The sequence below is a fragment of the Falco cherrug genome, chromosome 6, assembly GCF_023634085.1.
Source record: "Falco cherrug isolate bFalChe1 chromosome 6, bFalChe1.pri, whole genome shotgun sequence".
In the NCBI taxonomy this organism is placed as follows: domain Eukaryota; kingdom Metazoa; phylum Chordata; class Aves; order Falconiformes; family Falconidae; genus Falco; species Falco cherrug.
In genome coordinates, this window is record NC_073702.1 from 54,866,836 (window position 1) to 54,938,924 (window position 72,089).

Here is a 72,089-nt window from a genome sequence, read left to right on the forward strand (position 1 = left end):
AATAGCAAATGATATCTTTCCTCTCTTCTTTTTTCCCCCTCTCTTCCATAACACCCACACTCTATTTTTCTTTATGTACACAGACACACACACATTCACACATTGTTGAAGAACCATTATGTGCATGATACCGTTTCTCTCACCGTGTATCACAATGCAGTACTGAACGACTGGCCTACTGCAAACAGGACAGCAGCACACAAGTAGTGTGGCCAGCTGAGGCCCTGGGCCAGAAGCTAAAGTTCTGCTGAAAGATGGAGAAAAGAGAGAACTAGGTATCTGGTAGGCTCTGAGCAGCAGTCAGACTGAATCACTTACTGCTTCCTTGAAGTTTCTTGGACTTTTCTTGTGCACCTGCATGCAGACTGAGTCAAGATGTTATGTTTGCATCTGAATTACCCTGATGGCCTGTAATCTTCAAATTGATTTAAACTGATTTTAAATTAGAGCTTTAGCCACCCTCTTCTCTTTGCCTGTATGATTTTCTCTTTTAATCACAAATGTTGCAGAATAATTTATTTTGAAGTGTGTGAAAATGCACTTCATTTAACCTCAGTGAAATTAATGACCACATCTGTAGTAAGACATAGAAGTTTTTCAAAGACCAAACTTAAAAAAATAAAGAAACATTCATAGTATCTTATGCTATGTCTCAGGAGTGTATTTAAAAGGTACATTTTGTTCATCTTCAAGACAGAGGATCTGAGGCACCCACAATTAACAATAAAACCAATTAAAAACAACAAAAAAATCTCAAGAATTAAGCTTCCTGCAATTTCACATTACAATTTCAGATTATTTTCTTATGATTGTCTAATGAAACAAGTAACTGGTTACTTATTCACTTCATTTCCTTGAAGGGAATTTTGAGGCCCTGGACTTCTGACAGGCACGTGTTACTTGTCCTAGACTGAGTGCTCAAAATCACTGGCAAGGAGAGCTGGTAATAATTTTTGAAAAATTTTTCATACCTTCATATATATTCAAAAACAATTCTGATCTGGTTTCATGAGGACTACCAACACATATAACCTTTAAAAAACAGTCTATAGGCTCTAAATATAATTTCTTATTGACATTTATTGCACCATTCATGACTTTGTATGTCTCTATCATTCTCTCACTCTACCTGTCTACTCACTCATTTCTTCCTCGGAAGCCTTTGCATCTCTCTGATCACCTATAACAGCTTAATGATGCTCAGTTCTTCAGAGGAGTCTCATGTATTTTGAAGCATGTTGTCTCCTGCCATTGCATCACATTTGCGCATGATTTTTTTGCTAGATCCATTCTCTACCATAGTTCCTTCCAGTTCATGGCAACCAGATATCTTGGCCTGTACCTCCTTAGCTTGCTCATGGAAACTTTTAAAATTTCTAATTCTAAAGATTCAGAGAAACCTATTTTAAAATCTTCTTTCCATTCTTCTGGTTGTGAGGATTTTTTAAAATCATACATCATATACTATAGGCATAATGATAGCAACTCAGTAAGTTCACAATTTAATTTCTTTTGACTAACAATGTGGTCCTGACCTTGTAGTGAAGGGAGTAGTATTATCTCTGAAATTTAAAATGGAGCACAGGCTGCAGCATGAAAATATTTGGAACAATCACCAGAAAATGAATTTATATATGTTTATCTAGAATGTTAGATGCAGCTGCATGCTTTCAGTAATCAGATTTTTAATAAACAAGTTTATATTTTAAGGACATAAAATCCCATTGTCTTCTAGCCCATTGTCCAGGTGACAGACCTTGCAAAGTGCCTGGGCAAACCTGTAGGAAGTGCTGGCAACAACTCCATAGGTGCGGTCGGTTTTTACTCTGGTGAAAGGCGGGAGAGAACTTACAGACCCAAAAGTTTAGGCTGTTGGAAGCAAGGACTTCTACAGAGGCATCCTTTCAACTACCTCCTGGAGGAAGAAGAGAGGAGCAAAAGAGAGCCAGGGCAGTTACTGGAAAGACGATGTTTCCAGTTCATTAGGTGTTCCATACAGTCTAAATGTAAAGGGGGCCTGTACAGAAGGAATGAACTTCACCTGAACCAAGCTGCTGACCCTAAAAAGCAAGGCTGTAGATGAGCTTTTAAGCTCATGAGCATGGGAAAACCATTAGGTATGGGAGGTCACGTGGTTCAGGGTGGTGCTTCCCCTGCCACAAACTTATGAAATTCCTGTCATCCATGAAGGATCCATAAAAGGATTAAACCTATCAAACATGAAGTGGAAAGCACAGTGCTGTTGAAATAGAGTGCCAAAAAGACAACTAGTGCAATGATACTCGTACTTCTACACAAGTGTAAGACAACTAAGAAATGCGATGGATATTTTGTTATGTTCAGCCTTCAGTGAAGACATTCTTTTAATAGGAACTCTGTCGCAGTTAGACAAGTGATTAGACACTAATACAAACACAGGATACACAGAAAATGTAGAACAAAACATGCTGGTAGTAGAGTAGTGCTGTTTTCCACAGACAACCTAGAATCAGCTCAAACAAACTGACCCCATACCAAACAACTCATTTGATCCGTGTGGATTGAAATCCAGGCCCAAAAGGAAGGATATAGTACGAGGCCTATATTACTGCCCTCCTGACCTGGGAGGTAGTGGGAAATCAGGGGCACAGTGAGGGCACAACACACAATTGTAGCGGGGTACGCCAGCTGCCATAAAACCCGTGCAAATGTTGCCCTGGGACATGAAGCAGAACACACAATTTTAGATATTATTGGTGATTATTTCATGTCAGAGTGGCATAAACCACTGGCACAAGCCACAGCTTTGCTGATAATACCAAGTTATTTAAGGTGCTAAAGATGAGAGTGGGCAGTGAAGAGCTGCAGAAGTCTTATCAGATTTCCTCTATGGTCAATAGGAAGAAGGCATCCAAAAGGTTACTCAGGTCCCAGATATACTGGATGGTCTTCCGAGCTTACTTCATCCCTTTATCACTGGAAGCCATAGGACCCAGCTCCTGACTCATTCTTATATTAATGGGTGTTAATCCAAGTTTTAGTACTGATGTCTCATAGAAGATCTCATCTCGTTGTGCTATTCCTCTCATTAAGGGACAACACTGGGTTCTTTTTATTCTGTCAGTCCAGAGGGTCTTAGGGGCGTAAGCAACAGGTAGGAGTTTGATTAATTCCTTCTTTGGACTTCCACCACAATCAGGGGAATAGACAGCCAGGGTCTGGTCCTCAGTCAAGGCCTTTCAGCCTATCTGCATAAACATTTAACAGTCTTCAATTTCTCCTTAATATTCCCTCTGGGGTTTTCCCACACATATTATAAAGTAAGCACAACTGGGCCTTTAGCACCTTATTCTACCTCTCCTGAGATTCATGATATGCAGGTGAGAAACAGTGGTTCGTTCTTAGTCAGTTCTAGTTAATAGAAAATATTAGTATTATGGATGGGAGACTGCAAATTAAAGCAGCTCATAAGTTTGCCCTAATTTGTGCTGTGGGTACCTGTCACAGCACTAGCAAACTAGTAGGCTGCAACAAGGCTTTTACCATGCCATACCAGGTTAACTTCAGTAAGCAGTTCCCATGCCTTACCTCAGCACAGCCACCAATCCCCCAGAAGGCTTCAACAGTTCATCTACTGTCTGTGCCGTTTCTTCATCCTCTTCAGGCCAGTCCACCCTACTTCTTGCCTCTGCTGCATCCTTCTCCTTGTCTCTCCTACATTCAGGGCACCCTCTCTCTTCCCTCTGCTTCTTCCAGGTCTCTCTTCATCAGCTGCTCCCCTTCCATACCCCTTAGAGCTATTTAACTACTTAGCAGGAACCAGCCACAGCTGCACCTTATCCACATCAGCCAACCCACTGCCCCTGACGCCAGCCCACAGCTGTATATTATCACTGTTAATTAACCTGCGCTCATTCCTCTATAGGTACCCACCACTGTAGCTAAGTATGAAAATGGCTAACAAAGAGTACTGGGCCAGAGACAGTGACCTGGTGAGCTACAGCAGCCCATGAAAATCTGCAAAATTTGTACATGGCTGGTTCAGAAGACATCAGGGGAAATTGATCTGCAGAAATCAAAATCACAAACTGTTCCTCTGTTATGCTGTATTGTAACACAAAGAGTGATTTGTAGCTCTTCATGTGCAATTATTTAAGAACAATCATTGTCAATTTCTTTTGTAGTCAGTTTATGCAGTTCATGCCATACATTTTTAAAGATTCCAATGCACACTTAAGTTTAAAGTGGGTTGAATAACATTGTTCTAAGACTATGGGGTATTTTGTTTCAGCTTATAAAATAGATGCTTCTTGCAGTCACAGAGTTAATGTTTTTCAGTTACCTGATACTGCAAAAAGATGGTTCAAAGTGTTTTGCTGTGGATGGAGAAGCATTGCCTTTAATTACTGGGAAAAAAACCCCCAAAATTAGGGACATTAGATGTGGTGCACTCCTGTGCATCTCAGATTTTCTTAGAGGTGGAACTTGTTATTCTCCCCTAGTGTGGAAATATCTCTGGAGATATGCAAGACTACAAATCCCTCACGCCTGTCAATTGAGACCTTCAGGTGGAATCTCAAATACCACTTTTCAGTGGAGAAACAAGTATGTCCCTGACAAGACTTCTGTCTTTTCTTCCCTGAAAGACGTGTACATATAGCTCTTTGTCTGCTGACAGCTTACCACTAACCAGGAATTACCTCCTCCCAGCAGCAGAAACCTGTCCAGTTCCCCTCCCATTCATGAGTATCTACATGAGTCCTTCCTGTCCCAGCCATGGAAAAACACTGGCTCCTTGGCCAAGAACACTCAGCTCTCTTGGACTGTCCAGACAGAGCTGACTCCAGGGCTGGCTGTGAATGTGAGGAACGGACCGTAAACAGCACAATACTGATGGGTTGGCCTGCTGTCAAGGAACTCAGAACTCTTAACAGGCTGCTGGGGGATACACCTATACTTACATCTGGATTATCATTGAAACACAAAGTGTTATTATTCCTTGCCTACCCTGGATCTCAGTACAAAGTGTGTCCTAGGTGATTGATTTCTGAGAACTGCAACATTGGATCTGTGATAATGAGCTACAGGCAACATACAAAATGTTTATGTTCCACCACAGGGTCCAAATTTCTGAAGTAAATATTTGCTCTCTTGTATGTCTGTGGGATCCTGCCACAGAGAACACTATGTGCTATAATGTGTTTCAGAGCCACCCATGGCAGGGGTTGGACAGACCTTTCACTGCTTGTTTAGTGTGGCATTTTCATTAGATGCTTTCCCATTTTCTCATCTTCCTTGGAAAACCACTTTATACTGTATTTTTGTTAATGTATCATGTATTATATAAACTATAAATTGTATATTGAATAGGGTATAATGCATTTCTTTTAAAGGTTGGAATCCTATTGTGCTGAAATCTACTCAGACACATCAGTCAAGATCTCAGCTCAGAGCCAATAAAATTCAAGCAATATTTAGGAACTGAAGTGATGGCAAAAAAAGAAATTGAAGTACAGATAACAGCATATCACATTTACTGGCCATGCATCCATTTAGCAAGTTTTATATTGTTGTTAAAATATATCATTAGTGTTGTTTGGTTAGATATGTAATCCCTACTGTTTGTTATTAAAAGATATCAAAGTACAACTCCCCAGATGACTTCATATCAAATACTCACTAATAGCATTTAAAAGTCAGAGACTGGGTGTTCTTGCCAAGAATTCATTGCATTCTTCTTTAAGAATGTTTTTACTTTTGTGAAATTTAGTTTGTGTAGTGTGAAGACTTGCTAGGGGAATTTATTAAGAAGCAATTCAGACCATGGAAAATGTATAGAGGGGAAAATCATAGCATTAGGAAATACTGTTCCAGCTTGAATTACGCATATCATCTTGCTGTTTGGCCTTTGGACAGCTGTACTTTTTCTTTCTGCAATGTGTGAAATCACCTATCCTACAAAAATTTATTATCTAGGATAAACACTTTCTCACACCGTTCCTCAGACTGCTGACATAAAACTGGAGTTTCATATCGTTATTTGCTTAAAATTTACTATTTACTATTTGTAATGGTAAGTAGTAATGGTAAAAGTAATCTTTTAAGGCTGAAGATTATATGAGGGTTTGCTGCTCAATTAATATTTCACCCTTCCAATTTTTTTCCATGTTTTTCTTTCCATTTTAATATACTGTCTTTTCCCCAAATTCAGTCTATGTATCTGCAAAATAATGTAATTTTGGTATGCTGTGGCTTTTGGACAATATTCTAGTTGTCCAAAATTCTACAATGAAAGACTATGAGATATATCTTCATACCATAAGAATTTTAAATAAGGCATCCTTTAGATTTGGCTTATTTCTCTTCCTAGGACTTTGAGTTACCACAGAAAGAGGTGAGAGGAAAAGGGACAGTCAATAACATTAATGAACCAAAGACATTAAAAAAAGATAATAAGGAAACCAGCATCTAGTTCACTACATGCTTAGTATTCACCCCAGAACAATGTACCTGCAAGAAGTAGATACAGGGCTCCATCTTGTCTGTTATTTCCTGACCTGATGTGGGAACACTGTAGTGTTGTGTCCCCAGAGGCATCATTTTGGATCATCTAATAGAGGATAACAGTATGGAGCAATTGGAAGATAGATCTGGTCCTCTGCCACAAGGAAATAAACATTTAAGGGAGGCAAAGGAAAAGGAACCATCTCCCAGGCTTGCCTGTTACAGTAGGGTAGGCTCTGTGTTTGGTATCAGGGAAAGCCTAAATGCTGACCCAACTCAAGTGCCTCTTGCCAGCCATGGCTGGCTCACTGACAGCCCTCACCAGGATCCTAAGGTCCACAAGTTTCAGGTGCTAAGGAATAGTCAACGAAGCTTTTACCCATCCTCTGTCAAAGAGAAAGCTGCCAAGTTCAATTCCCCGTGTATTTCAGACAGTCAGATGCCCTCCGCAAAAATGACCTGATTCAGGTGAATGATCAGCTGTGCTGATGTCACCTTGAGCGTGTTGCTTGCTGTGTGTTGGGAGAGGAGGAAAACCTCATTTATATTCCGCCATGGACACAAAAATGCCTTGCTTTGGCTCTGCTTGCTATGTTCTTTCTTATCTCTCTGTTTCTGCACATTTAAATTTTGAGATTTGGTGATGTTTAAGTATCTCATAGATGGCTACTCTTTGCTAAAGGCAGCTGGAGGGATGGTTCAGTCTCATTGATAGTGACTATGACCAAGACTTCTCAGAGGTGCTTCTGCATTGCGATTGAGTTACAACACTCAAAAAGAACACAACACAAATAAAATAGTAAGCAGCAAAAAGCTTTACCATTGATCAAACTCTATTGTCCATGCTGTTTCTCTGTCCTCCAGAGGTCAGATGACACTTCTCTTTGTCTCTGCTTCATCCTGGTTTTTCTCCCGCACTCCTCAGAACTATTTAACCACGTTGCTGTAGGATCACAGCTGCACATCGTCAAAGCAAACCCACAGCTGCATATTGTCAATGTCAGTCAACCCACTGTCTTCATTCCCCTACAATTCCCCCTTTCTGTTTTTTTCAAAAGGTTGCTTCTGCATTACAAACCTTTGACACATAGTGGGGTTGCCATTTCGAAAGGGCTGTAATGCCCAGTTACAATCCTCATTAGCAATTAAATGCAGCAACGAAGCATGCCTTTATTTGTTTCTCCAGGTTTATATACCCTTTCCCCAGCTTCTCTGATTGGTTGTCCTTACAGCTAGCATGCTCAGCAACAACTATTGATTAGCTAAGATGTGTGGGTTTCATGGGTCAGCAGCTGAGCGTCACTCCGCATTGGGCTCTAGCCTTGCTTCATATCCCGTTTTCTCTCTCTCTTCCTTCTTGTCTCTGAGTTCACTCAGTCAAGGTTTTGGCTTGCCCTCTTTAAAGACACAGCTCTATCCCATCGTTAAAGCCTGAGCCACCAGCAAGCCAGTCTAATCCCTCATATCCCTCACTTCTAAAAATTTCTTTTGTCAAATTACGTTCTGTGAATAAACTATCCCTCGAATTTTATTCCATGTCTTACATTCTGCATACATACATATGTATGCCAAACACACCATTGCATTCCCTGAAATAGGTTGCAAACTCTACGTGAGCATAGTCTTTAAAATCTATTTCCAAAACCTGCATGCACTTGAACACTTGATATTATATTTTGTAACAAGTATTTCACCACTTGAAATTTGTTATTCATGGTGTTTTATTTACTAGATTACCGTCTTACTGACCAAATCACAGCAAGACGTGAGAAGACTAGGGTGTCAGTAGCAAGAACAAAATTTATAGCTATTAATAAAGATGCTCTGGAGTCCAGTAGCATGGCTTTTGATATCTTATGCAGGCCTCCTACTGCCACATGCTGAATTGTCACATCTCTGCTGCACTGAGCTGGTTCACAGCTATGCTGTCAAACCTCTTTTCTCTATAACCATCTCTTGAGTGAACTAGGGTGGCTTTACTATTTGTGAAAATTCTGGAAAATGTCCATTTTCCTCAGCATGAGTTTCTGACTAAGCCAGTAGAAGCAATGAAAATAGCCATTTACATACTTTCCAAATGAAATTCAGATCAGAAAAGCATGGAAATTCTTGCAACTGCTACCGGGAAACGGTGAAACCACAGCTAGACCTGACCTTGACTTGTGTGATCTGTGTTCTCAGCTGAGCTATATTCATATTTTCCATATTTTCAGTAAAAGAAACATGCTCTGAGTGAAAGTTTCTACCCTGACCCAGCCTCTCTTCACACCTTGGAAAGAAATTCCCGTAAGGGACTGAGGCTGCCATGCAAGTACTCCCCAGGGCAGAGCTGGGGACAGGCAACTCTCCCCTGCCCTCTGGTCATCAGTGGGACCCTGCTGCTGGCTGTCTTCATCCAGATGTTGGAAGGAGAGAGACATCCAGCTACTCAGGTTAGCATGCAGGAAACATGATGAGGTCTTCTCAGGCTTGGTATTTCATTATGTTAATAGGAGCACAGACACTAGATTACATGATCTCTCAGCTCAGCACTCATCAGATCATGGGTGGGTGTTGCCTTCAGCTGGTACCTCCTCATGGGAGAGGCGTGGACAGACTTGAGTGAATTCAGTGGAGGCCTTGGAGCACTGTTCCTGTGTGGGGAGGTCAAGGGACAGGGCTGGTTCAGCTTGGGAAAGGGATTGTGCTGGGAGGCTAACAGCAGCCCCTCAGCATCCATGGGGAGGTGTTTGAGAAGACACAGCCGGGGTCTTCACTGTGCTGCACAGTGGGCATCAGAGGGACAATGGGTGTGAGATGAAATGAGCGGTTCAGGCTGGGTGCAAGCAAAAGCTTTTTCATGCTGAGGACAATTGGACCCCTTGGGCATTTTCCACACCCAAGTGGACACAGCCCTGAGCAGCCTGGTGTGACCATACAGCTGTCCCTGCTGTGAGCAGGAGGTTGAAACAGAGATCTCCTGAGCGTGTACTCAGCCTGAATGACCCTCTGGCTCAATCCTGTGATTCTATTATATATAAATAAATAGTTACATAATAAATGAGAATTGTTGTTTAGAAGTAAGTGCATGTTCTAATGAGTATTTGACTTTTAAAATTGTCAAACTTTCCTTGTACTCATAAGACTGGAAAAAATTCTGTGAATAGTTGGTACTGTAATATCTTTGAACATCTTTTTGTTTCTGCAAAATAAATTACCAGAGTTTACCATTGGAGGGAGATAGTGATGAATCTTTTGCTCTCAGACAAAGTATAACAGTACATGCAGAGGGGAAAAACAGAAGAAACAAATGCTTCTAGGTCAGGTGGTAAACTTCATACTAAATTTGATAGTAAGTTGCTGGCTACCACTGCATTCACTATTATGTAAAGTCTAGGAACAGAGATTGCTCTGCAGGCAGGTGAAATAGCTGGTTCCTGCCCTGGAGAGACTGTTATTTAAGGCTGCAGGGGTAAACTTTTAAAAAGCACCTAGCCTGATGTGAATCAAAGGGAATAACACTCTTAGAAGAGATATTCAGGATGGGATTTTCAGTGTTGCGTTGCAGCTTTACTCTTTTAGATGTCTTAACTCCACTGCCTGAAACGTAAATATCTCACCCTCCTTTAACAATATGCAGAGAGGTCTAAATCCTTATCAGCTGGATCTGCAAAAGCCATTGTGGTTATAAATAAACCAGGGGAAATATTATCTGAAATTCCACTTCTTCCCAGTTTCCAAACTGAAGGCAACTGGAAATATTTTATCAGAATTCACTACCCTGAACTCTCCCTCATCTCCAGCTGCCTGTGCTGTGCTAAATTCACACACATTACAGCCATGATGACCTTTCTGCAGCAGTATGAGAGCTAGCAGAAAGAGGACTAGGGAAGAGAAGAATGTGAGATTTATTTCCTTTCCTTTGCTTGTAAAAACTGGAATCAGTATTTTTTTACCTCCCGGATAACCATTAAACTACATGAGTATTAGATATTCTGAGACAGCCTGTGGCAAAAAATAGTATTTCACAGGGCAGAGCCTGGAAGAGCTGTGAGTCAAGGAAGAGTGGTTACTCTCCCAGAGGTAACCCCCCCATGTGACATAGTCAAGCAGTCAAGAGCTATGGCAGGTGAGATGCTTCCCTGGCCATGAGATGCTTCCCAACCAAAGAGCATGTAAAATCATTAATTCTCTCTCACAGACCTAAGGAACATGTAGTTATTCACTACAGTTTAGCATTCAAACCATCAAAGAGGATCTCAGAGTATTCTATCACCTGGAATCTATGGTGTTCACCTCTAAATGCTTGGGACATGCAAAGGCCTTTCAGAAGAGGATGAAATTGGTCCTGATCCTCTCACATTACAGTTCAGAGCTTTTCTTGCAGTTTAGTGGGAAAAGAAGGATGGAGCTGGATATGATCTGAGGCAAAAAGGTGGAAGCACTTCTGCTACAGTGGTAATTCATTAGCAGAAGTGCTCCAAAACCACCTACCAAATCAGATGGGCAAAGCAGACCAGTAATAGATTGAGACATGTTGCATTAAGGTTGAGAAGTCTGACAGACAGAAAGTGGGTGTTGGCAGGGTCTGGAAGTAACTGAGTAAAGGCCAAGAGAGATCACATCTGGAAATTAGGCACTTTCAAAGGAATTAGACCAGAGTTATGTGCTTAAATCCACCTGTGAACCCAGCCTAAATGCTCACATAGTCAGAAATTGAATGATAATTTTTTAAGATGCCAAGTCAGTTGAGATATGGTCACTAGCCAGATATGCATGCCTAGTGCATTGCAAATATGGAGCAAAATTAGATGCTTTGACTCACCTTCCAGATAGCATCTTTTTGGCACTTTAGGTTGGGACACAAATGACCAATGATTATGTCTCAGCTGAGCTGGAGTTTGCTTACTGAATCAAGGTTCTAGATTTCAGACTAACAAGTACAAACATACGTGTTTAACTTTGTTCATGCTAACTCCACTGGTTGGTTGAATCAGGCAACTTCCAGTTCAAACATCAACACAAACATTTGCGTCATAGAGTTAAGCCATAATATATTTTGATTCAATTTTTTTGGTAAGTGACATTCCATGCAGAGCCTCATAATTGTCAGATTCACTGATCTGAATTGAGTTTGTACAGAAAAAGAAAACACTTAAAAGGTTTTCCATTCCAGCTCCCCTGTCTCCATCTGAACTTCATGGATCCAGCACAGCCTGGGTGTTTGCTTTTCTAACACAGACACAGGCAGGTGGAAAGTCAGGCCAGTGTTCTCCTATTCATGTAACAACACCTGCTTTTCCAGCAAGTGAGAACACTACCAAATACATGGTCACGTTCCTCAGATAGGAAGAGTTCACTTAATGCTGGTCCAAAAGGTTCCTCTTTAAACATGGTCTGCAAGGAGCTGTGCAGTATCCCAGCACAGCATTAGTGTGCTGAAACGAGAGATATACAATGGTGAGCCAAGGTACGGGGGAGAGATGAGGGGGAAGGCCAGCAAGGATGTTGTGCTGCTTTCACCTTTCCAGATGCAAGCAATCCCTGAGGTGACAGGTCCCTGATAACAGACGTCACTCTGATCTATAATACTGGTAACTGATTATTATATTTATATATGTGTGTGTGCAGATGTGTATATGTACATATATGCATTCACACAATGCAAATATATATATATGTATACATACAAAAACAATTGGTGGAGGGGCATGCAGTGAAATGCAAATTTCAAACAAATGCTTAAGTTAAATTCTGGATTGATTAAAAGTATATTGGGTCAAACAGACTTTCAGATGGTGTTTGGCTGCCTCATGATGTCATATGGCAAGTGGGGAGAGAACAGCAGGTTTGGGCATAGGGGCCAGGAGGACATGGCCAGTGTCACGGCACTATCTGTCTGGGCAAGGCACACAACATCTTAGTTTTTCCAGATTTCAGCCAGCACAGCTTTCCCCATGTGGCCTCTGCTGGCAGCATAAATAAGGAAAGACAGGTTATTGCTCCCTCATGTCTCCAGACATTTTGAGACACTGGCTGATCTGGGTCTGGGGAAGCCATAAAAGTGTTTCACATAAAAGTGGTCCTATCATACTCAGGTGCTTCATGTATGAACTTTGTGCACAGTGGATCTGTTTCTTCATCAAAGACTTACCTAACATATGGGGAAAAGATCAGGAAAGGAGGGCTGGAAAGTGAGGTACTGTAATATCTACAACTTTACCTGTAAAAATTAGTCTTCTATGGTATATTGTATCTAATTTTGATGTCATGGAAAAGACTAAGTATGTGCAGGTACACGCAGAGAGTTTACTTACTTTTTTTGTATCTTCTACTATTCAGAACTTAACCCTCCCCATTCTGCCTCTTTTCCTCTCTGTTCCTTGCAGGTGCAAGAGCCCCCAGTATGCTGAAGCATGCATTGGTTGCATCTTGCTGTGTTGCATTCCATGGCATTTTATAACTGGCACACCAATCACACACCGAACTTGGGCAAGGTGACTGATATGGCTAAACACAGTTAGGTCTCCATTAGCAAACCATTCAAATCTAGAAACCACCAAATTTTGAGAGTAGTTGCTCTGCTTCACTCATGAAACTTCTGAGTAGAAAGCACAAAACCAGCATAAAGCTTTCCATCCCTGACATTGGAGCAGTTCCACTGCTAAATACACTGTGAAAGATACTAAAAGATACAAAAAAAAAAACCAATTAAGAGGTAAAATGTCATTGCATTATTCAGAGATTGATATTAGCTATTTAAGTAGTTTCTTTTATGACTAAACATGAAAGCTGAAAGGTCTTCTTACATGTATCTGAAAGATGACAGCTGTGGAAGTGATTGACACACCTTTTAGTTTTAGAAATTAGAGACTGATTTGCATTTGACAGGAATAACATGTATCTGTTCTGAAGAAAAAATTTATGTATCTAGAAGAAATTTAACTATGACTACACTAGGCTAACATCTTGCCACAGTCATCCAAAACACTTTAATTGTGCTGCTGTAAAATCTAGTCTGTTTGGGTATTCTAATTGTTTTTGTAGTATTTTAGAATAAGTGAGGCAATATTTAAAGTTTGCCTTTCTAAATGGGCTTTATTTCCTTGCATTCAGTTGCACAGACTGAAAGATTAACATAAATGTACTTAAAAGTAGGTTCCTTGGCCCTCATGCAAGGATGTAAATGATTTTATTTTCCCAGAATTTGGGTACCTCACCGTTGCCTTTGGAATGACTAAGTCAACAGGAGATGCCTGGATTCCCAGTGCTTATGAAATTCAATCTATTTCTTTAGCTGCAGAAGTAAGAATTTTGGGCTCAGACACATGATCTAATTATGTGGTTTAGCAAGTCATCTTACGATGTGCAATAAATGTCCTTTCATTTAATGCAGTTCAAGTTGTTCTGAGAAAGAATTATTTCTGTCACAGATGTAAATGGCAAAGGTCCTACTGTCTTGAGTGGAACAGGTTCACTGCAAGCCCAAAATATTTTGCTTCAACTGCGTGTACATTGACATGCCTATACAGCACTTCTTCTGGGTCTCTCATCTCCACTCTTGCAGCTGGCATTTGTGCAAGTTTATGGATGCATGCTCCTTTCCAGCTGCAGCTGTGCCAACAAAAAGGTGAGTCCCCCAGCCTCCTCCCCACCCTGCTACTGGAAGTTATCATCCCCTCTGATCTGCTGGCCAGGCTCCTCATGTAACTTCCATAACTTTTTGTCAGTCAAAATAAGCTGCTGTAACAGTGGCCCCTTCTTCAAATCCTTAAAATTGACTCACTTTTTTTTTAATGGATTTTGGTTAGGGGCCACAGAGACAAGGTGATGAGCACATGGGGGCAAGGTGCTGCTTCAGCAACCTCTTCAGCTGGTGCAGCTACAGCCCAAGAGAGCCTGCGTCCATAATCTATGTGCAATTGTTAATTGAGTTCCTGTTGTAAGGAAGCCCTATATTCTGGGAACAAGCTGTCTGAAACAAAACTGTTTCTATGGCCCAAGGAATCTCTGCAGGCAAAACGAATGATCAGGCTGATGTGTATGCTAATATTGGTCCATTTAGATTTCTAAAAACCAAATAAAAGAAAGTCATTAAATAAATGTTTTATATTTAATAAAATTAAATGAAAGAAAGACAGGATGTCATTTGGGATGGTGAAGCAGAACAGAACAGGAACAGAAAAAGAAAGGGTTGCTGTAAAGCAGGAGGTGGCTACTGGACAAACAAATGTGTTTATCTTTGAGGTCTTTTTTAATTTTTGTGTTGTTTCATTACACTTATATGAAGTCAGCATCAGTCATATTTGTCTTGGTTTCTGGTGACTATTACTTTAGACTGTGTACATTGATGGATCGTACAAAGAGGACTTATGCAGACAGCTTTACCAGGCTGATGACTGGTTTTACTTCTGGTTCCTTTCTGGATGACCTTTTGTGTCTAGTTTCATGAAAATTCAGTTTATACCTGCAGTTGTCCAGAGAATGTTTTTCATTTCACGCACTGTTTCTTCCCTCACTTCCTGTTAGCCTGTGAGACAGACTTCTTGGAATTGTGAACTTGATGATCTTGATGTAAACTTGAATCTTGGATTCACAGCAACACCTGAAGCAGAAAGTCAATAGGCTACTTTGCACACTGCAGCTCGGTGAGAGTAAGACTGAAGTAAATACAGAAAGTGTCCTTCCACATGGAAAATCTTTCCTAGGAAGGAAGGGAGGCCTAAAACACCTGGTTCTGCAGAGGAAGAGGGTGAAGATTTGGTCTCTTGTGGGACCAGCAGACACTGTCCCATCAGTAAAACTGTTTTCTATCATTTTTGTCTACCTAATAGTAACCATCAACAAGGGAGAGTCCACAACCATGCATGGTGGATAAGGTGTGGAAAAGGGAGTTTACTGCCATAGATCAGTGTTATACATTAGTATCTTGTGGGTACATGTTATTATATATGAGTATGTTATATTATGTGTATGCTCTTTTATACATGTACCTTTTCCACACTTTGCAGCCAGGGGTAGTCTGAGGCTAGTAATAGAATTCCTCTCCAGGTGATAAATTATGTTAATTAGACATCATCTGAGGCATAGAGACCCAAATGGCAGTGCAGAAGCAGAGGAATGCCGGTGTGAAGAATGGTACAAAGAAAACTTTGAAATGGGGCAGTCTGGGTTATTGCCCTGGAATATTAAGACTGGTTAACATTACACAGCAGAGCTGAGATATCAAAAGACGGAGGCAGTTTTGTTGTTTTTCAGAGTGAGTCATAATTATGTATGGTACACTTTCCAGTAAGAGGCTATGTTTCAGACATTTTATACATGGATTGCCATTCGTCACGGAATTTGGTGTTATTGTGAACAAAGATAAACTGAAAGGCAATATACCAAAGTAATTTGTGGCGTGGGGTTAGTGGGGAAAACAATGACTGACTGCTGAAACAGCTAGGCCTGATAAATTCAAATAAATAGATCAAAATGAATATTGGAAGTAATTTCCAAGTCAAAGGCTATAATCTCATTCCTGAAACTGATGCAAAAAATATGATCCACTTAGTTCTCATTCAACAGCTGAAGCAAGACTAGCAGTGCTGTTTCCCAGCACTCAAAAGTAGACAGAACTTGGCTCAAGATACTGGCCATTTTTGGTGAAGCCATGCAATTTTCTCAAATCCCATTGCCACAGGGGACAAACATGTAGCTGAGCCACCATGGCTCAGCTGTGCCTTTATGTCAGTGGATGGCTGACATGGTGGGAGAAAAAACTGACACTGATTTTTTTGGGTTTTACACATTTATTTTGCTCTAAAAATAGCTCAAAGTGTTGGTTTATTTGTTTTTACTATATGACTTCTTTTACTTTTGTCATGAGCTCATTAAATTAAATCTTCTTCATCTGCAGAGGGGTTTAAGCTGAAGCTAACTTCAGCCTAAATGAGGCAGCCTCCTTAGGCTCACCATGGAGCCACTGGGGAAAGACAGGATCCTCTCTGACTTGCTCTGTAGAAGGTGGCATCCTGGGGAGGTTAGTATGTGTTGATTAACATTAACAATTGTGTATATCTGTTGGATTCTGGATGCCACAGGGAACATCCTTCCCCATTCCCAGTGGTGGTTTTTGGACCTATTTTGCTTTATTTTGTCTAATCCTACTTTGAACCTGGAGGTTTACTCTAACCTTTCAACACAGCTCATGTGGCAGCATGTGTCGGAAGTGCACTGTCTGCTCTGTAAGGTGACTTTTATCTATTTTAAACTGAGCCCTGTTCTACTAATGGAGAACTTGTATGAACACTTCTTCCTCACCTTCTCCACTGCCTTCCTCATCGTACAAGCATTAGCCATACCCTCTCTCTGCTCCCAGCTGAGCCATCCCAGCCTTCTGTGCCTTATAGTCATCTGTCCCCTAAAATAACCTGCAAATATCCTCAGTCAGCCTCTTAGGGGTTTGATGCACAAAGTACAAAACTCTTATGCAGTTTAAAGCAGAGGTTTTGGAGAAAAAGTTCATGCCGCAGTAGCAGCCTGGAGATCAATGGGTACCTCGGGCTACTGTGCGTGGTTTATAATGCTGAGCTGGCTGAAAGTCACCATGAAAAACCAATGTGCAGCCTGCCACTTTTAAGCAGTGCGTAAATGCACATTTTGTTGTCCACTGGGTGTTTTGACGTATTTTGTTTTGGAAGAATTTAGATCTGGTGATGAAATCAGGTGGCTCAAGTCCATGATTGTCCATGGTATTATTATGTTTCCCCTTTTTCAGGACAAAATGGGGGCTCTAAACAGCCAGCTGAAAACAGCCTCCCACACACAGCTAAGTAAACCATCATTGTCAGGAATGTGTGGGCATCCTCTGTTTTGTGCCAGGCTGTGTACGCGCTCCCTGCTGGAATATTTCCTTTAGCAAAGCAAATAAACGCTGAAACGACAAATACTACAACAGTCAGTCAATTGATGGTCTGAAATGCTCCTTTGCCATGATGCAATGTATCTCTGAATGAAAAACACAGGGCCTGGGGAACTGCTTTTCCTGAATCTTGTATCAGCACTGTATTGTTTCAATGATCCAGACTTGATAAGCGTTGCTTCTTAAAACTCAGAGAACAGAAAGACTGTTATGGTAACTCAGTATAATATTACATTTAAATCTGCTCTCACTTATCCTTTTTTTTCATGACATGAATCAAACATACCATTGGTTTGTCCTGGTAGAAGTATGGTCCTATTTGAAGAAGGCAGCAAGGCATGTGCTCTGATGGCCCTTCTAACACTTTACAGAATAGGAGCATCTCAAGCAGAGCTGGCTGTCTTGGAATAAAATAGAGATGTCAGGTGATGAACCATTGCCACACAGTTCCTATCACTCACTTTGAATTCACACTGGAAGTGTCACAAAACATGGGGTATTTTGGCTGTCTTAAAAATAACACATATAGTAACTGCATTTTCCCTAAGATATTGCACAAATGCAAGCAAAAGTGTTATTTTTTTTCTTTTTTCTTTTTTTTCTTTTTAACCCTCTAAACTAGCAGCAGTGGCTCTGTGGTCATTTGGTCTTCTTCCTTTTAAAAAATACAGTACATTCCTTACTCCCAGCCACCTTGACAACTAGCTGTTGTGTTTCCTGCGTCAGAGGAGATGAGATCATTAATACCACCAGTAATGATGTCTGCAGAAGCTCCTTTTTTTGCCAGCTCATAGGACTGGTCTGGATGAACTATGGAAAGGATCTACGATCCATTTAAACTCCTGACTGTTTAAACTGGCTATTAGACATATGCCTTCACTATCCTATCTTGGCTTCCTCCTAATAAGAAAAGATGGCTCTGCTGATCTATCTTGGTTGAGGAAAAGTACATGAAAGCAAAATTTCCAAAAAATTATTAAAAAGGGAGGCAAGGAGAGAACTTGTAATAGAGCGAGAAGAAAGAAAGAAAGAGGGGAAAAATAAAATCTGAGGGAAGAGGGAAATGGTAGATCTGCAAACATAAGGCCAGTCGAACACAATTGTGGTTGGATTATATCTCGCCATGTCTTCATCATCTTCAACAGAAGCATGACCTGTGGAGTCATAAGGCCATTGTGTGATTTAAGTGCTGGAAACTGGTTTTGCCATAAAGGTATACACCAATAAATCAGGTTTGTTCATATTTTACTGACCTTTATCCATAGGAAATAAAAGAAACCAGAGAACACAGACAAACCCATCAATTTATAGATAGCACAACAAACACCTAGCTCATTCTACTGTGCAGTGTAGGAGTTGTTTGCTTTAAAATGAGTAATGATGTGGCTGTCTTTGGAAAACAACATTCAAAGCTGATATTTAACTCTTCTGCCTGGGAGGATCTGAAAGAGGCAATTCAGTGCACAGAACAAGAGAACTGGAGCTTGTGCACATGATTCTTCAGATGACCCGTGGTCTCCTGGAAAGAGCTGCTGCATCCTTGTGAGGTAAAAAATAATATAGAAGGCAAAGAATAAATGATTCTCTCACTTGTTGATGCCAGAGAGCTGTGTGTTGCAGCCAGCAAGCTTCTACAGAGTGCATAGTGGGAGACCCAATATTTTAATTATCTCTAACCTCAGTCCTCCAGCTCAAAAAAAGGTGACTGTATTTAGGAACAACTGACAAGACTTTTGCTGCTGAGCATGCCTATGAGCACAGTGAGGGCCTGTTGCTGCCCGTGTCTAGCAGGCCTGAAGAGGGTCTGCAAACATTGCAGGACTAGACATGATGAGAAATCATTTGAAGCAGACTGCAATATGGATTTGTTTCTGTTGTTGTTTCCATTAATATGCTTCTTCATTCGCTGTTCAGCTAACACACAGCTGTGACATCCCGGAGGAAATACAGTGATGCTCTAGGAGCTGATACCAGCACTACAGATAAAGCGCACCATGCTTTGGCACAACTCTCCAAAAGGACACACAGAAAAAAGTGGGCAACGAAATGGTGTTTTCTGAACTCAGCCTTTCCACCTTCTACATTCACCAGCACTCAATAAACTGGTGAAGGCTAGCTGTAATCCAGCCAGGAACCAAGTGCTTCAACAGACTGAGTTGCAAGACATCGCTTACTTACAACACATGGGTTGTTTGAAACTTCCTTTTCCTTACACACTTTCTACAAAATAAAATCTACAGCAGCAATAGTCAGATGGATATTCTTACTAGCTTTTCACAGAGATGAAATTATTCTTTTGTTGATTCTGCAATGTACTGACTTCTGATAATAATGTGGTATTTTTTTAAAGGAAAGTAATATGTATCATCCACAACTCTGAAATGTGGAGTGTTTGAAAGTCCCATTGATTGAAATCTCCCAAGTTTTACTTATCTGAATGTTTAGCTCTGTTTCTGTGGATGTGGCCAGCTGTGCTTAGTTCAAGGTCCAAAATACCACTCAAAATTTAATTATTAATGAATCATTTGTTTTGTTTATCACTGGACGGTTTTTAAATTATGCTTATCAGCTAAACTCCTGATACTTGTACAGCTTTTAAAACATCAAAGTGCATAAAAAATACAACTTGATCACTTTTTTGTTCTATATTTGTGAATAGCATCTGACTGGGGAGCCTAGGAACACAACACAAGTGATAATGAAGTGATCTTGATGATGATGAACAACACTAATACAAAAACCCCTGATGCTGCCCAAGTGTCAGTCAATGCACCACTAATAACCTGACATCGGGGCTCTAAGTCCCCTGTGGACTGCTTTTCCATTTCCCAGTACCAGCACAGTGGGTCATGGGGAACTGTACACAACTAAATTAGTCATGTGCTCCTACCATTAATTTCAAAAGCACACGAACGCAAGCAAAATCTAGTGTGAAATGTATATAATAAAAGATAGAATATACCAAACCAAGGATGTTTCTAGGGTATTTACTCCAGTAATTGCTTTTTGAATTGTAGAGGTGGGTTTTTTGTGATACACCTATAAAAGTGAGTTTGCTTCACAGAAAGCTATACTTCCCAATGGATTACCAAATAGGAGAGGTTCAGTCTGGCACTGAGTTGATGGTGATAAACAGGACTGTATTTAATAATAAAGTCTGTTACTACCCAAAGTTCAGTGAAAACGATTTCTTGACAGAAAATTGTCCTTCAGACAATGGGAAACTGTATTCAATGTAACCAGCATAGAAACACATTGCCCTCTTTCTGGTAACCATCAAATGCTTTGGTTTCTTAACTTGGAAATAAACAAGCCTTGAGGAATCTGAAGTTTTATACATCTCACATACTGTTTTGGGTGGGGTTTCTTTTCAAACCTAGTTAAATTTGCAAATATTTTAAAACTTGTGAAGTTACTTTTTACTCTGGTAAAGAAGAATGAAAAGAAAATCCCTTTTTTCATAGACTTCAATCAGCTCTCCAGCTGCCGCTGATACTTTGGAGGAACACAGTGCTTTTCAAAAAGATTGTGTTACCTTCAGAATATGGCAATAGAGAAATAGCTTTAAAGGCTTGCATAGATTATTTAAACATATTTTGCCTACCTTTGATCTCACTGACACTATATGATTTGCTGCTTTGCAATTTATAATCTGTGATTCAGTTTTGTCACTGTTTGCCAGATAATGTTACCTAGCTTCCCTTGTGTGTCTGGAGGGATGACCTGGCCCTTTGTTAAGGATGGAGATTGTGTGACCAGCTGTTTGCGTTATTGTGCTGTGACAATTTCCCGCCTAACTGCAGAGGCCCTGGTGTGGATTTTTTCCTGAGGGCAGGAAATGGCAACCTCTTCCCTTGGTTTCTGTTGCACGGGAGTTGCATGGGGCCCCGGCATGCAGTTCCAATGTGACTTAATGATAATGCAGGTAGGCTCTGGATATACAAGGTTATCCATGTGCTAGAGGAGTATTTTAGAATGACAGGTCTCTCAACTCCACTTCCATGGAGCTAACTGTGTGAGACTGATGGTGTGGTGAGAAGTATGCCAAAACCTACAGGAATATGCCTGGAAATGTCCTGGTAATTTATGAGATGTCTTTCAACATCTCCACTGAAGATAGGAAACCAAGATGCAGTGATACACCACCGCCCAATTTTAACTGTGGTTTGTCCCCTTTGAAATGGTTTTCTGAAGCAGTTTGGTGGAGGACTGTGGACGGGTTTTACAGTTCACCAGCTAAAAACAGTAGAACTTCTCTAAATGCTAGGAAATCCCATAGAAAAACTTGATTGAAACGTTAAGATGTCTATATATATATATCTCCACCACTAGAAAATAACAAAGTGAATCTTGGCCTGCCAACCCTGGGGACATGCTGGAAGGGTAGTCTGAGGGGCTTTGATGTAAAGGCTGGACTGGGGTGCATGAGTTACTGTGGGAGAGTACCTGTACAAGTTGATCCTGTTTTAATCAGTAGCTGAGAAAGAAGGCAAGAGAGCTAGCTACTTTTTTGATAAAGATTATGTACAAGTTTACAATTCTGCAGTGCACTCTGACTATATTGACAGCCACAGATATTAATCTCTGAGGTGCTTGTCTGTATATGAACAATATAATAGCATCTTTGAAATCCCACCTGGATTCTCAATGGGCTACTACCTAAGCTGAAAGATGTATACCCCAGTGTGAAGTCAGTTTATAAAACCTTGTGTAGTTTGGGTCCCCAAAACCATCAGAACACACCATTCTCACTATATGCCACTTTATTTTCTGAACCACTGTTGTTAACAGTGTTCGGTTTTAGGTTCTGGAAGGAGGAGGTTAGGTTATTTCCAGAAGGCACATTTCAGTTTGGTCATCTGTTTCACCATTTAAATGAACCCCAAGTCTGTTGACTTGAAAAGTATGCTGAAAAGGCTTCATATGTCCAGGAACTTTTCTTAAGCATGTTGGGTGTCACACAACAGTGTGACTTTTGTAGAAGAAATGCAAAACATTTTGGTGTTGACTTCTACTACCTTTGTTGTATATAGTTCTGTGTATTGATTGTAGATGGTCCCTAAAGACCAAAAAAGTCCCATTGTCTGATAATCTATTACAGGAATATTTAACACATAGATATGAACTAAACTGGTGTTACTGATGGATTTTTTTTAAGAGGTGTTTGTTATTATCGATCATCTGCTTTGAAAAACATGATTTTAACAATGTTAGGAATAACTCCTTGGTAATAGCTGTGATTTTAAATAAGAATTATCTGAATGAAACTCTCTCTCCTCCTCAGAGTGTTTTGTCCTTACTACACTTCTCTGAAACACGTTGGCACAGAGTATATATAAACATAGTTTAGCAAAAAAGTCTGCTGAGACACTGAATACAGCTGTATCAATTGCCTAACGAATACATCCATCTTCAGTAATGGCTAGATTGAAATTACTGGTTGACAAAGGATAGTTTGTTTTTAAGGCACAGGACTACTATGTAAGAGTAAAATTTGGGCTTAAATAAATGTGCTTTCAGATTCTAGTGGGAATTGTGCATATTTATACTATAGTCTGGTTTGTTTCTGTTCCTGGCTTTATCTTTGACTTCCTTTGTGTCACTCACACAAGTTACTTGGCATATATGTACCCTGTTTTCTATACTGTAAGTTGGGGATGGTGCAGAACATTAGCCCACAAAGAGTCCAGATCCCAAATCAATTTAAGATTTCAGGGGCAATCTTGTTCCTAGGAGAGGAGGCTGATTCTTATAACAAACTATTAATGTGATAATTATCATTTACTGTTGTTACTAGCGTCCATTTGCTTCCTCTAGGTTTATGCCAGTGTAAATCATGTAACATCCATGGTTTCCTTCATTTAAAGCAAGGCTGTTGAGTATATATCAGCTACCAAGTGTCCTGGACAAGATGTCACTCAGCTTTTGAGAGGTATTGTCAATCTCCAGTGTTAGTTTTATTTCTGCTCAGATTGCACAAGCTCCTTGTGTCTGTTTAAAGAGGCCTGTGAGTAGTCTTGATAGCAACTGAGAGGAAGGGCCAAAAAAAAATGGTCCTCTTGATCAGCACTTACAGGAAACGCAAGACCTGTGACTGGGAAATGTGAGATATTTCACTGTGCGGTAATGTGAGTAATGGAGGAGAAAGAGCCTCTGTGTTTTATCTTCCTCCTGGGGCTAAACAACATGTCCTCTCAGTCAAGGATATCAAAGGCAGCTGAAGGATATCTTATTAGAGCTCAATTGGCAAGGAAGGTGGGCAGGAGTGACCAGAGAAAGCTGTGGGTTTGAATTTCTTTAGAATAACAAACTCCTGATTTCCTGCGCTGCACTTTCTCTTGGGGATGTTTTGGTAACCCGCCAGCCCCAGCCTAGTGGCAGCTTGAAGGAGAGTAGCCAGGTGAGCAGCCCTGTTGATATGAATAATGATTAAAAGGCTAAAGAAACCCCATGTGACTAGCTGGAATCAGAGGAGCTTGAGTAGACCTGGTACTCCAATAAGCAAACAGCGGTACATTTACTTCAGTAGTTGGATATATACATCATGCATAGCATTTTTCCTATTTACTGCTTCAACGTGCTTATCCCTAGCTGCTGAGACATTCTTTCATCAACATAAGTAAAAATGTTATTTGCTTGAACTGGGTGAAATAAAATAAAACCTGATCCCAGACTAGGAAGTTTTTCTCCGGGTTGTTTCCATCTTCCTTAGTACCTTTGATGTGTGACCCTTGCCTCCTATCACCCTCCCTTTCAGCTGGCCCTCCCTGGAATAGCCTCCAAATGAAACGATGGTCCCCAGGACCGAAGAGGAGGCTGTGGTTTCCATAGATGACTGCCCACTGCAGGCACTGCTTACTTGTGGTGTTTATTTCGGTTCCTCCTAGCTACGGTGCCTGGAGTTGGAAGGGTCAATCTGCAGTTTGAATTGGCATATTTTTAAGGTCTTTTCTATTATGAAATATTTATGAAAGGAAACAAGGTTGGACATTCCTGCAGCCAGTCCAGTGTAGGAACGCTATGTGCCTTCCTCCCTCAAACATGTAAATGCAGTTAGTTATTTAATGGAAGACTCACATACCTTGTTCCTTTACATTTCAAGTGAGCTGTTAGAGGAATGTAAACATTTATTTGGAGCAAGCCCTCAGGTAAAGGATTACCATATGCCACAGAAGGAAATTCCAGCATGCCCACCAAAATTTATGCTGCTAAGAGAGCTATGAATAGAAAGTTTGTACACTGTTATGAATATGGATAAAATACATCACTCATGGCCTGGCTATGGCACACAAAATTGAAAAACACATATTTTGGATCACACAATATTTTCAAAAATATATTTAAAAGAAAATAAACACAGGATCTTGTGTGTTCGTTTACTGTTTGAAGTGCCTTCGGGGAAGAGAGACATCAACAATTTTTCTTCCAGACCACTCACTTCTCTTGATAACAGGGGGTTCTTTGGGAGAAAGGCAGCAGTCTCATTCCCGGGATCTCTTTGTTTCCTTAGCCAGTGCCCATTTATTGGGAGTTTATGTTGTATTCAGAGCTAGCAAAAGCAAACGCATTCAGAGGGCATTCAGTCTTAAAGGTCAGAATTCCTCAATCTTGGCCACCTCACAAGGTGACCTTTTCATGAGTGTTACATGACCCTTGTTCACCTTGTAAATGAGTGTAATTAGCATTTTTATTATTATTATTCTACAGCCAGCCAGTCATCACTGATGTTTTGGTGTGGTCAGCATCAGTTCCTTTTGATGTGAAAGGACTTCTGCTAAAAGTGTTAAAAAGAGATGTTACAACTTTTTTCTGTGAGGACATCTCCACCATGCAAACCAATGGCCTCTGGACACCTCAGCTACTCTGGGCTGCGCAATGCAGTGGTCCTGTCTGTGTTCCAGAGCTTACTACTACAGCCCAGGGCCATGCAGAGCTTCTGTACTACAACCCCCTACATCAGTCCCCTCTAACTGCACTTACATCAGTGCTGCACAAACTCTTTTAGGTGGGAGGGACTCATGAGGGGTGGTCTGCCCTTTCGTTGGGTGTATGTGTTTGGGTCAACTCATAAAATTGTTCTTAAGACCCTTCTGCTGCCTCTTCCTCTCTTCTCCCTCACCCCCCTTCCCCACTTCCCGCAGCAGCTTTTTCCATCACAGAGTATCTTTTTGCATATGTATGGAAGTGACAGCAGAACAGCTCTATGCTTAAGTGAGATCAATTAAAACAACCTTATTATTAGTGAAAGAGGAGTGTGAAACAGTGAAAGACAATAGTATTTGGCAGCAGGAGCACTTAGAGTGCCATCAGGCCCCAGCTGCCCATAGTATGTTGACACAGGGGAAGGGAGGAGTTTGGTGTAGGATAGTGAGCTGCTTTGATTATCTTTAACTGTTATCCCAAAGCCAAGTTTATTTTAACTGGAAATCACACCTCGCAACTGATTGAGCAACTTAGTGAAAAAAAAAGTCACTGATTTAAAGATTTAAGGTTCTTCCTGCCTAAGGAATGACAGCCCAAGCCTTGCTCAGGGGTAGCTGTGGCACCCATGTTCAAGCTGAAAATCAGTGAGCTCCCCAGGAACACCCGCACCCCCATATCTTTCTTTCTAGGCTGTTCATCCCAGAACAATCTGTACCAAAAGTTTCCTACACCCACCTGCCCCTGTTGTTCTCCAGCCCTTCATCTGGCAACGTACCCAGTACTGCTGGCGGGAGTATGGTACAGGACTCCCCTCGGGAGGCTCTAAGTGCGAAGTGGTACCTTACAGTTACTGTCAGTGAGAGACAAGGAGAAAGTGTATTTAGTGATGAAACAAGGTACAGCTAAAGAGCTAACTTCTCTCTCCCTACATGTTAAGAAAAAATGATAGCTTATTTAGTTAATTTAGAATCAATTAGCAGTTGATAATTAGAAAACAACCATTGACTAAGAGCTTTACTGCAATGTAGGTGAGTGTCCAGGTGAGGCTGAAGGGAACAGTCAATCTCAGTCTTTTTGCTTTCAATCATGTTTTTTGGAATAGGGGTAGGAATATAAATTCTGAAATTAAAGTGATGAAAATATTCTTAAGAGTAAATATTTGAAAGCTGGAGAGTGAAAATAAGGCCTTTTTTGTATTCAATTTGTATTGAAAACAAAAAAAAAAAAAAAGAAAGCAATTTTTGCATTAATAGACTTTTTCCTTTGAGCATCAAATACCTTAGCTGTTAGTTCTTAATCTGATGTAGCAGCTGTGCACTTTCTGACCCTAATGTAAAGGAAAAACAAAGTACCATTCACTTCAGGCTACTAACATTAAGGTTAAAAAATTCTGATGCTTGGGTGAGGATTGTTTTTTAAGGCAGCAAAGGCTGATGTTTGGATGAAAAACAGCATCATAACAAGATAATGGCTTTGAACTACTCAGTGTCATGATACTGTGCATGTCACATTGGATGCAACAGATTATGAAGGTGTTATTGTCATTTTCTAGCTAAGAATTTGACAAGCATTCAATGATGGGGGTGTAGAAAGAAATGAAACTCCAATGTGCTCACTTGCAGGCTTCTTCTTGAGGTGCAGATCATTTGAAACCACTTTGAACTTTTAACATCTGATGATTTTTTAAACATGAAGCCCTACATGAAATATCTCAGTCTGGCACACAGGCTACCCAGTTTGATCCTAAAGTGCATCAATCACTTCATTGTAGGTGCTGAAAAGTGCCATCAGAGTCCAGCACCCACATTTGAAAGCTGAGTGTGGGAGCAGGGAAGTGCAGGGAACAAAGAGGCTTTCTGTCCTTGTACCCACTTGCACAAACACCAGAGCAGGTCTGAGTCTCCTCACTTCTACTTTTACTGTGCACCTCTGTGGTGTAAATCACATCAAAGAGATTCTTGGAAACGCTGCCCTGAAGAAGGCTGCAGCCTGCCCATGGTTCCTGGGTGGTGGGCCCCTGGGCAAGGCACGGCCCTTCTAATTATGTCCTGTTAGAATCTTCAGGGTGGACCCAAAGTTAAATACCACAGTTTGCATGGAAAACAAACTGAACTGGCACACTTGTTCTGTGGACTGAGAGCTGTAATTTGATAGGAGACTTGGTTCGTGGTGTGACAACCCCTGAACATCCATGCCCCACTGCAGGCAACCTGCTTAGCAAGGGAGAAACAGAACAGACTGTCCTGAAGGGCTCCTGACCTGCTGACCAAATGATGACCAGCAGACCTTTCATACCAAACCTGGCCAGAATTTGGGCCCAGTTTTTTTGTGAAAATTGTTTCTGGAGAAATAGTTGTCATACAGTAATTTACTGGCAAGCCTGAATCCCCTGGACCATGGTTGTTTCACCTGCAGGAATGTTTATTGGGCACTGTCTGAACTTGGTGACCACTGCTGTTTTTTACAATAAGTTCTGGTATCCTTGAAGTTGGCTAAGAGTAAAAGGTACCTGTGAGTTTGCCTATGATTCTCTGTTGCACAGTCAACTGCTCTGTACATGAAGTCAAGTTCCCAACATGTTTAAAGGCCAGGTCAGATATTTTGCTGTGGGACACTTGCAGATACGATGCACATGCATCCTGTTGATTGCTCTCTCATTGTAGATCTATATGAACACTTTACCCTGAAAATGAAAGCACTCAGGGGGGATTTTCCATCAGTGCTATCCAACCTGGGGCCTGAGAACAGACTGAGCTCTTTTGAGGCCTGATAGAACAACTGCTGTAACAAGGAAACAAAGAACTGGCAATTCTGATTTGCAGGGTGGGGGCTGGAAGCAGGGTAAAGAAGGGATTCCAGGTCTGAACCATCCACAAAGAAAATAATTTACTGTTATTTTATGGATTTGTTTTAACTTGCTCATTTGACAGTTGTCAATGGCAAATTTCAGGCACACCTGTAAATCACATGGTGTTTTTTATTCTTATTTGTGTATACAAAGGTGTTCTTTCAAACTGAAAAAAAAAAAAAAGGAATTCAGAAGCAACTTAGAAAATAAACATGTACAAAATTTTATACATGGGAATGTCAGATATTTCCAAGATCATGGAAGCAGATGCCAATTAAGAAGTATCATAAGTTTATACAGCAAAACAATGTTGAATAGGAGAGTAATAAATCAGATTTACTTGTTCTGCTGTTCTTACTGAATACTTTTAATTTTTCTTTGACTCTAGTTATAAGTAACGAACACACTGATTAAAGACATGTTAATTTAACATTAGCACATGATTCAGAGAGCGAGCACTGAGATAAAGATATCTTGCAGTAAGTAATTTTTAAGACAACACAATCTGTTTCTTTTATGGGAACATTGGTTCCTGTGTTATTTCCAGACCAGTTAAATGCATCAAGTTCAGATAGTTTTTTTACAGAAATAGGATAAGCATCTAGATTTTACATTTTTTCATGACATTTGATATCTGTAAAGCCTTATGCTATTACCGTCAATGTCCATGTTGATTATCATTGGATGTGTAAGAAACATATTTGGACATAGAGCTCTTTCAATATTGAATTGAAGGCCTGACATTAATTTATGAATAATGAGATCATAGATGCCATATGCTTTTGTCAAAACATTGAATTGCTTCCAAGTCACATCTTTATTGTGAATATGATGCAATTTTCTGTAGCATTATTATGACTGTCACTGTTCTGGGTTGCAAATGTTCAAATATAAAATACTCTGTCACTACTGGTGACATGCATTTATTGTGTTGGATTTTTTTCTCCACAAGCAAAGGAACATTTTTCTGACTTTTGCTAGTAATTGTGGCTGTACTGATTTCAAGGAACTGAGTTGGAAATATGTAATTGTATGTGAGTTCCTGTAATTATGTACGTATTTTACATACACAGAAGTAAGTTAATTGCAAAGAAGTAAAGAAAATCTAAAAATACAAAAAAAATATTTTGTTTGATTGTGCTTGCATGCTGATGATGCAGACATTTTGTGGTGAAATTCTTCTGCTGAGCCTGGGTAGTGAGCCTGGTGTGCTGTAAACAGAAAGGTGGCTTTTCCATGTTGCTTGCAGTCATTGCATTTTGAACGGGGAGATGAAGAATAGATAGTAGTTTGACATAACATAAGGTACGGATGAAGAGTGCATTTTCCTCCACTGGCATTTTGCTCTTCTCTGAACTGGGGTGACTTCAAAATGAGCTAAACATCTCAGGTACATTTGCACACTCACAATTATAGTTTCCTTACTGGGGACTGGTGTCCATGTGACAGGGAGGGTTTTGTTGCTGACTTACTGCCTCGATTCATTGGCATGTACCTGCCTTCCCTGCCCTGCACACAGTGCAGAGGGATGGTGGTGCAGTTGCCCATAACATACCACCAGTGCTACAAATCTCATGATTTCTCACTTGATTTCATAAAAGAGCAGACAGTTCACAGGAAACCTGACAATCTGCTCATTTTACTACAGAGCATAAAGCCCTAATTGTTACTTAAATCAACATTTTCTCAGTTTCAGTTAAACAAAATAACCAAGTTAATTGTTAGTGGATGTCTTGTTCTTTTTGATTTCCAGACTCTTCTGATGACGTCACCTGCTCCAAACATGAAAGGATTTATTTCCTATAATGCGCATCATAAATTTCCTGGCAGAGCTGGTTTAGAGCTGCTTGAAGTGTTTGTGGAACACAACTGTGGTCACAGGCTCCAGCAGAAAACTTTTACAGAGGGTGAAGGTGTCAGGAGGGGCCCTGGATCATCACAGATCATTTACTACCTGAAACACCAAGCACAAAATATTGGCTGCCAGCAGACACCTCTGAAGAAAATTCACCTTGTCTCTGAAGCCGTTGAAGAGATGCCAGCTTTGAGGAGAAGAGCTGGAAGGTATTCCTGATTTCTGTAGATGTTCCATACTTACTCAGTGGCTCAGTATACTGTTCATTAGCAAGGAAGCTCTGACAAAGGTGAAGTTTACTGTTTTTTCCAGATAGATTTCTACTATCCTTTTTAGTTCAAGTTCAGTTACCTGGAAATAAAGAAGAAAATGCTTAAATTTAGCTTCACAGGTCTCAATTACCTCAGAGGAAGGAACCAGTGACTGAACTCCACTTGCTCCTTTGCCATATAGAGGATGTGGCATCGTTGTCCTAAAAACAAGTCTACGTAAGAGTGAACAACACACTTAAACCAACACGACACTCTGCAGAAAGTCTAGTGTGATCTTATTCAGGGGCTTAGAAATCACATAATTTTTGGACAGGTAGTCTTCCAGCTTGTGGAGTGATTTTTGTTGTTGTTATTGTTGTATTGCTTGCCTTTAGTCTAAAGTAGTCATTGCTGATGTCACTTCTCCCTGAAGTGTAGCAGAACTTCTAGCATGTGGGAATGTTTGACAGTAAAAAAAAAATAATAAATCCCTAAATAAAAAATGGCTTGATAAAATGTTGTGATAAAAAGCAGATTGAATTTTACATGGGTATGCATAACTAGTAGCTTTCCCTATCACACAGAAATAAATGTTTTCTAGCTGAGAACTTTGCTTCTACTTTGATACCGACATTCTGCAGAGCTTTGTGCTGAAAATATGTTGTTCTATTAAAAAATGTGCATTGACTCAGGAAGGTGAACCACAGGAGGGGAAGACAAATCTGAGGTTTTCCGACTTTTCTTAGTTTTTATGAAAACCTATTTTAAGCAGGGACCTGGATCACCCCGCAAGTTCTTGTCACCTGCCTGTGGGGAATATGTCAGGAACAAGGTCACCCTGCAGTGAACGAAGACAGATGGGCTAATGCAGAAGATGGCTCCTAGGTTGCTTAAGTTACTTTCTAGAGCCACTTCCTGTCATTGTCTGTAGATCCAAGCAGTCCCATGCGGGTGCTGAAGGCCAGCAGGATGTAATTGAGCCACAGGCCTGGCTGGTTGGCTGCCTGGGTGGACAGATGGAGGTGTATAATGACCCAACAAAACAGTCAGATGAAGCTGGAAACCATTTACAGAATGGAGTGAGGTATCGCAAGGTTTGATACTTGCAAGTTCTGTACAGGTGGGAGTCCCTCTACAGCACTATAATGTCCTTTACCGCAATATATGTTGTGAAGTAAATGTCACCTGCTTAAACTGAACAAGGGCAGCCATGACTCCACTGGAGACAGCTCCGAGGAATACATGAAGGACCACAAAGTCCAGAACTGAAACTGAGTCTGCTTTCAGCATATTAGGAATCCTGTTTACCTTGATTATCTGCCCCTGCACAACTTTAGTTTTATCTCCCAAGGTGATGATTTTTTTACTCCTTAGAAATTTGGAAAAGGAAGAGAAACAATGGAAATGAGGAATGGGTATAGGCAGAAAGTCTCAGCATTCACTGGTATCACAATATCGCCAGGTGGTCCATGCTAAGGTAGATCAGTCTACTGCTCATTCTGCATGCATCTTCCAAAGACAGAAATGATGAACTTTTGTAACTTGGACTATATTTACATAAATATGCTCTCACTTGCTTATTAGTACTGGAATGATATACTCCTTTTTTGGTCAAATTCCATGTTTCTCCTTCCTATAAAAAATATTCTTCAGCGCTGTGTGAAATTTCTTTTAGGTGGATCAACTTTTACAAGGATCAGACTAGAAGCATGCCATCTAAGCAAGTGTGGGCAGCACAAAGAGAAAATGAGTGTGAAGAGTTTTATTGACATAGCCCCAGACTTTCTACGGTTATGTTTTGAATTCTGTAAGTCTGTTGCTCCGAAATTCTTAAACCATCATTCACTGAAGCACTGTGTCATATCAAAATTCTTTGTTACATAGAATAATGCATTAGCTTAAGTATTCTGCAGGATTGAAATTTGTTCAATTTAGTCCAAGCTAAATTATAACTTTGCCCATACTTCCTACAAAGCATGTTTGCATGTACATTCCTATAGCTTTATAAATAATTATGTTCCGTGTGTGATAGAAAATTTCCAGGGAAAGCACCAGTATTATTGTTGAAAAAATCTTGGAAAGGATTAAGAATAAATTAATTTGGTCTGATTTACAAATATTTGCTTGTATTTTTATAAGCTCTGTGGAGGCATAGGGAGTATGCTAGGTATGTCTAGTACTGCAAATATAGCGTGCTTTCACTGTATTATTTTTGCCACTTTAGTGGTGAGAGATGACATTAAAATGATTTAGTAAAATTTAGAAACTTGCAGAATCTCAGTTAATGAGATCTCTGTCATTATTCTTGGCTCAGACTCAGTTTATAATATGATGTGCCTTGTATCATGAGACTATGATCTTATTATTGAAGTCACAGGGCATCAATTTCAATTTGGCCTGATCTTTTGGTTTTTTTTTTCAGGAAGATGGGCTCTGAATTAATAGATCTTTGCTTAATTTGTTTGCTTTTCTAACCTCTACACTGATAGCTGATTGGTGCTGTATCTAACCTAGTATCCTAGTGAGTGTTTCCTCTGCAATAGACCTCAGTCCTTTTTTGTTTTTGTACTTGCAAATGTAATTATTAATTAATCTTAATAGTGACAAATCTTACAAGTCCCGCAGAAAGTCTTAGAAAAGCTGTACCAGCATTTTTATTTTCCTCTTGAAGTCATACCACAACTTCAAAGAGAGAAGAAAACAGGATTTTATGCATTTGGAATAGCTAATACCACAGCAGTGGATCAGCACAAAAGCTAGTGGGGATATCTGAAAAAGATGGAGGGAGCCTCTTTCTATAAATATGCATTAGATCACTGATCTCCTACTTATTAATTTCTACTTATGTCAACTGTATTGCCTCTATACTTTCTATTTCTCTCCTTTTCAAAATTATTCAACCAGTAGGCTTCTGTGGCAAGAAGTGGGCAAGGATGAAAACAGCCAGCTGGCTATTAACCACTATGCTCTACTTCAAAAGATGTCAAGATGGTGCTGTAAATTGCAAAATTTGTAGGTCCAGATGCTTTATGGAAAACTAGATCTTCCCAAATATTATTAATTCTGTACTGCTTTCACAACACACTTTAATTTATTGCTAAAGGAAGGAATGTGATATTCTACTAGAATTTACATAAAGCAGCATGATTGTTTTTTACGGCAACAGCTGGCATATAGCAAGTAACAGCCTTCTATCATGCTTTTCAACAACCCAATGTTGGCTTTGCACGAAAGAGTTTTGAAAATACACTGTGTATACCATACTTAACGTGTCTAGCTTTGGCTCTTCTTTCTATGTTATGCTGCACAGGTTCAAGAGGAGGTGGGGTATGAAAGCTGACACAGACCAAAGGAAGGTGATCAGGTTCACCTTCCCACCAGATCCCATGTATAAAATAGATCAGTGTTGGTGGTTAATTCATATCTAGTTTCTAAGAGGTACAATGGACCTCTCAATTTTATCCAATGATACTTTCGAGCACAACACATGCCCTGGGGAGTGAAAGGAGATAGCATGCTATGGTATTGCATGGTATAGTATGATATGGTATGGTATGGTATGGTATGGTATGGTACAGTTCGGTGTGGTGTAATATAATAGTTCTGCCATCCTCTAGGGTTTAAATCCACCATACTAAATCTTACAAAGTTTAAATCCTGCTTTCTGGATACTTCATGTCAAAAGTAACCAGAACTGACTATTGATGATAAAAAAATAGCATCAACATACTTCAGTGGAAATCTACTCAACTAAGCATAATGTAAGAGCAGTTTTACTTTAAAGCAGATGCAATTAATCTGCAGTGGTTACACTGAGCAGATGAAAAGTCTCTAATGAGGCAGCTAAAAGACACTGCAGGAATATTGTCCAGTACCTAATTAAGAACATACAGAAAACATAGGAATGTGATTTTTTCCCCCCTGTTCCTTGCCCTAGAGAATTAGACGATGACGCAACCCAGGTTTTGATTTCCCCCCTGCCCCAAAAAGCAGGAATTCTTAAAATGGGAGATCAGCAGTTTACCAAAGAGTGAGAAAATTGGCTCCTCTGAATTTTTTTCTTTTTTTGTTTATGCTTCCCATGATAGGAAGATGGTGGTGCACCTGGCAAATTACCAAGCCAGCTGTCTACCCTGTGTCGAGCCAGTACCACACAGATCTGTATTGTGTTGAGTTGCATGTCACCACGCTTGTGCAGGGCTCTAGAGCTCTTCTGAGAAAGAGTAGCATTTCAGATAAAATAATCTAAACATCATGTGTTTTTTTCAAGTCAATCTCCAAAGACAGAATGTTTTCAAAATTTGGATTTGCTTTTCTTGCTCTTCTCAGTACCCAGGGAATCATGAGCTGTTCCCAGCAATGATGAATATATAACCATGCAGCTAAATGAACTCAAAACAGATCCCTCCCTGAAAAAAAAAAACAAATTAAAACACTCATAAAATTTTCAGACAAACCATATCACTGTTACAAGAAAACACATAAAGACCTCATTAATACCTTCTGAACAGCAGAAAAAAACACATCAAGCATGGGTACATAGCATGAGAGATGTCAGACAAGGGGCAGGGGGGTTTGAGCCACAGTTACATGATGTTGATGCAGACATCCAGAGCTCAGCAGTGAAACAGAAGTCTAGTCATGCAAAGTCTATATTTATGAATTTCTTTAAGGCAATTTTTAAAAACTCCCCTTGGCATATTTATCTGTCTTAATATTTGGAAAAGCTTTTATTGACTACTGACAAAAGAAGTATGGATTTCCAAGCAAAACATATGAGAAATAGTGATTAAGCACAGCTACTACTGGGAGATAATTCAGGAAGGAACTTAAATGGATTACCCACATGCACATTTGTTATTTGTAAGACAATATTATCTATGCTTCAGCTGCTGAGGGATGTCACAGTAAGTTAACACCATAAAACCTATGAAACACTTGAGACTAGAGGCTAAAGATCTTTAGTAGAGAAAAGAGGAGTATTAATCCAGCATTAGGCATGATTCCCACTTGAGGGAACTGTACCTAACAAGAGTGTTTTCTGTGCTTGTAACACAAATGCCATTACCCATCCCTACCCTACTGGAATCTAGTAGGGTGCCAGCAGTCCTAATACATGCAATCCAGCAGGATTTGCCTTCGGATTTCTGCCATGATATTCAAGGAAAAGCATAATAACAGTTGGTGTGTTGAAACCCCTGCTTCAAGTATTGGCTTGTTTATTCATGTGCTATTGTCTGTCCATTTCCTTAGATTACAGACAGGAGCAGAAACACTCTTCTCACTCTCTAGTTGCATTGCGCTTACCACAGGGCCACAACGCTTTGGGCAGGCAAACGTTTTGACTGTTTTTATTCTTTTTCATTTTTCTTGTTGCTACTTATTAAAACAACTATTATAAAGTAGAAATGACTGCATTTTGATTTGTTCCTGTACAGAAAAGGCTGGAAGACAAATCTTCCATCTGTTCCATTGACAGTGCCCAAATGCAGCTGCCGAGATAGTCCATTATCAATTAGAGAAATGCCAGCTGTATTTCTTAAAATACTAGAAGGGTCCTCCAGTGCAGGATATTTTACTGGTGCCCTAGCAACTCTCTTTGTTCTTCCATTAAATTATTTATTCATACACTCTTAGGGATGGCTGGAAAGCTCTTGCTACATATGTGTGACTAAATTTGTTATCCTCTTCCTCCCATTTAACAAAAATAGAAGCACTGTAAATATACCAAATATAAACATTGTTCTACTTCATAAAAAGTCGAGCATTAACATTGGGAAACAGTCATGCAGCAGAGTGGGCTTGGTAGGCTTAAACATGAGCTGAGACTCCAGGAAACTGCTGTGCCTGGGTTTGCAAGGTGAGGAGCCCCAGAGGCTGGTTGTTCAACAAAATAAGACACCATAGGGGTGGAATAGGACTATTTCTGTGCTCCTCAGCAGCTGGGCAACATTGCTTTGGCACAGCAGGAACAATAGGAAGGTAAGAAAGCAACTGAAAAGCAGGCCATCTGCTTTGCAGTGGGCAAGTGAAGATGGAATCCAGGGCAAGGGCAGCTGGAGCAGGAAGAGAAGGTGTGGGTGAGGGACACAATTGTTCCTTCTTGCTGGGCTTAAAATTCCGGATTGGTTTTAGCAGCCACAGGGATTTACTGCCCTTTCAGTTGTTGCGATGAAACCCAGTGGGTGTCCTCTGGTGACCCACTTTTGGGTCATGCCCCAATACTTGTAAGCTGTTGGTCTGAGAGATCTCAGTAATAGGAAGTTTATTCTGATGTGGTTCTTGAATGGTTTGGGAGATGTTTTGGAGGGAGGTTTGATGTAGGTCATGGAGCACTGATGTGGTCTGTCTGTGTTTTTCCATCTGTTTTTGTTTAGGGAGGGACCTAGTTTGAGTTCTTTTCACCACATGACAAGTTCCTCATTGCACAGATTTTTGCATGATCCCCCTGCATTTTAGGAATGTCTAAAAGCCAGACTTAACAAAGTGTAGGAAGTGCCTGATCCTGAGGAGCCACTGGAAAAACCTCACCCAAGATTGCATGCCACCACCACCAGCATTGGCATACCAGTGGCTAGATTTCAGAAGGTGTTGTGTAACTGAACTTTTCCTTGGGTTTTCAGAAATACTTAAGCATTTGACCTGTTTCAGTATGTTTGAAATCTCTATTGGTTGCTTTTCAGGCACCACTGAAGTGAGATTTGGTGCACTGAAGCTGAGACTCTGTTCCATTAGCTTGCAGCAGGCATAGCTGGGCAGCTGGATGGTGGGTGCTCAGAAGTACCTAGCATTTTCTTCTGGAAGAGGTAGACACCCTCTGGAAGCAAACTGGCTTCCTGAACAGGGAATTGGGGGAAGCACTGAAAGGAGGCCATGTGGGTCCTCTAGGTACCCAGAAATGTGCCTACCTCTTTCCAGTGACTGAATAAAGAGAATGAGCATCTCAACTCAGTCTCCCAAGAGCCTTTCAAAAATCTGATCTTAGCTCACTTAAGGGAAAACTGAATTTTCTATTTCCTTCAGTCTAAGATTCATTGATTTGTGCAGAAGAAACACTTTTAAATGACTGAAAAAAAAATCTCCTAGTTTTCCCTCTTCTATTTGTGTTCCTGAATGAAAAAAACATAGTCCATCCTAACTTAGAAAATTTCACATTAGTGTAAAATACAGCACGAAAGCCACCTCTGGTGTATTGGCAGGAAACCCATTTGTCAGGTTTGCTTTAGAGATGAAGTATACAAAATGTTGTGTCCTGTAATAATGAACAGGAGACAAAAATAAAGTTCCAAAGTGCAGACAGTAAGCTTTTCTTAACTTTTTGGATAGCAGCTGCTGTCCTCACAGTGAGGCTGTGAAACTGGGAGGGGAGATAGAAAGGGTGGTATGTGTAGCAGAAGGAAGGGATGAAGTAACTAAGATAATTATGATATAACATTTCTTTTGTGGATGACTCAAGAACTCATGACTTGTGCTTTCCTTGACAAACCAAACAGCATGTTCTGACTTCCTAAAGTTGTGTGTAGGCTTACACAGTGAAATGATGTCATTCTTGTGTTTGTTTTATATTTCCGCTTGTACTTGTGCATACAACCACATTGCCTACCGTTCTATAGACCATAGAATTGACCTATGGCTAACACTGGCTGTGGTAGATCTCCCATAGATTAGCTGGTAGTAGAGTAAAAAGCTGGAGAGGAAAGGCAAAAGTTCTAATGACAGCTTGCCAACCAGATCAGTAGTTCAAATCATCATTATGCCTCTTTCTTGTCACACATCAGTGACATTTGAGTGGCAAGGAAAGATTATTGTACCAAAAAGAAATCAGTAGATTGGCAGGGACTTCCTTTCCAAGGGCTGGAGATCCTAAAACCACGTTAGAGTTTCGCTACAGCTTAGTGTGTCTGGGAATGGAGGGCTGAGCAGGGCAACTAAGGAGTTCTTTGATCTGTGTGGATAAAAAGCATCATATGCTCTGGCAGTGACAACATATAGCTTACCATAGATTGTGTAAACTTAAGACTAACATTATTATTTTTCTACTGTGCGTTGCCATTTCTCTACTAGAAATCACTGGGTTCATGCAGCACAAAAAAATAAATAAACCCCTAAACACCAAAATAATGCAAGAAAGTCTTGGGCATTCTGGCATGTTTGTGGAGAAGGCTTTTGGCCTATTTGTGGTGTCACCGGTCTTAAGGAACCTGTAGACATGCAACACAAAAGGAAAAGATTTAACATGAGAGCGTTGAGGTTTTGCAGGTAACTATGGTTGTAAACCACCAAAGGGACAACAGTTGCTCACTAAGCCAGAATGAACTGTGCTAAGCTGAGCTTACCTGGGTTGTTGTACACTGGCATAATAACAGTACTCAGAAGCCATTTACCTGGCTGCAGAATCAGTACAATGTATGACAGGAAAGAATGGCTTGGCAACCTGCCTTGAACCATGTTTCTGGAGCAAAACTAAGACCAACCATGCTTAAAATGACGACTGTATGGGGGTGTGTGTGGGGTGTTTAAAAACAAAGGATATGTATTACAAATACTTTTCTGCTGATCCCTCTTCTCTTATGCAAGATGATGTTTAAGATTGAATTTAAAAAAAAAAAAAAAAGGCATGTTCACAAAATCAAGCTGAGAAGAAGTGTTCTCACTTTTGTTAACCACTACTTGGAATGGTCCTTGTCATGACACACAGTTTAATTGCTAATATAGGTAGTAGTACTGAGGTCTTAATTTCACAAATTATTTTTGAGAGAGGTAGGGAACTAGATTTAACAAAAATTTTCCCTTCCCACTCAGACATTTTCCGCATTAGTCTGGGAGAAAAACCTATCAAAGGATGAGATATACATAAAGATAGCATTTTTGATTCAAGAGGCACCTGACCACAAACTGTGGTAGGGAGGCAGATTTTTCTGGGAAAATACCTCTATTTTCTTCCACTGGTTTTATGCTTTTCTTTGTTTATCTGTGTTGATCACTGCTGGAGAAGGACACTGGCTATTTGGACTCTGGTCTGACTCATATGTGTTTCCTTATGTTCTGTCCAAGTTCTCATACAGGAAGTGCAGTAGTAAAAGGCATGATGCAAGGCATTGCTGCTTTAGTTTTCATAAACTGAAATACTTACAGTACTTATATCTTATCAAGCATATAGAACAATTGAACGTTTCCAACCTGAGAGAAATACAAAATGTGTATCACAGCTGTGGAAAACAGGGCCAAAATACTATTGATAGGCTGGAAGAAATGGTGAAGTAATACCTCCTTACAATAGATGTTCACATCTGACCAAAGCAATGGGTCTTTCCTTTCATAAAGCTGCCTGAAATGAGAGATTGTTATTAGTTACCTCGTAATCTCACAAAGCAGGTGGTATTTCTTACGAGCACCTGACAATAGAGAGGGCATGTACAGTGGCCCTATTGTTTGGATTTGGGCTAAAACGTGGGAATGCGGCATGTAGAAACAATGTTTAGCATTCTGTACTGTGACAGTTTCATCTTTGTGGCTGTATAATCTTCATCTAGTCTGTGAGCATTTTTCGCCTATGAGAAAAAGGGCTCAGTAGTGAACTTTCTTCCTTAAAGGAACCTCAGCTACTGCTGTTTCCCTAAGTGGCTAGTCAGTTCACATACACTTAGTGAAGGTACTTTTTTAAGACTACACAATGCCTTGTTGTCTTTCATATTCTATTCCTGCTCCATCAGTTTGCAGACATCTCAGTCATGTGCACTGGTCTAAAGCCCACCTGTGGAGGAGAAGCACAAACATTGAAACTGCCCTTCCTTGACAGACTATGGACATTTTAGTGAGGTTCTCTTGAATAGGAGGGCGAAATGCTAGTTTAAAACTGGATACAACAATTGCGTATGGTGAGCAGTTGTACGATCACTGTGTGTGTAGTCCTCAAATGTTGAAAAATGTGCTTTTGCAGTGATTGCAACTCCCCTGCCTACACTACCTTTTAAAAAAGTTTTTTGCCAATTTTTCTTCCTTCTTAAAAAAAATATCTACCTTTCCCCCCCTATATTATTTCATAATTTCTGGGCAAATAGCATTGACAGAACATTGCAGAAAAGGTGGAAAATTGAGAAGGAGCAAGAAGTGGAGTATACGACAAAACAGGGAAAAGAGCATTGTGAACTGAGGCGAGGAGAGTAAGCACTATCTGAGAACTTTAGCAAAAGTATCTCCTAGCTACATTGGAGGTCTCAGAGAAGGCTGAGAGCCTCGCATGTTTGATGGAGGTTGCAGAGAAGACATATTTTTACTCCAAAAGCAGATGCTAAATCCTGCAGGTTGAAACAATGCTGAACTGCACATGCTTACAGGCTACCTAAAACTCAGGGCGGTGGAAAAGCCAAGAGAAACATCAGGGAGTCTGTACAGTTTTGGGGAAAAGCCTTTAGAATTTAATGAATTGCTACAAGAACGATGTAGGGATCATTTCCATAATTTACAATTAAATCCCGGAAGGACAGCTTAAATATCTTGCAGAGATGTTATTATTTTCAGTTACATTCTGAAGTCTTTGAGCTCAGAAGCAGGGAGGGTAAGGCAAACTCTCTGTGACAGACAATGCAGCAAGAAACTCAACTCCTGTGGACATTTCCAAGCTGACACTGTGTACACTCCATTGCTGTGCATTTCCATCCATTTGATTAGGTTGCCTAAGGCAAACATACAATACCTTGAACAATTGTCTGCTTCCTCCATCAGTACTTAATGGGTAAATCAAATTTAGGCTAACAGGAATACAATTAACAACATTTGAGGTACTACTCCAGCTAGGATTTGATTATTACTGATTATGTTGCACACGTCAAGATCACTGCTAATCTTTGGCATGAGGAACTGATTAAAAGGGATTTTATTTTTTTCTTACATCAATTATATTTTTCTTTACACACTTCCCACAAACAATCTGTTGGCATCACAAAATGTTTTCTAATCATTGATGGAGGTTGGGCCCAAGCAAACATTTCCAGTGAAAAGGTGCCAGAAGTTTTCATAAGTATGATGACATTTAGATAATGATATGCAATCTTCTTTTCCAGTTTGTAAGAAGGATAGGTAACGATCTGTCAAAGCACTCACCCATATCTCTTTGCACTTTTCTGGAAAGATGATCTTATTCACACTTGTTCTCACAGTCCCAAAGATGTTAAATTTATTTCAAAGGCAAAAAATGTAAGAGGAAAATTGGCAGCTCCTCTGCTGCTGTTTGTTTTCCAAGTGGATTGTCATAAGGCAGATCCGGATTTGTTACAAGGCAACATTGCTTTTCCCTGTCCCTTGGTCACCCTTGGAGCTATGATTTTACAGCCCACAGATAGAGCCTGGCCCAAGAGTCAGGGACAGTTTTGCAAGCCACCATGCCACTTGCCTTATTTAGATTTAGCACTGATAGTTGGAAGCTCTCAGCCTTTTGGGACAGATATTTATTCTACTTTTGTATAACAGAGAAGACAGCATCTATGGTCTGAACCTCATGGGAGAAAGGGAATGGATGAGGGCAGTAACATCTCGTCATAGGAACACAGATATGTCCTAAGGGCTCAGGCACAGCTCCAGATGATAAGTCCTATCATATTTTGGTGGATTCTTGCCACCAAGAGGAATTATTCTGAACTGAGAAATTTAAGTAAAATTTTTTGGCTTTGCTCCGATCTTTGAGAGGGTTTTATCACCTTTGCAGGCTTCCTCCCTACTTTTTGTCCAAGCTATCTGCTGTAGTCTGAATAAATTGTTGACAAGTCTGTCAGAGACTTGCTTGGGAGACTCCTTGCCATAGTATGTGGTGAGTCCAATGTTTCTTTTGTGGCAAGTGTTTTTTGCACTGAATCAAATGATCATCACTGAGCTACAGGATTCACTTGAATATGAGTGTGAACATTATCCTACATATGCATGTTAATTTCTAATTTCATTTTTTAGGGACAGTCATTTTACATGTTTCTGTAGCTCCAATATGCTAGAGTCAATTGACCTTCTTTTCTTTGAAAACCATGCTGATTTGTTGCCACAGCTCAGTTTTGCACAAATTCCTGGTAGGGAAGAAAAAATAAAGGCTTCCTAAAAAAATTTCTTAAAAAAAATTAACTTCTTTAATAAACCACACAAGTCTTAAATGTACTCAAAAGCTTAAACATGGAGTAGCTTTTTCTTTTTTTTTTTACATTGAAATATTGTATTTAAATTAACATGAACTTTGTTTACCCCTTTTTTTGTCAGATTTTTGATGTTGATATTTTTTCATTGTGGTTTTACACCAAAAAATATCTTGTTTATATTTAATTCCAAGGGACTGACAAATTAATTATGCATGATGCATCAGAAATAATAAATCAGACAACCTGTTTAGTGCCTTCACTGCTAAAATAAACACAGCTAATTAGATACAGATGATAACAGCAAATCTTTTAAAGCTAAATACTAATCTGTCAAAAAGGCTGGCTTTGTGATATCACCACTTGGTCAGGGTTTGGGAAATCTGAGTTTGATTCCCGGTTTTGCTGGGCACATCATTTCATATAAGTTATTTCATCTCTCTTAAGCTTATCACCCTGGTACAAATAGACACCTCCAAGGTTGAGTCATCTTTCTTGTCCAGATGCCTGTCTAGGATAAGACCCTAGTGGGTGGCTATTTCTCTGTATTGGCTACAAAACTACTGAGAGGAATCCCTCCTGTGTTTTTGGCTCATGCAAGTCCTTCACACTTGAGAGAAAGGAGTCTTTAAACAAAGTTCTATTTTTTTTTTCATCACCTTCTGAAGTTGGCTAAGGTAGTCTGCTCCCTGTCTGAAACTACAGCAGAGTTTGCAATGGGCAATACTTTGGATTAGAGCCAAAGGGTATTTGTGTCATTACAATGGAATGGCCAATCCATCTGAAGATTGAAGATAAAAATGTCTCAAAAGATTTGTCTAGTGAAGACAGAAAACATCATTCTTAATATGTTCCTTGCTGTTCCTCCTTCTATGCTCAAAGTAATGTGGCTCCTGTGGCCAGAACCATGCCTGCCTAGACGGTAGGACTCAGCTTCCTTGTCCATTTTATTTAGAGGCCTTGGCTAACTCCTTGTATGGCCCAGGCAGTTAGCATGAGCAATTGTAATTTATAGGAAGATCTGTACTTAAGGTATGGAAGAAGCCATGGACCTTTGGGAGCTATATGCACAGTGACAATGAAATTGCACCAAACTCCCCATTATTTTCAGTTAACCACAGTGTCAATGATGGGGCTCTCAGCGCTGATAAGGACTGATGTTTTTGAAGGTTCATCCCATGGGGATATTCTGTAGGTGACTTAAGATCCATGGCCTCTCATGAGAAGGAGGCAGGCAACATCTCATGGGACTGAAAGAGGTCACAGCCTCATTTTACTAGATACAGCTCGCCTTCTCTGCCCATCCCAGGGGCAAAGGGCAAATACCAACAAGATCCAAGCCTGTACTTCTGAATTATAACCTTCAGGGCTGAATTTAGGTGAGATGCATCCTACTTCCAACAGTCACAATCCACACGACTCCAGTTTATTCACTGCAATTACAAAATGCATTTTCAAGACATTCTTCTAAAATGTCCTCCCTCAAAAATGCTCTTGGTTTCAACATTTCAAGCTGTTGCTGCCCAGGGCTCATTAGTCTGGGAAAAGAGATCCTAGCAGTTCTCATAGATCTGGGCAGAATTCCCACAGATCATTGTTCTTTCCAGTCATTATTTCTTGGAGCTGCTCTTGAGTCAGTGTCTGCCTTCATATATCACACATCAGCTTATTCAGAGTCTCATGCCTGCATTACAGGGTAGAAGAGTTACCAAGAAAGTAGTAAAAGCCATATGAGACGTACTTAAGTACTAAACAGATTACTGATTTGTGGCATCATTACTGCTTAAGAGAAATTTTAGATTTGGGAGAGGTTTGTAATTTGGCATTTCCCTACTTCAGTCCTGAAATTCTAGCTAACTCATGGCAGTTATATGGTACCATTGCACCTCAGGCAATTGGAACGTCTTTTTATTCAAAATGGCAGCTGTCTGAAGATGGTCTTCATAAACTGGCACAATGTCAAAATAGTACACTGAATGTTGTACAATTGAAGTGCAATTGAAGGAGGAAGCTTTGTGAGATTCCCAGTACCCAAACTGCTCAAAACCAACTGCTACCATTGTTACTATTTTTGCTGTTATCATTGTTCACATCCAAAACCACATCAGGCATTCCTTCCTCTGGAACAACTTTCTTGGCAGCTGCAGCAAAGAAGCTGAGAGTTGAATTGCCACAGAAACTGGAATGTCTTCTTATGGCTAAAGATGTTTCAGAGACTGGAGGTGTGTTGTTAGTATGGGAGAGTATTGCCACTGCAAGTGCTTTTGCTGTTATGAGAATTTATGAAGGACTTAATGCCTGGCACTTCAGTCCTATTCCTGAGCACAACATTCACTTTAAATTATGTGTATACCCACAAGTATGTATTTGCCTACTCAACAGAACTATTGTTATCACTTAGAAAATTGTAATGTAGCTCAGCAAAAATATGAATTGCTCCAGAGCTCAAACATTTTGGAGTTTGGAAGGTGTATACAAACACACAACTAATACTAGTTTTAGTGACAACAATAACAATGATAATAATAATAATAATAATATACACCATATGTTGCATCCATCTGCCTGTTGTCAACCAGTTACACCAATATTGAAACACTCCAGTGACTCTTTTTCTACCATTTTTGAGGTGGAAGAGACAGAAGATCCCTGGAATATGTTCAGGAAATCCAGATCTGATGAAAATGTCTGTCTATTTCCAAACCAGGGAGGCTTCTAAATGCATCCAATCTTTTTGATGCTTAACGAAAACTGAATTTCTTTTGCCGTATGCCCGTTAATGATTGATACCATGTGCAACTGTCATTGTGAAATTCAGAAATATGAAAAACTCATCTGGTTTTACTATGAAGTTTAAACTCAGCCTTTGTACATTGAAAAACTTATGTTCATATTTTTGTATATCCGTAACACCCAGGGGAAATTATACCTGCTGACATATGTAACACCAATTAAAAGAGTTCCTCATCAAAGTGGAAGTGTTCCAGCAAAGTCTGTTTCAAAATCTAAGCACAAAGTCCTTTTTTTCACTTTCCAGAGGGATTGCAAGTAGACAGATGGGAGCAGCAGAATACAAAAATAAGGTTTACATGAAATACTGAATGCTCAATATTGCTATTTCAGTGCCTCTTTTTTTTCTACAGACAGCTTTAACCTATTTTCACTGACTGACATTTTCAACATCAGCAGCGCTTGCAGTATTTGCATGAGTCAGATCATGGGTGGTCTTTGTCTTGTTCTCATTAACTGTAGGTCAGCAAGAACTCAGTAGTGGAGATTATACTTGAGATGAGCCCTCAGAATAAGGGAGAAGCTGTTGACCATTAGAGAAGAGAGCATGAACAAAAAAGAACAAGTTCTCAAATAAAACAAGGAATGTGAGATAGCGTTGTTTCCTGGAATCTTGCATTGGTGCCATTTCTAAGTGGAGCTGGAATTCCTTGCATTCCCATACCTCTTCCAGGAGCATCCTGTACACCACTTCCCCATACCCCAGCACTTCAGGAACTCTCTGAAGGTCTGATAGGTTCCCACAGATCAGATAATCTGTTAGTCTTAAATTCCTTCTTCCTGCTGATGGCCTCTCTGCTTCCTTCTTCTCTAGTCCCCACCATGAGACGCAGCCTGGGTCGCTCACACTTTTATGCCGCGCAGCATCCTCTGCGTGTGAATGGGTTAACATGTTTTGGGAAGACAGTCAGATGTGAGTTGGGAAAAATGAAATGTGTGAATATGTTAACAGTTGCTGTAAATCTGTTCTGCCTAGAGACAACACTAAGGCATTGGAACCTGATACCAGTATGAACTGCATGCTGGAGCTCCATGACTTCCTTGCTTGCCTCTCTTGCCTTTCACCAAAATCATTTGGGTTCATCCCACTGACATCCAGGTTATTCTCTGAGATTTTAGGATGGGTTCTACTTACTGAAATATAAAAATGTTAAGAAACAGGAGTTAGGGCTTAATTGCCTTCAGCCATTGATTATTTCAGTATTTATAGGACTAACAGAGACTTCACAAAGACTAAGTAAGACCGTGGTTCTCACAAAGGCTCTTAATATACTCTGCTATGTATGGATCTTGCAGGAACTTTCTTCTACTTCTCATTTTAAAACTAAGGATTTACATTTATATCCATCACGGGTTTCTCAGGATGTTGTGTCTGTGGCTGACAGCTCAGCCTCAGCAGTACTTGTTCAGTAGTGGCTTCAGGCTGGGTCCAGTTCCAGCTGGGCAGCCTGAAGGTCCCTCTAGGTCCCTAAAGATGCTTTAAAGGGACTCATTCTCTTCCCAAAAGTGCCTGTGTGGCCTACCACTCCCTTCAAGTTCTGCTTCTACCTGTGCAAAATGGTTATCCTGCATTTTGTACACATGTTTCTCTTCTTGAAAATGATCAGGCAAGATGCACAGCAAAAGGCTAGGTCTCTGTAGCAGAGTGTTACCTTGGTGGTTTCACTTCAAATGCCCTCAAATCACCCAGAAGGTTTTTGGGGAAAATTATCTTTGTTTCCCAGCCCACAGAGGGTGTGACATTTCTTTTCTCACAGTCACATTGTGAGGTGATTTGGGGAACTCTTATCCAGTACTTTGGAAGTTAAAGTGGATAGTATTCCTATGTTTCCATGATATTTTTCCTTAATCAAACATTTCACTTCTCATACTAAGAAATTCCCTCAACATTAATCAACAGAAAGACCCTGAAGGTAACTTTGGTCATGAGCAGAATAACACTGTAAAAACGACAAGGTTTTCTAACCTTTTTTTGTCACTTCCTACACTAGCACAAGACAGTGAGAGTGCTGAATGCCCCCGCAGCTCACCAGCAGGTTTACATGTCAGCTGCTATCTCTGACTGTGGCAAAAAACGTAATTCTGACATCTCGTGGGTGAGAAGGATGATGTTTCAGCGAACAAGCGTTTCCCCCTGCTTTCCCTTCCTGGTTTGGATCTCCTCGGCAGGGCAGCCAAGCGCAGATGCAGACGGGTGATCGCTAGATGGAGACAGATGCTCCTGCCATTGGGTGTAGAAGGTTTCCTGCGGCGAGCTGACATTTCCTATCAAACAAGGAGCTAAGGCTAATGAGGTGCTGACTGTTCTGAAGCAGCAGGAGGATTTAAGCATTAGAGAGGTTTTACTCCCCCCACGTCATCTCAGACCTCAGCAAGCAGCTTTTTAAGGACTAAATTTGAGCTTTGCTGTCATGTGAATATCGTATTAGTTCATAGCAGCAATGCAGGGTATATGGGATGTTGCATAAATCATGGGGTTTTGAAGGGGTGACGCCAAGAAAAGGGTAACTTTCATTAATCTCTTTCTACTTTGTCTATGTCTGCAATCAGAATTTTTTGCTAAAGCCAGAATTGTCTTTTTCTGTAGTGACCTACCTTCACTCTATATATCCTGAGGATACATTCCCACTGCAGCACTGGAAACAAACCATATAAAAGAAGATGTGGGTGAAAGGTATGGAGTTGGGTGAAAGGTTTGGAGTTGGGATGAGACAAACATCTGGAAGTTTAAAGCTTTTTCAGAATGTATCAAACCATCTGCCCACCTGAAGCTTTCAGCAGCCTTGTGGTAAAAACCCCATGTGGAAGCAAGGCATGATAAACAGAGATATATTAATAATTCTGGGTTAGAGTTGTTTTTGTCCTCCAGATGAGCATCCATGAACTTTTGTTTTGAAATTCAGATCTGGTTTTGAATACAATAGTTAGTACTTGATTAAAAAAAATAAATAAGAATAAAGTAGTTACTACTAGAAACTAACAAACAAGCACTTCTAATCTCAAGGGGTTGTCCAGTTTCCAGAAGAGTGCCGAAGGCTATGCTTGCTTTTTTTTAAAAAAAACCCCAAACTCATCTCTTATATATCATTGACAAAAAATGATCTCGTCTGGAATTGCACAAGAGTCATCCTGTGGGAGGCAGCAGAGTCTGGTTAGGGAAAAGAGGGATGCTGCAGGACTGGAGCCCCCAGCTGAGTGGCAAGAGTGACTCACCACCACATGGGCACCTCGGGCTGCAGCCTTTCACCCTGAGGTCACTGAGCTGTAGCTGAGACCTACATGAAACACAGGGAGATATATTGCTGAGCGAGGTTTTAAAGTGAGCATGTGCCCCTCACCAGCTGACTCCCTCCCTCACCCAACAGGGTCTCTGTGCCCATACCTGAGACAGCTCTGAGCTCTGCTCTGGCATTGACCAACCATGTGACTTTTAGGAAATCTTTTCATCAAGGTGGGCCTTCATTTGCCCAGAACAAGAAAAAAAATAGTACCAAAAAAAAAAGTCAGTTCTGCCTGAATCAAAGTGAAAAAAAACCAGTATGGGGATTTCTCCCGAGGTAAATAAAATCTCATGAGATGTGGTAGATGATGTACCTCATGATAGATAAGAAAAGGGCATGCAACAGAGGGGAAGAATTCACAAAGCTGAGTCTTTCTCTTGTAAATTATTTTTTTTTCCAGACACGTGTTATTTGATTTTTTTTTTTTTTTTCAGGAGGAAGGGAATGGCTTGAGTATGCATTTATGTAAACATACCTGAACAACATGATTTGGGAATTCTGTCTTTATGTCCCATAGAAGTGTGGATCCAACAATCTAACTGCCAGCTAAGAAGAAAATGATGCAATGGGGAACAGCTGGTGTTAGAACTAGTCACATCATTGAAACCAGTACGCTTCATGGAAACAAGACCAATGAAGAAAACAGCCTCGTGATAAACACCTTAGGACGATATGTTGGAGTTAAAGTCCATTTTCCTCTTGACTTGAAAGCATTTGGGATGAAAAACTAAACTGAGGTCTAATTCAAAGAAAATCAAAGACTGGAACAGCTCAGTTTTGTCAAAAATATGGGGAAGATTTTGTTATCTTTCTACTACAAAATGAAAACCTGTTTCTGCTACGTAATTAGACATATCTTCTGAACAGCTCTGCATGTTTTTAACTCACTTACCCCTTACCTCCCCCATTTCCTGACTTTACAAGCAAGGAAAGCATGGGGAAGCTGTCAACAAAACACATTTATTCTTTGGAAGGAGCACTCCAGTCCACACAAACACCTGCAGCTCAGCTCTGAATTTCATTCATGCCCCCAGTAAATTACATCTCTTGCACTTGTGTAATGAGGTGGGTTGTTCTGACAAAGAAGCAAAATAAGGGAGCTGCACTGAATGTAGAAGTAAATGTAGAATCAGACGCTCTGAGGTAAAATCCTTCATCATTGACTAGTACCAGCAGAAGAAAAGTAAACGGAGCAGTGACATTCTCAAAAAGCTGTTACGTTTACTACCCTTTGGCTTTTTAGGCACTGAGAAAGATATGATTTCTTCTAAGAAAAAGCTCCAAGAGAAAGTAGGAGGAAACCATTCTTTCTGCTTATGTTAAGTAATTTTAGTTGAGGTTCAATGAGAGCTGTGGCCCGCACTTCTAATTTCAGAAAGGAAAGGTTCATGCCCAGTCACCTGCTAATCTAATAATTAACCCCACAGAATTTAATGGTTTTTATGACCCTAGATTCAAAAGCAGGGACTTATTCTATTAAATAAGGCACCCTATCTTTTTTTTTTTCTTAAAAATGTATTGATGAACTCTTTTTTTCTTTTTTTTAATGTAATAATTCTCTTCATTGGAAAATTGCATAAACCCAACTGCACCTGCTTTAGCTCAAGGGATTAATTAGTTCCGATAGAGGCAGTTGAAAGTTTTCTGAAATTTGTCTTAGATAAATATTCAAAAGACTGATGCTTATTTGAAAACTGCCCAAACTATGTGAACCTGTTTGGCATAAAAATACTGAAAGATTAAACCTAAGACCCTTTCACTGCATCCTGGAATGACTGCCCTTCTTGTAGTGAGAGTTGCCTGACTGCTGCAGAAACAGAGTTGGAGAATATTTGTTCATATTCCAGCATTCAGTTTGTCTGTACTTCTCTCCCTTGACCATATTCACGCAGAGAATCTTTTTTTTTCTGTGTCACTGTTTGAGAAATGTCAGTTCTTCTCTTGTATGTATAACTGAAAATGGGCACTTAAGCACAAATAATTAATTTGCTTAGAAACTTTCAGCAGTCTTGTCAGAGACCAAAATGTAGAGAACAGATCCCACCCCCTGAACAATGAATGCTGAATGGGCAAAACCAGTATTCATGAAAATCCGAATAATACAAGCAGGACTACCAGCATTTGTGTTACTATTGCCAAATACATATGCAGAAATTGAACTTGCTACAACAGACTTTTGGCGAAAAATGTTAAATATGCCAGATATTTTTTTTTATGGTTTTGCCATCTTTGGTAACTCTGACCTACTTTAGCTCCTCTCTGAACCTGAGAGTATGAAGGTTTACTGATGATGGATGCTCAAAGGATGTCTGTCACTAAAGTATGGTTTCCCTAGATTTTAGATCACGTTGCAGAACCCCATTCTTTGCTCTTATGTTTTATATTGGGTTTTCAAAGTAAATTCATATTTTGAAAACTGATTATCTCTGCCAGTCTTACTGTGTCAGGAAGAGCCTTCTCTGGTATTACCATATGAAATCCTTAGAGAAATACCAGGGAAAAGTGTTGAGCCACAGTGTGTCAGCTTTAATTGCACCAGCACAGAAAGACAGGGATCAGATATAAACTTCCTTTACAGCACCTCAAAAGCAAAATAAGCAGTGAAAATACACAAATTTCCACTAATTCAGTTTACATCAGAAATTTAGACCACTTCATGGCCAGTTGTTGGAGTCCTAAGGAAACCTTGTACGATGTTGCTGTTTTTTGGGGAAAGAAGGTAGCATTAGGGAAATACCAGCTCTCTAAAGACAAGCCCCTCCACGGCCAGGCATACTCTGTTGTCACCAAGGATACAGTGCTACCTGTTCAAGGATGGTACCACAGTCTCCCTGTATCCCAGTGCCTCTTAGGACCAGTGCTGGGGTGATACACGCAGTCCCCTTCCCAGGACGATGGCTAAACATGTAAACTGCAAGTGGGACAGACAAAATACAAATACATGGGCTGTGTAAGTTACAATCAGCACTTATTCATAAGTAGGTTTCTTTTTTCTTACAGATTGACCTCTTTATAAGGTGCAATTAGGCAAGTTATTTGGCAGAGAAGAGGGGGAGCATGGTTTGTAAATCAGAGAAACTGCTTCCTCTCTCAAGCCCTGCCTCATTGCCTTGGGGGACCGTTACCGCAACCAAGCTCTGAGCCAGTCAGTCCTGCTGTCTAGCCACAAAAGCTGTTTTAATACAAACCCTGCTGAACGCTGCTCCTGAGCATGGGACATGTCTGCAATCAGCTATTGACTGAATACTGTGTTTGTCTCATGGGCTGGCCAGTACTTTTGGTTGACAGTAGATATCTCAGCTATGAAATAATGCTGCTGAGAAGCAGCATATAGGCATGGAGATTGGTGCTGTCTCACAGGAGTTTACTAATCCTTTTGCAGCACAGTCAGAGACAGGAGACATGAAATCAGCTGAAGGAGCAAGCTCTGGAAGATTTGTTTATGATTAATCTTAGATGGGGGATGAGTATCTTCCTGTAGCTCCTTTACTTCTGTGTGGTTTTGATAAAAACTTTATAGACATGTTATAGTGTTCCCCAACAACATGATTTCCAGTTATTTCTAGCTCTAATAGTTTTCTGGCTATTCCCAGCTCTAATAGCTTTAAGCAAAATACCAGGCACCTTATCCAGTTTCCACTCAAACTTCCTTTGGAGCCAAGACGGTTTTGTCTGAATGAGAACAAAGAATCTTAGTATCTTGCTTTACTTATCTGGGGGCTGTCACCACCAGCACCTGTGAGTGACCATAATGTCACTGATGGCAGACAGCTTAAGTTCAAAACACCTCTCCTTTTCCAACTCAGCTGCTTTTCCCATTAGCCCCTGCTCTCATTGACATACTGGGCTGTGCATCGTGCAGACAGTGGCAGAGCAAACACGAGTTACTGTGATGGCAGGTGCGGGGTTTTTTGCAGCACCCAACTTACATCAGCAGCCCTCAGGCAGATGTCACTCGGTGCTTGTTCAGCATCGCTCATTGGTACCAAGCCAGATTTCTCTGTCCTCTGTGTCTTACATGTATTTTGGTGTATCTCCTGAAGGTCTCATCTGGGATCCAGGCCCTGCTCTGTTGCAGCGAGGCATGTGGTCCCATTCTTTATACTGCAGAGGTTACTCTAATTTGTGGTTACTATCCATTTCCCACTCACCATATTTTTCTCAGTCACTGAGTAGCTTACTGCCGTTGCTTTGTGTTGGAGTAGTTGAAGTGATAAAAACCTTTGCCTTATTGAAACTATCACCACTCCACAAAAAGTATACTTCTGTAACTTTTTATAGGGAATGAAAGCCTTGTAACTAACGTACAGCCATATTTCCATGTAAAAGCTTGTGTTCTACTTTGTGAAGAAATTAAAGCTGACTTACTCCAGTTTCATCTTGTTTCTAGAAGTTGCTCACTGCAGCAACTGAAGTAATATTGCAGGATTTAGCTAGCCAAGAGGATATTTAGGAATAGCAAATGCTGAAAGCAATGTATTTCCAGGGAATATATTGTGTAACCTAAAAATGTATCTTGTAGTTTAAATAATGGGCTTGCTGATGAAATGGAAGCCTGCCTTAGGCATTTTGTGAGCAGACAATAACATTAGATCAAATAGATCAATAATTTGTCCAGCCACTGAGGAAAATTATTAAAGACACAGGAAAGGGACAATATTCTTTTTTCAAGTGGTTATATTTGCCTAACTTAAGTTGTAGACAATTGTACTGCTATTACACAATTATACTACTATACCGTATTATACTTCAACAAGAACAGAGTGTGCTGCTCTGACTCCAGCTACCCACTTAGGCAACTGTAATCCTGAGCACCTTGTGCAGCCAGCTGACCATGGAAGCAGAGACAATGCAGATCCTCTTGCTTCAGATACAGGCTGTCCCTTTAATATGCTTACTGATGCAGGTTACAGTTGACTACAATATATGCAGCCCAGGTATACGTATCCCCCAAAAATAGCCAAAGTGTTGAGAGTAAGCCATAAGGTTGTTGATACAACTGCAGCTACGAATATCCTGTAGCTCTGCATTATGACACTGTTCTAAAAAAAATGATGAAATGTGGAATTATTCTTCAGAATTACTAACACTGTTATTAGGAATAAAAACCAGAGGATACTTGTTTGACTCAGCTTTTCCCAATTACCACTTTGTTCCCCTACAGTCAATCTCACCTCCCTAAAATCTACTTCTTATTTTTTAGTTGTCATTTTTTGATTAGCGTAGGAGTGCACAGCTATCACCACTGTGCCGTACCGACTGCTTGTTTGATGCATGGAGTACATAGGAACAAGAAGCCTCTTCCTGCCAGCAGTACCAGAGGAAAAATTGAACAAGTGACTTGCCTTAGAGGTTCAACCCTATGCAATATATATCCAGCAGCTTCTTCTGGGTCTCGCCACCTGCACAGCACATTGTGCAGGAAATGGTAAGAGGGAGGAAGAAAACAATAAATGTGGCCAAACGTACGTGGAATGAAGTATCAAAATTAGGGGTAACGTTAGGAAGGAGGAAAATTGAGAAGAGAGGGAAAGGAGTATGTTTTGGGGTAAAAGCCTTTTGGGAAAGAAACTTTTGAACAGTGAGAAAATGCTGTTTTATCCTGCTTTGCCCACCTCCATATCAAATTTTCCTTCTGCTGGGATCCATCTGCAAGTTAGGAGGAACTTCTAAGTTAGGTTAACTTTTCAAGTCAGGAGAGGTAACAGTATGTTCTCAGCATGCCGCATCCTTTTCTGCCTTTTGCCTCATTAGCAACCAAATCTGTTAGAACACACGGCTTAGGAGACCTTTTAGCTTCTTAACATATCCATTGCCTTTCACGCAGATGTTTTCCATGCTGAAAGCATGCCAGAGAGATTTCTGAGAAATCTCCATCTGTTGTATGACATGCTGGACACCACGAGGTAGCTAAATCATTTATGCAGTCTGACTTGCCAGTGAGATGACTCTGCAGACAAGATGTGAAACTGTGTGGGCTGGATTTCTCCTGCAGGCACATTTCCACTGAAAGGCAGTTGCTTTTAGATGAACATGGGTCCATGGGATGGCAGATAGTCTGTTCCTCCTTGAATCCTTGTCTTTGCACTGGGAAGTCTGGCAGCAGAAAAAGCAAAACTTACCTCTCCGGGAAAAGTTTTACAAGATTAACTGGAAGAGTTAAAAGTCGTGAGCCAGATTTCCTCGAATAGAAACAATTATTTTTCTTCTTTCTTCAGGAGAAAGCTACCTTTCAATACTTGCTTGTCCATCATCTGGTAAAAGAGGACTCTGAGCCAAATCAAGGACTTTGGAGGAAGACTACTAGTAATCAGTATCACACAATCCCACAGTTATGAAAACAGTGAGACACAGCTGCCCCATATATTTGAGAAGTTGGTAAGATGTTACCTTTGAAAGATGGTATGAAGCAAATGTCGACCAAGCAAAAAGGGATCTATCAGATGATTTGCTTTCTGAAAAATCACAGCACTGCCATAGTTTAAACCAGATTTTTGCTTGCCTAACTGCAGGCTGACAGGTTTGAAAATGTTGGCCTGAGTACTGTCAGGTTCTGCATGTTAAAGACTATGTCAGATACAAAAACCACTCAAGATCTGCTGCTATCATGCACATAATTTCCAGAAAACCCAAGTAAAAATATAGCCTTGTATCACACATTTTAATATGTCTTGTTTTGTCCTTCTCCGGCTGGGTGGTTGTCTCACACAAATGCCAAGAAATGAAGTACAGTACGTACTGTACCTGTAGTTTATACATCTATTATTTGTGCAGACTTTTTCCAGGAGCAGATAATTTTGGGCAGGAATTAGTTGCCAACTAGGAAAGGAGAGAAGGAAAAACAAAATAATGTTCCTTAGGGTGGGTGGTACTAGTAAGCAGAACATTATTGGTCTCTCCAGGCAGCAGGATCTGGGTTTGGTGGTGTCACTGACATCTTCTCTGAGCATGGCAATAGAGGAGAACTATTACAGGAGCCACAAATCCAGCATGCAATTAGGGTTAGGTAAAGGGATTGAGTAATCCTGCAATAGTTGCTGTTATATAACTGGTGAGACTGTTCCCAGGGAACAGGGATGTAACTTAATACTACAGCAGCAATTCTTAACACTGTGACTGCCAAGGGTCAATTGCTGTTCCCATTAAGAACCTTGTTTTGCAGCTAATTTAGAATCCACTTTAATTCACAGCAGGCTAAAGCTTGGCATACACACTTCCCCCCCCCCCCCCCCCCCCCCCACTTTGAAAGCTTAAATTAATTAGATAACAATGAAAATAGAATATAACTATAACTATTGCTATCATTAATTTATATCCAGACCATTAAAAACAGTGAAAGGCGCTCGTGGGTTTTAGACTTGTATTTTCCTCACTTAACAAAGCTACAATTTATATCTCAAAGCATACATTAAGTCAGTCACCATACTGGAAGCCTTTTCCTTTGCAGTCTGTCTACTGCTCTGCCTAATATACATTTAATTTACACCCCATTAATTTATATTTAATCTGATACATTAGTTCTGGTTCTCGAGAAATAATAATGGAACATCTGAAAGAAGGACTAAATTATTTTGCTTTCTAAGACTGATTTTTTCTTTCTTGTTCTACAGAGTATTTTCCATTCAGGTTATTTTGTTAGTAGCATTAAACATTACATTGCAGCAAATTTTTTTATTTTTTAATTTTCATCTGTCTAGAGGTTTTTGCTATAGTGAAATTGTAAAAATTCCAAGTACATGGAAAGGCTTAATTTGAGCCCCAACTGAATTTCTGTATATAATGCATTCTTATAAATTATTTTATTACTTTATAATTTATACATTTATAATTCTTATGAATTACTTTATTATTTTATCATTTAACCCTGTGGCATCTAGCCAACAGTAAAAACAGGAACTTTCCTGGATTTGACAATCTAATGTAAAGCAAAAAAACCCACCCGACATGCAACAGAATGTTTGATTAAGTTGACAGCACTGGATACATAAGATAATTGCTTAATTCAGACTGATTACACCCAGTCTGTGGTCCTGAGCAAAGCTGCACAGTTGCAGAGGAGGTTTATGGGGTGGTGTGCTCCACAGCTTGCCCCCAGAGGAAGGGTGCAGTATCTTGTGGGCACACAACACATACCTCATTATAACAGATCTACCACAGTGTAACACTGTAGCAGCTGGAAAACAAAGTTTTAACCTCTTTCTACCCCATTTCTGCAACATTTGGGATGATCAGGTGTAGTCAAGGCATAGGCTAAGGGATGCTTTGTGCTGCTCTTCTCGAATTAGCCATAGACCTGGACACAGGAAATGAAGACCAAAAACATGGCTCATTAATACTATTTTTTCTCTAATCTATGGAACTGCATGGAAAATGCTTGAAAAACATGGAAACACAAATATTTATCAGTCTAATGCAAAGAAGTTAAGACTTTTCTCCCCTTTCTCAGATAGCCTTGTTAAGTTCAGCAGCACTTTTTTCAGGAGACATACAGAGTGGGACCGTAGTGCCTCTATGGCAGTGGTTCCAAGATGGGGTTGTACTTAGAGATCATAAATGTACATACAATGTTTCAGATGAGTTGGAATCCCTAATTGTATTCTCAGTTTTAACCCTGGTCCTTGAGAAAACAAAATGAGCTTTGTAAACATGACTACTGAATATCACAGTATGCAGGGGAAGATTATGTGGTGCTGGAGGGTTATCCTAAATCAGATTATGGAGGTTTCATATTTATATGAGTTGCATAAATTTATAACCATTATCTTCACAAAAAACATGTAAAGGATTATTTATAGGATTATTATGCTTTCAAATATACTTGTGTAATAGTGTTGTATTATATCCCTCCATGACTTTGCAAAATGTTTTATTAATTAGATCTTTCTTACTGTAATTATTTAACTGCTATGCATGTTTACTCTTAATATTCTGTAAATTTACAGAAGAAGGAAAATCAGGCATTCATAACATAAGAAATGAGTTTTGAGTGCTAAGTGACAAATATCAAGGGGAGAAGTGAAGTGAAGAAAGTTAGTTTAAACTTGTAATGATTTGGCTGCAGGAGACATTAATTTGTTTTGTGTTCTTATTTCAATGTATTATAACATTATTTGAGTTGACTGGAGTCAAGTGTCACTAAGAAACTGAATATTTTATTTAGCATTATGGGTTTCAAACCTGCCAGAGAGTCAATATTTATTGGGGAAACTACATTTAATATTCTTTTTTGCATAGCCTAATCCACACTCTAAAATTGAGAATTTAGTGGTCCACTCAAACTACTTCTGTCTGTAACAGTGTGTACCGATTCAAACTGTTGGTTGCCAAAAGAAACACAGCTAGAGTCTTGTTCACTTATTATTAAATGTCACAGTTTTGCAGTTATTGGACTATCCATGACCAAATTCAAGTTTTGGTGGTGGTTTTTTTGCTATTTTGGGACTTTCACTCTAGGAAATAAAGAATTTGCATATGTTTTTTAATACACATCATTAAGGAAAAAAATCTGAAGCTATTCCATCTGCTTCATGACCTTAATAAGGTACATTCTATTTCTTTGCTCAGTTACTGAAATAGCAATGGTACTTTCTTTAAAATCTACCACATTTTGGAAATTATTTATTTTGTAGGGGTAGCAAAATCTTTTTTAAAAGAACAAGGATCAAAATTCAGCAGCATTCCAATTTGCCTTTGTCTTTATTTTCATTAGCTGTTCCATTTCTTAGTTTTAAATTGCATTTAAAATGCCAGAAATGGTTTAAGATAGAGCTTAGTCCTGAGAATTCCACGTGACCAGATGGAAGAACTAGAAATCTCACCAAAATGCCTGTCCATTGCCCAACCAATTTTGCAGACTAGCTTTTGCCAGTGCTTACCCAAACCAGCTGCAATTCCATCTTTGAAGTCCTTCTGGAAAAGTAATTAAGAAGAGTGACTTGTTAACCACTCATTAACTCACAAGTAACTACTTGAAACCTCGTATTATCACGTGGTTGAACTGTCAATAGGGCTGTTATGATTTTCCTTGACGTTAGTGTTTCGACATTTGGGATTCTTAGAACCCAACATCAAGATCTAAATATAAATAACAGCTTTATTTCTCCTGGTGAAAGTGTCACGTATTTTTTCCATAATTGACTTCACAATATTTACCCTTAAAACACTCTGAGTTCAGCAACTGTATGTCAGAGCTATCTTCGGTTGTGCAATAATGGCAGAACAGCAAGGGCTGTTAGGAGGTGGACACGGCACAGAAGCAGGGGAAGAAAAGCCAGCAAAGAGTTGCCCTGATCAAACCCTTTCATTAATGGTTTCTTTGAGTGACCAGCTGCCCAAAAAAGAGAGAAAGCCATTGCTAAGTTTAAGACCCCTTTTTTGTTGGCTTTGTTTTTAATAGCTGTTATCTGGTATCACTCAAATATAAGAGGCAAGGGCAGGAAAAGAGGGTATAACGATGAGTCATCAGGCAAACATGCCAGCCTTCTTGACGATCAGAAGAATTCCTCTGAGGTCAGCCACAGGAAGCCTCCATCTGTATCAACAACCCAAGAGAGAGCCAAGAGCACATGGGAAGTGCACAGGAAGTACCTGCAAATTGCAAATGGTTCCTTTTGAGACCTGTCAATACCTTCTCACACAAAGTGCCACATCGGTTCTTGGGAAGACAAAAACATAGAAAGGAGCCCACAACCGATGACAGCAGTTGTTAGAGGCAGCATCTTCCGTATGGAACAGTGAAGAGAGCAGGAGTGTTGAGCAGATGTGGTGGTGGTTTTCAAAATATGGGAAGTTATAGAAAAAGCGTGTGGCTTGTTATATTTAACCTTTTTCATAATACAAGAAAGATGGTGTGCCAATAAAATCGAAAGGCAGCAGATGTGAAACAAATGGAAGTATTCTCAGAGTTCCTGATTAACTTGAGGAACTCACTGAAACTTGACATCACTGAGGTCAACAACTTAAACCCAGGCAAATTAAAAAAAAGTGAAAACCCTGGTAGCTACTCTCATGTCTGTCTCCAGGGATTCCCCATTCTGCAGAATGTATCTGTACCACTTAGTATTTGAACAGCAAATCAGTTAAGATATTCCTTGTAATAAGAGTAAGCAAGGTCATCTTCAAGTAGGATTAAAAACTCACTTTAAAAATTGTTATAAAAATGGCAAAATTATCTGTGATGACTGTTTGCAGCACTTTGCAGTCAAACATTCATTGGAAATTGCTGTTGGAAACTTTATTTTGATTTCCTAGGGCAGCCCTTGCCTTCCTATGCTGTTGGAATTCAGGTAGAGGAGGAATGCTTCTGCTGCCCCTTGTGTGTGTCTAGGTTAACAGGCTGGCTAACTGCACAGACGTTTACTAAAATCTTAAGAAAAACAAGAGCTGCAATCTATGTTTAATGTTCCAGCTGTCTGCAGATTGAAGAATAAAGTAAAAATTTAAATGAGCTCACCAAAAATAATGAAGTCTGGCTGAAAACCAGCTGGGCAAGAACAAAGTTTAAAATCTGGAGTTACTCTGAGTACTGAATCTGATTCCAGTAAAGCTTTAGTATGATTCCAGCAAAAATCCAATTTCCCTGCTGTTGTTTTCTCTGGGAACTACTTTTTAAAAGCAGTTGTACCCATGCCATCCCTTCCAGAAAATGATTTGAAGTGGATATAAATAAGGATAAGATTTTGACCACCATTTTTTCTTTTGAATGTCTTAATTGGTGCTGGCTTTATGAACACAAGAGACAGTTGATGCCTCCCCAACTGTTTTTTTAAATCCAAAAACTCATATCAAAGGAAATGAAAACAAGTACTAGCGTCTAAAAGTCAATATAAATAACACCTGGCTGCAAAATGGAACAGGGGGCTGTGTTTCAGTGCAATCTGGGCCTCCAGATCATGGTGAGCAGGCACTGCCCTAAGATTAGGTATATGTTTATTTGAGGTGCTGTTTGCTGCTGAAACTTCCCATTGGAGGTGCTTGCTCCATCAGAAGGATCTTTACTAGTTTCTTTCAAAAGGACCTGTTAGCAGAGAACCATCTGAAGCAGAGAGCACTGAACAATGTTAGAACCATTGCAGAAGGAGCACAGGTGCTGACTTAACTGAAACATTTGGCATCAGCCTGAAATGAAAGATATATATGACCAAACAGGTGAGTGCTGTGCAGTTTATCTGGATTTATGTACCAGAACAACTTGATTAGGCCAAATCTATATGTTAAGTCCACAGTGTACTGAAAATATTTGGATACATCAGAGGTAATTAAAAACATACTGCATGTAAAACCCCAGTTTTATGTACACAGAAGGGAAAGTTCTTTGTAAAGCAAGTTGACGCAACAGATACTTCTGTCAAGTGTATCCCTTAGCTAGGCTTGAGTAACAGATTGGTCTCAAAAAAGTCCAATTAACATGATAAAGAATTCATTTTTGATGCTCACAGTACATGAAACTGCAAGGAAATACACCCCAATAACTGCAAATCAGTATATTATTCAGTAAAGATTACAGGCTGATATGAAGCATTCCAATAAATTGTGAAAATGTTAGCAAATGTAAAAGTGCATTAAACAGAAAAGGAAGAAAGGAAGGGAAATGTCTTCTTTTTAATGCTATGATCTCATAGTCAAAGGAGTAGTGTAATAAAACTCTCAGTAATAATGATCAATGAAATGTTTGTGAAAAACGATTTAACATGTTGTAGGTCAAATGACAAAACCAACACAGAGTGCAGGAACAGAAATGCCTGACCTGTGACAATAGAAGAATGTTGTTACAGTTTGTAAAGCAAGAACAAATAAGGGGCGGAATAAATTAGCCACACTGGAAAGGGAAGAAAACCCTACATAGCAAATGGCTTTGAAATATGGAATTATTGTGATTGTCACCAAGTCAAACAAAAGGTGACAGGGAGTAGTTGCACAGCCAGTGCAACAGTGGGAGCTGTCCTTCTGAAAGTACACTCAGATATGAGCTGACTGGAGAATTCATTTTATTCTAAATAAAATGAATGCCTAGTACAACATAAAAGACTATGAAAATAAAGCCCTTTTGATAAATCACCATTTCATGGTGTTGGTAGATTAGACCATATGCTCACATGGAGGAAAAACATTGCCCAGAACTATTTAAATTGCTACCATTACATCAGCCTCAAATTGTAAAAATAGCAGAGAACTTTTTACAGATAAAGTCATTCTTAATTCAACAGAAGGAAATGGATTGCACAAAACCATTATTGCAACAGAAAAGAGGCTTTTATTGCTCCCCCAAGGTCTTGGGATATTAGCAGGGGTTTAGTGAATGCAATCACAGAACAAAAATGCAAGCAATGCATCTGCCAGGAAGCATCCCATTGACATTGCTACCAAATTTGGAGATGACCTTGGAGCAAAAGCTGAAAAACTGAAAATAAATACATAAAAAGGAAATGTCATTACTGAAAAGATAATATATGTAAATATGCAACTGATTAAAACCATTGAAAAAACTCAGAACATCACAAAATGGTTACAAAACCTGAGAAAGCAAAGGTTGGGTTTGACACGTACTTCAGTATTTTAGAGAAAGAGATGCTGATTTAGAGAAAGAGCCGGTAATGGAACAAAAATCAAATGATGCTACATTTGAATACAACACAGAGAGAGATTTTTCCACTTGATTTTTGGCACATTTTCTACAGAGAAGTGAAACTTGCAACTTTATTGAAATGAAGATCTACAGAGATTGTGTTACTATTGCCAGGAAAGATGGGAAAGACCAAAATAATCGACAAGTTTCTGAGCGATACTGATGAACATTGTAGGCTATGGGTTACACGATTTGGAATGAAAACAGTCCAACAATGGGCCATTTAAAAAAATAACTAGTTTTCACATCCATCTTATATTTCTTTTTTCATAAAATAGCCACTGACATTTTAAACATTATTTAAATTTTTTCCTTTAATTTAATGATTTTAGGAATGTGAAATTGTTTATTGAAAGAGTAGTTTTCACCTTGGAAAAATAATTTTTAGCTGGAAAAATGCAAAAGATAGTTTCAGGAGCTATGTAGACAAATATTTCATACAATGTTACAGGGAAATAAAATGGGTCATTCAAGCAGTAGAAAATTAGGAACAACTTTAAGACTGCTATTTTCCATGAAATATTCAAGGACCCCTAGCAGACAAACAAGAGGTGTATTCTATTCCAAAAATACCACTTCGTTCCCGAAGTTTCAGTAAGTCAAATCATCACTTTGTGACTACTACTTCTCCTACCTCTTGTCTGTGTTCTCAGTATGGATCATGTTGTCTGAGACAGGATTTGATCCTTATGAATTTCTATAATGTCACAGAAAACCTCCAATATTAAGTGCAATCTAAAAATACCAGAGCAATGAAGAGGAATAAAAAGACCTTTTAATGTGCACTTCTTCCATATGCTAAATGTCAGGTATTCAATGACGAACATTATAATAATATATTTCCATTCACTATCATTGTATCACAGTTCTCCTCATGACAAATTTCTGAAATCCCTGTAGAATAAGTAGAAAACAGCCAGTGCCTTAGTAAATAACTCAGTGTAAACACTTCCATTTGTGAAAAGCAGATATGTTTCTCACAACTGGCATTGCAGAAGAACATCAAAACACCTAGCCATGAAGTGACATTTCTTCAGGATTTACCAAGGCAGCTGGAAAAAAGTAGCTTTTAGAGTAGGATGTCAGAGTGGGCAGCAAAATGAGATTACAAGAGAAAACAGACATTTCACTGCATTTTCTGCAGGGCACATGCAGAAAGCAATTTGCGGAGGATAAGCTTCTAGACAGCAAGAGACAGGAGGCTGGGTGCTGCTCTCTCCATTGCCAGTGAAAGGACAGAAAATAGCCAAAAGCAATTGAAAATACTTAATACACAGCAGACCCTGAGAGCTTTTTGTAGTCTAGTATTTATCTAAAGAATAATCCCGTTTGCTTTGTCATTTTGGCTTCCCTGCCAAGTTTAGCTGAATCCAGTCCAGAAAAGACAGGGAAGCTTGTATCTCATACTTCTAGCCGTCTGTCTTGAAGACAAAAGAGCAAAAAAGAGCAAAGGCCTGTCATCAAGAAAGGGTTTTTTTATTTATTGACTTGTTTGCTTGTTCTACAGGTGCTATTCAGTGTAGCCATGTATCACCATCAGAAAAAAATATGAGAAATAAAAAAAAGACTCCTACTGAAGGAAAATAATATTTTTTTCCTCTCAGTAGGTGATATTCTCTGAGGTCAGCCAGGTATGTGGGACTTTTTGGCTTTCCCACAGTATTGTGATTTGCTTCCCTTGGCAGGAAGTGTTAAGTTTTGTAGTAGGAATACCACTTGTTTTGGAAATTGTAATGTAACTAGTGCCCTGAATCAGTTTTTGTTTGAAATGGTGTAAAACTGGAATAATCCCAGAAATAAAAGGCTGAAAAAAATTACAGAGAAAAACATATTTGCTACAATTTGGAAGTCTCACTTCAATATTTGTTAATTATGTGCAGTAGATAAGTCCTGTGCAGTGACCTGAGATAGAAGTCAAGAGCAAACAGTACTTTTTCAAGAGTAAATAGTACTTATTAAAACTGTAGTTTAGTAATCTTGATGGTATAGAGGCTCTAAAATATTCACCATCTCCATAGACTAAATGCACATTTAAAATACAGGTTCTATAAGTATCAGTAAGTAATCATGTTCAAAACAAGGAAACAAAATACTGCCACTAGATTTATCAGGATTTAATAAAGACTTCATAGCATAAAAAGCCAATGCTTTTCCAGAACCAGCCAGCTCCTGTCCTTGATGTCTGTCTAACCAGCACTGTTTATAAGAAAAGTTACAGTCTCATCTTTTAGTGGGAATGGGTCAAGAAAATGTCTCAGGTATTCCAGCCATGCAATGAGCTGAAAACATCTTTCCTGACAGTCTGGAAACAAACAGGAAGGTATTTGTGCAACAATGGGATAGCTGCTGGTTTGATTCTTTTTTAAATTCTCTTTACTGCACATATCCAGTTTCCAACGAGTGAAGCCAGCAGCAGTCCATAGAGGAGCTACTGAACTCTACAGAAACACAAAAGAAAGATCCCAGGTGCTAAAATGGGCATAATAGAAACATTCATGTTCCCAGACGTAGTACTTTCTTTAGCAGAGATGTCACGTCCACCAGAGCAAACAGATCAATTGAAAAAACAAACCTCCTTTTGGACTGCTGCACCTGGTGATTTTATATTTTCTTCTACCTGTTATGCTAGTCATTACTTTCATTCTACACAGTCATTATTTGCATTACACACTGCATTTTTTTTCCAAGGTGGCTAGGTGTAGAGGAATTATAGAAGAATGAGGGCAGGTTAATTAATAGTGATAATATACAGCTGTGGGCTGGCGTCAGGGGCAGTGGGTTGGCTGACGTGGATAAGGTGGAGAGAGAGAGAGAGAGAGAGAGAGAGAGAGTGTCCTGCATGTAGGAGAGACAAGAAGGGGGCCTGGATGAGGGGAGGCTGGCTGGAAGAGTAACTGGAGAAAGAAGAATCCAGACTCAGCAGAAGCAAGAAGCAGGGTGGACTGGCCTGAAGAGGATGAAGAAATGGCACAGACAGTAGATGAACTGTTGAAACCTTCTGGGGATTGGTGGCTGTGCCAGGGCAAGGCATGGGAACTGCTTACTGAAGTTAACCTGGTATGGGATGGTAAAAGCCTTGTTGCAGCTGCCTAGTTATGATAGTGCTGCGACGGCTAGGCAAGATGTTATTTGGGACATGTTATCATACATTTTAGACTAATACACATTTGACATATTTTTTGTTAGTCATTGGATGATAGCAGTAATCTAGAAGGTGTGTTTTTATTGTGAAAATAAGATACCCCATGCATGGGAAAAGCCTTGGGCTTCTCTGCACTGTCTTAAAGCCCTGTCTCAGATGCTTTTACCCCTCCTTGGAGGCCCCTCTACTCCCTTTGTCCTTCCTGTAAGCAAGGTAGCTTTTCTCCAAAAGTTCCTAGCAGCTGACTTATTATTTGGCACAATTCCTGCCACTGATTTCACTTGACAGCTATTCTGCTCTCTGGTTACAGACATAATGGGCATGCCTCAAGTGAATTTAAACTTGTAATGGTTCCTGAAGCACCTGGGACTTAATCAGTTCCCTATTTGAAGCCCTCAAGAGGACAAAGCATGTTGATGAATCACTTCAAAATGTCCGTTGCTCTGATCCTCAGTCTAGGATGGATGAATCCTGCATGTGAAGCTCTCCTAAAATAGAAAGACAGTTTTTTGTGCAAAGCAAGCACACAAAAAAACCTGTAGGAACATATCACCACACTCATGGATTTCTTTGGGATATAAGAAAAACTTTTCCCTGTTTCTGTATGGCTGTCAAAATCCAGGTATCTTTCTTTGCATGGTTTTTTTTTTTGAGATTGTAGTCTACAGAGCAAGTTTAATATAATGTTTTCAGGTTTTTACTAATGAAAACAAAATACTGAAGCAGCTCTTCCTCCATTCTTCCTCACCCCAAGATTTATTTTTTTTCTTTGTACTTAAATGCCAAGGTGAATGGGTCTGAGATCAGGTTTTTCTGTTGTCATTAGCTGACTATCACGTCATTCTGTCTATAACCCCTGTCCAGTTTTCTTCCGCCCCAACCGTGCTCACCAGTCAGATTCACTCTTAGTGGTGTCTTCTCAGCCAACACAAGCAGAGGTGTGCAGGGTCATGTTTAATATGCTTGTCCTGGTCTGCTTCTCATTACCCAGGAAAAGGAGTTCAGGATAACTGCTCTGTGATGCATCCCAACAGGAACTGGCTACATATTTCTGCTTCAGGTCATGATTTTAATTTTACAATGTTAAATATATTGTGCTAATATTCATTTGCTGAGAACCTGTTGAGTTGCCCTCTGAAATTTCAAACTGCTGTTGTATTAGCTTGTTCAAAATTATATAAATTTAATATTTCCAGATAATTGGGGGTGGGGGGTTGTAATATATGTAATGCAATTAGCACACACCAGAAAAAAAAAAAGTGAAAATAAGCCCCTGGAGAGTTTAAAACAGTTATACCAGAGATTAATTTGGACATTAATCTTGGAAAAATCCAAGAAAAGCTGGCCATCAGCAAAGAGTGTTTCACTGCATAGTCTGGCTACATAGTCCAGAATGCAACTCCTATTCAGAGACTAACACCAAACCCTATTCTCATCTATGAAAAAGTTGAGTTTTTTTCAAAACATTCCTAAATCTAGAGACATTAGTGGAAAACATGAGCAATTTAAGCATTTACCATGCAGTCATGCATGTGCAATATGTATACACAAAATACTATGCATATATTCTGAGTGACAGATTGTGCTTTCTGCTTTAAAATAATCTCACTGATACTTTTGACATGCCAGAATGTTAAAAAGTGTTGTTATTTTCTGATGAGCAATGGAAAGTGGTAAATGGATGCAATGCCCTTCTCCTAACTGTTGATCCCATTTATTTTGTGCACAAGGTAGAAAGAAACCTGTTTTCAGAACATGATAACAGTTTTGGATTAGAGTTCAGCTGCAAGTCATGCTTACCGACTGAAAAGAGTTTTCAGTCCATTTGGTACAACAATAATAGTTAAAGTTAGGGAACCATTTTTCTCCCTCCTAAATATGTTGCAGCACCAGCATGATTTTAACAAGACAGCTCTTCGTTTTCATTTCTTTCACTCATTCCTTGGGTTTGTTGCCAAGAGCAACACAAAGAATGCACCAGGGTGTCATAATAATCCTCCATTAAATCCTTAGTATTTGAATTTTAATGCTATAATTCAACAGCTGACAAAAGCCCATTGAGCAGGTCTAAGGAGAGGAAAAGAGCTGGTCCCATTTTCTCAGGGGGTGATGCTATAGCAACATGGAATGAATTTGGGGTCAGGGAACAAGCTGTCTCCAAGCTTTGTTTGCATTTCCTGGCTAAAAGTAGAATCTGGTGTTATAAATTTTACCAAAATAAGTGGTTATTTGGAGCTGCATGAAGATCGTTCACTCTCTAAAAACCTTTGCCTTGTGAAAAAAGTGTGGAGACAACAAAACCAGCAGTCAGAAAGACAACAAACTAGGAGACTATTTTAGAAAGTGCCAGCTTAAGAATTATTTCACAGTCCCTCTTCCTTTGCCGGTTTCCCTACCTTCCAGTGCAAACCCTGCACCAGAACTTGAAATGATGCAACACACTAAGTCCATTTTAAAGGAGTAACACAAAGACAGCAAAGTCAATAACAGTGGAACAGAGACCTCTTATAATCATCAAAGACCTCGGGAAAGTCTGGTATGTCATTTGTTATGCTTAGCTGTCCCCACACTGAAGGCTTTTGTGCTCTGGGGAATGTTGTTCTGTGGAGACAAATGCATACACCTGGAAGACAATTGTCCATTGTGCAAAAGGCTGCTCATCAGTGGCAGCGCAGCCTCCCACCCTGCTGCTCTCCCCTCCCAAAGCCCATCTCTTTGCTCAGGGGCCGCAGTCATCATGTGGCTGTTTTCAAAGTGGATTTTAGTGGGGATTAGAGCTCAGGGTGTCTGTAGATAACACAATATATTGGTGATTTCTGTGTTTTTCACTGTTCTGTGAGGTATATTCTAAAGAAGAGGGCTGATGTAAAATGATCTTCTCATGTAAAACGATCAGTGTTTCACTGGATAAGTGATATTATGAGATATAAAAGATTAGAAATAACGAGAGAGTTCTCTGTGTGGAGATACAGATTTTGTCACTGAAGAAAACTATCAATGTTTTATTGTATTTGACAGTATCGAGCTTCTTTCTCTATTTTTCGACTTTGAAATCCATTGGTGATCATCTGCTGCCAGCCAGCTCCCTGGCTGCTCCACTACTGGAACCTGTTGCAAGGACCTCTCAGGTTTGGCACTTCTTGCTCAGGCTGTGAGATCAGGGACACGTCAGCACAGGGAGTACAGTCATTAACAGCCTGTCGTAAGCTGGGTGGAGCGTGTTTTGTAGGTGAAGTGGAGCAGCCAGTATGAATGAAGGAGAAACCTCTGTGACAGTAGGGCGGAGAAGTGAGATAGATGGTTTTGAGACTTTTGAGAGGTATGTGTATAGGAAAGATCAGGACGGGTAGGAACTGGCACAGCCACCGCCTCTCTTGCAGATGGTATGTCTAATAGCTGCAGCTGGGGGAGTACAGCATGCTTGGCATAGAGGAGAGGCTGCCTTTAACCACGGTGCCTGCACACCTTACTGATGGGGTGGCATTTTCTGACTTTTGTGCAGATGCCTCTGACCAGGGTTTGGTGCACAGTGATAGAGTTGGAAAGCGTTCCTCCTTCCACCCTCCCACTCCAGACCTCAGCAGCAAAGACTTTCTGCAAGAAAAACAGGGGTGCATAATGTCTGCCTCTGCAACTCCCATCCTTTCCTCCTACATGCTTCCAGATAGGGGAAGCCACTGAGGAGTCAGTGAACCACTCCTCAGCATATCTCTGTGACAAAACAGTATCTCCCTTATTTTGTTTGTCAACATATTCATTACAAGAAATGACTGTTTTTCCAAGTCTGCATTTCAAACTTATATAGGCCAAATTTGCATTACAGGTGCTACATGTAATGCATGTGACTTGCTAGGCTGTCTACATGCTGCCTTTTGGAAGTGGTACATCCATTTCTGATCTGCATAGTGTAAACATCCATTTTCTATCCACTATTACACCAATATTATTAAGCTGCTCATTCACAATCCTTTAAAAACAGAGCACCTTATGCCTGCATTTTCTTTCCCATGTGTGTGAATTCTGTTCTAGTTCTGTTTTGCTGTATCTAAGACGAACAGATTTTATGAAAATTCCATTCTTTCACCCTATAAAGAACTGCTTTTCAATAGAAAAGCTGTGAGCACTGGAGCCCCACTCCAAAAGAGTTCAACTCACTTGACTTCGAGGTCTTTAGAGCAGGAATGATTCCTGTCAGCCTGCTACATCTAAAAGGGAAGCAGTTCATGTGCAAACAGCTTTCCATCATTATCCTGGGAAGAATCCCACTGGGAGAATAAAGAGTAGCCATAGGAGAAAATTTTTGCAGTAATGGCATGTCATTCCCTTGACCCTCTGCTGAAGTGTTCATTTCTGTTATAGCTCAGGCAAGAAATATGACATTTTATTGTCTGAGATTTCCAGGCAAGCATTCCTGAATGGGGTGCAGTTCTCATTGGGTAATAATCTATGGGACCATCCAAGAGAAAACAAGAAACCTCACTGTCAGAACTTGAAAGCTTGGCAAGCTATAAACTGTGAAGATCCTTTGTTAGATATTTTTTATTTAATGTCCTTTGTGTGACTGAACTAATTTACATACAGAACTTATTGGATTTATATATTAGCTGCACCAATTCTGATTATTCCAAGCAATGAAGAACATAAGCAGAGTTTTGGAAGGTTTGCCACAGCTGTGGAGCATCTTTTATGTTGTGGATTCTGTGGATAAAAATGAGTCTCTCACATCTTGAGTTAGGGAGCATCTCATCTTTTGCACCAATCACTTGTTACTCTGAAATTACCCTATGACAGTATAAATGCTGCCACAACGTGACTGAACCGATGGCCTCCTCTGGCAGTGAAGGTTATAGGTAACCATGAATGGCACTAGCTGGGATTTTCTCCAAGGCAATTCTCCACTGAACAGCATTTCACTATTTAAGTGCAGATGCTGGTCTGCTAGTCCAGGTGTGCATCAAGGTGCTTGGAGGAGCGATGCGCTCAGCCTCCAGCATGCCAAACACACATGCAAAAACGTACTGAAAATGCCAGCAATCAACCGTTAGAAAAATGCTGCTTGAAGACCCTTCTTTTACAGCACTGCTGTTGGCAACGGGTCTTAGAATCAGCAAAATAAATGGCTTCAGTGTAAATCACACATACATGTGTTGGGGAAGGGTTGAAACTGAAAGAGTGGACCAAGATGAATCAACACTGAAAACAGGGCTCACTGCATTTATGACATTGGGTATGTCTATACTGGTTTTTCACACCCTGCTGAGGATTTGTTATGGCCAGACATGCATCAGCCTCAGTCTAAAGGCACCTCATTTCAGCAGTACAATATTAGACGGGTGCTGATGCATAGCTGCAGAGCTCAGTTCTGAATCCGCAGTGGCCGTATTTCAATTACCTCTACTTCCAGTGTGTGTAGGGTACAAATATCCTTTCATGCTAAAGATAGGTCTGCTCCTCATTGTCTGTGGAATTCCCTTTCTCATCCCCTGTTAGTTTTGTGTAAATCCTGTGTATTAATTTCAGTTCTGTTTAAGATCTACTTAATTAGAATCATAGAATCATAAAAACATTTAGGTTAGAAAAGGCCTTTGAGATCATCAAGTCTAACCATTAACCCAGGACTGCCAAGTTCAGCATTAAACCACGTCCCTAAGCACCACGCCCACATGTCTTTTAAACACCTCCAGGGATGGTGATTCCACCGCCTCCCTGGGCAGCCTGTTCTAAACACGAAATTGTGTTTGAATGTCTATCAGACACTTTTATACTTTTTGAAAGGCATCAAGTAATGCTCAAGGCAGATTTGGGTAGGTAAATGAAGTGTCCACAGCTGTAAAAAAATTTCTGTGGCTTTTCCCAGGAAACTTTGTCAAGTAATTCACAGTGAGGATTTAGAAAAGAAATAAAAAGACCTGTTAGAAGTAAGAAAAAATATGTTGGAGCTCCTTTTCTTCAATAACATTAATAATTTCAGTGTAATAGAACAGTGACCTTAGTCTCACAGATCAGTACCTCTTGTGCAAGTAGATAAGTATTAATAAGAACATACTAAAAATAGAGAAGTGGAAGACATAAGGTAGTTCCTGGTCTAATGCTCTTTCATACAGAAGATAGGCATCAGGACTCGGAGTTACTGTGGCTGCAATACTACTGATTTCTACAAATGACAATGTCCAAATGCTAAAAAATCTGGAACTGTTGTACTAGAACCCAAAAGAAAATTTTAATATTATTCTTTGAACATTTTCTTCAGCATTTGCATACAGCTTCAGAAGAAAATGATGCATTTCCAAAGCATTTCCAAAACTCCTGTGATGGATCCATGATAGTGACCTGGTCTTTGGCTGCCTCTATGTGTTAGCTCTGGGTGTTAACTCTTTCTAAAGGTGTTCCCATCAAAATTACTGATTTTCCTTTTGAAAGACCCAATCTCTCCAAGATGAAACAAGTCTAAAGGAAGACAATGGATGGTATACATATAGAGAAACTGTTGCCCAAAATGAGGACAGCATTGGAGTTTATAATCAAGGGCTCTCAGTAACTATCTGTCTTCCTTCAAGTTTTCCATGGTCCACTACATATAGTTAGGAAAGAAAGGAATCCTCTAGTTAACAAATGCCAACCAGAATTAAATCTGTGATCACAAATATATCCTTGTGCTTTCTCCTCTTTGTTTCCTATTTCCATGACAATCTGACTTGCTTCTTTGGGAAGAGAAGTGTGAAAGTCCAGCTGGGAAGCAGAAAGAGACCTCTTTCACACTGAAGGTGCTGCTGAAGCATGTGGATGTTCCTAGAGAGACTATTCTCCTTTTAAATTCATGTAAAAGAGGCTCTATGCCAGGGGTCCTCAAACTGTTTAACCAGGGGCCGGCGTGCGGATGCAGTGGCAGGC